The sequence below is a fragment of the Bufo bufo genome, chromosome 2, assembly GCF_905171765.1.
Source record: "Bufo bufo chromosome 2, aBufBuf1.1, whole genome shotgun sequence".
Taxonomy (NCBI): domain Eukaryota; kingdom Metazoa; phylum Chordata; class Amphibia; order Anura; family Bufonidae; genus Bufo; species Bufo bufo.
Window position 1 is genome coordinate 306,494,557 of NC_053390.1, and position 71,837 is coordinate 306,566,393.

Genomic DNA, 71,837 nt, shown 5'->3' on the forward strand with positions numbered 1-71,837 from the left:
ACTAGGTGGTGGCAGCGGTATCGCAGCAGAACCGCAAAGTCTGCCGCATAAGGGAAGGCACTGTAATAAATATAACGATACTGCGCTCTGGGACTTTAGGTATATTGAAATTAATGCAGGGGTATCACAGGTTATTACAATTCAGCACATAAGTATACACTGTTATACAAGTCTTTATCTGGCTTTGCCAGGATACCTGTAGTGTGGACTCCTGTCTGTATGTTGATCCTCCTGCTTGTACTTTTGTATTTGGTGCGCTGGTGCGTCTTCCTGAAAATCGGAGCTTGCCGATTGAATGATTGTTGCTCAGGTGGTTCAGGTCTCGTATGAGTCGGCGTGCAGGTCAGTATGTAGCTTTGCGTCCCGGCCGGTGACGCGATGCTGCAATCAGTAGAGGTTTGAACAAAAACTGTTTTAGCGACCACTGAGAGAAATGAGTGATGTCACTACCACGGTCATCAATGACCATAGGTGCCAGGTATCTTTACTCCAACATGTTTCGAACAGACGCTGTTCTTCATCAGGGAATGTTACAAGGCTCTTCATGTTCTCTCTATTTATGCGCTCGTTTGTAGTCCAGAGTATTAACCCCTTCTCTGCTTTTTTTTTTTTTTTGCACAAGTCCAATGCCAATCATCATTCAAAGCTGAACAGCTCTATTTCTGCATTTAAGCCATTAGGCATTAAAGTGTCAATGTTAAATATCCATTTTGCCTCTATTTTGGACATTTCTTTAACATAGTCACCTCCCCTTTTGTTTCTTTGTATGATTTCTACCCCACAAAAATTCGAGCCCACAAAGCTGCCTCCATGTTTTATATTATAGTGACGGGATAATGGGTGGCCTTCATATTTTCTATTTATATTATATGTGTCCCCTATCCTTTTCTTCAGGGGTCTTTTTGTGCGGCCCACATATATCTTTTTGCATGGACATGTTATTGTATAAATCACACCCTTGCTGTTGCATGTTATGAAATTCTTTATGCTTTGTTTATATGTTTCTTCCATGTTGCTTATTTGCGTTTTTATTTTCTTATCTTGGGATATTTTACATCCTCTACACATTTTGCATGGATAGAAGCCACCCCTTTCTTCCCCTTTTTGATTTTTCTCATTTGCATTTATTCCCGCACATTTATTTGTATATGCGATCATATTGCCCACATTCTGTGCCTTTCGGAACACAAATTTAGGATCTTTAGGGATCATTTCACCTATAATTTTGTCCTCCTTGAGGATGTCCCAATGTCTTTGTATGATTTTTTTTTAAAAAGTGGAACTTGATTATTATATGGTGTAATGATAGGCGGAATTGTTATTTCAATTTCATTTTCCTTATTAGGTGTTTTGTTTTTTCTTTCAATTAATAAGGTTTCTCTATTTATTTTATTTCTATTTTTTGTTGTATTAATTTTGTTTTATCATAACCTTTATGTTCAAATTTCTTCTGTAAAATCTCTGCCTCCCTTTCATAATCCCCTGTTCCTGCACAGTTTCTTCTCAATCTCATGAATTGGCTCCGTGGGATATTTTCCAACCATCTTGGGAGATGGCAACTCTCCATAGCAATGAAGCATGTTTTCATCTGTCGGTTTAATGTAGGTTCTGGTGAGTAGTTTGTCTCCCTCCGCATAAATAACTAAATCTAAAAAATGGATTTCTTTTTGACTGTAGGATGAAGTAAATTCTAGATAAAAATCGTTTTTATTAATATCCTTTAAAAATTCCTGCAGTTTTGTTTCCCCCCCATCCCATATAAAAATAATGTCATCTATAAAACGTCGCCAGAGGACGAGACCCGCACGGGGGGTGCCATCAGGGTGGATAAAAAGTTTTTCCCACCATCCGACGTACAAATTTGCAAACCCCGGTGCGAATCTCTTCCCCATAGCGGTTCCCCAGGTTTGGAGATAAAAAAATGTATTATATAAAAAATAATTTTTTGTTAAAATAAACATAATGCATTCCCCCACAAAATTTATTTGTGCTTCTGGCATGTGTAGAGGATGTAAAATATCCCAAGATAAGAAAATAAAAACTCAAATAAGCAACATGGAAGAAACATATAAACAAAGCATAAAGAATTTCATAACATGCAACAGCAAGGGTGTGATTTATACAATAACATGTCCATGTAAAAAGATATATGTGGGCCGCACAAAAAGACCCCTGAAGAAAAGGATAGGGGAACACATATAATATAAATAGAAAATATGAAGGCCACCCATTATCCCGTCACTATAATATAAAACATGGAGGCGGCTTTGTGGGTTCGAATTTTTGTGGGGTAGAAATCATACAAAGAAACAAAAGGGGAGGTGACTATGTTAAAGAAATGTCCAAAATAGAGGCAAAATGGATATTTAACATTGACACTTTAATGCCTAATGGCTTAAATGCAGAAATAGAGCTGTTCGGCTTTGAATGATGATTGGCATTGGACTTGTGCAAAAAAAAAAAAAGCAGAGAAGGGGTTAATACTCTGGACTACAAACGAGCGCATAAATAGAGAGAACATGAACAGCCTTGTAACATTCCCTGATGAAGAACAGCGTCTGTTCGAAACATGTTGGAGTAAAGATACCTGGCACCTATGGTCATTGATGACCGTGGTAGTGACGTCACTCATTTCTCTCAGTGGTCGCTAAAACAGTTTTTGTTCAAACCTCTACTGATTGCAGCATCGCGTCACCGGCCGGGGCGCAAAGCTACATACTGACCTGCACGCTGACCTGCACGCCGACTCATACGAGACCTGAACCACCTGAGCAACAATCATTCAATCGGCAAGCTCCGATTTTCAGGAAGACGCACCAGCGCACCAAATACAAAAGTACAAGCAGGAGGATCGACATATAGACAGGAGTCCACACTACAGGTATCCTGGCAAAGCCAGATAAAGACTTGTATAACAGTGTATACTCATGTGCTGAATTGTAATAACCTGTGATACCCCTGCATTAATTTCAATATACCTAAAGTCCCAGAGCGCAGTATCGTTATATTTATTACAGTGGTTTTTAGACACCATGTCCCATTTGAAGCCCCCTGATGCACCCCTAGAGTAGAAACTCCAAAAAAGTGACCCCATTTTGGAAACTACGGGATAAGGTCACAGTTTTGTTGGTACTATTTTAGGGTACATATGATTTTTGGTTGCTCTATATTACACTTTTTCTGAGGCAAAGTAAAAAAATATAGAAAATCAGAAATTGTATCTCTTTTTGCCATTAACTCTTGTGGAAAACTTTGATTTTACAAACTTTGTTAACTCTGTTTTGAATACCTTGAGGGGTGTAGTTTCTTAAATGGGGTCACTTTTTGGAGTTTCTACTCTACGGGTGCATCAGGGGGGCTTCAAATGGTGTCAAAAAACCAGTCCAGCAAAAACTGCCTTCCAAAAACCATATGGCGTTCCTTTCCTTCTGCGCCCTGCTGTGTGGCCATACAGCAGTTTACGACCACATATGGGGCATTTCTGTAAACTACATAATCAGGGCAATAAATATTGAGTTTTTTTGGCTGTTAACCCTTGCTTTGTTATGGGAAAAAATGGATTAAAATTTTGGCACAGTTTTTATTTTTTATTTACAACGTTCATCTGACAGGTCAGATCATGTGCTATTTTTATAGAGCAGGTTCTTATGGACGCGGCGATACCTAATATGTATACCTTTTTATTTATTTAGGTTTTACACAATAATATTTTTGAAACAAAAAAAAATCATGTTTTAGTGTCTCCATAGTCTGAGAGTCATAGTTTTTTTCAGTTTTTGGGCGATTGTCTTAGTTAGGGTATCTCATTTTTGTGGGATGAGATGACGGTTAGATTGGCACTATTTTGGGGGGCATACGACTTTTTGATCGCTTGCTATTACACTTTTTGAGATGTGAGGTGACAAAAAATGGCTTTTTTGACACTGGTATTATTTAATTTTTTTTACGGTGTTCATCTCAAGGTTTAGGTCATGTGGTATTTTTATAGAGCAGGTTCTTACGGACGCAGCGATACCTAATATGTCAATTTTTTTATTTCTTACGTTTAACATAAAAAAGCATGTTTTAGTCTGAGAGCCATATTTTTTTTTATTTTTTGGGCCCGCCTCGGCATTGTCCCAGGGTGCCTGCTGATTGATTTCAGCAGGCACCCAGTTCCGATCACCGCCCACTGCGCGGCGGTGATTGGAACTACACAGGGCGTACCTGTATGTACTGCCCTGTGTCCGTAAGAGGTTAAGGGTACAGCTAGTTTTCATCGTAAAGGGGTATTCTAGTTATAACAAGGTATCCCCTATCCACAGGAAAGGGACTAACTATCAGACTAGTGGGATGAAAACAGTTCTGGGCATGAAAACTGGCATCAAAGTGGGCAGACAAGCACTTTTCACTGATTTGAATACATAACTGATGTTATTAAGGGGTTAAATGAATTCAGGCCAGTGATCTTGCACTGCCAACATACGGAGGGTAATGCCCTGCTTCAGATACAGTGGAGTTAAGCCTGGCCCGAACAGGTTCTGGGCAGGACAAGTTGGCATCCAAGTGGGCAGAAGCCCACTTTTCACTGATTTGAAGAAGTAACTGATGTTTTTAAGGGGTTAAATGAATTCAGGCCAGTGATCTCGCACTGCCAACATACGGAGGGTGATGCCCTGCTTCAGATACAGATCAGATATTTTGCCAGCATATTCTGCAGCGCTGTACAGAGATTGTCACCCCATAGAGTCACTCTGTAGGACTTCATGCCCTGGCATCAGCCTGGTGAGGTGTACACAATTCCCCTGAAGGGCCCCTGTACACGCAGATCCCACCCCCGCCTCGCTCCTGACCAATCATCAGGCAGCAGAGGCGTGTACCAGCTCTGCACTCCTCTGTGCACACACGGCTCCAAGAATACAAAGGGGACACGCTGACCTTCACGTATCCTTTACCACAAGTCGGGGTGTCATTGCTTGGGGACAATGATCGTGGTGTCTCGCCGCGGTGTATATTTTATTAACCAGTTCACTGCCATACTGAGGTATTTTCACGGGTTTAGTGGTATATTCATTGTCCCCCCTGGTACATCCTCCTGTCTGTGAGTGACGAGGGGGCTGTAGCGAAGCATTGGGAGGGGGCAGCTAGTGGACGCTAACTTTCAGCTTGTGAAGCGTCGTATATGTGCTGTAGTGCCGGGGAGTGAATGCCTCGTCTATCGGCGTCACTGCTGGGTACAGTACACACAGGCATAATGTAGACGGCGTGCTCTTTCTTCATAGCTTTGGTAGCCATAGGAAAAAGCTGCATGCGATGTATCAGGATTGATTCGTGTACGCAAAACGCAGCGGCTTTATCATTCGTTTCCATGGCTGGCAGACGTAGGGTTAACAGAGGAAGAAGGCAGAGGGAAACATTATTCTATTGGACGCTCGCGTGACGACGTAGCCCGCCTCCTCTGACGTGCACTAATGGCTAAAGCGCATGTTTGATTGGCGGCGCGCTGCAGCCAATCGGATACAAGCGCTTTCAGCCAATCGAAGGCGACGGTGGGTGTGTCTCAGCGTGCGTGTTATGTACACGGACCGCTGTAAGTCGCACGTACATCCTAGTGATCACGTGAGAAATTGCGTGTACTGGCCACGCCTTCCTTAGTGATACTAGGGAGCGTGGAAGGAGAGGAGGGACATGGTATAATCGCTGAGGGACTGTCGCATGAAGGGACATAGAAAACGGATTCCAGCGTCAGTGCTTTATGAATGACTACGGATTATCATGGCTGGACAAATGGAAATTGGTGTATATTAACCCCTTAAGGGTACAGCTAGTTTTCACCTTGAGGCCTCATGCACACGGCCAGGATGGATCGAGACCCATTCAACTTAAAAAATAAATATATATAACATGTGTTTTGAGGTGTGTTGGCACGGGTAGAAACACCACAGACGCACTGCGTAGTGCTTCCATGGGGTTCCATGCCTCCGTTCTGCACTACAGCTCTGGCTTGCGGTCTCATTCAAGTGAATGGGTCCGCATCCATCATGTGGGGAGCACACGGCCGGTGCATGAGGCCTAAAGCAGTATTCCAGTTATGACAAGTTATCCCCTATCCACAGGATAGGGGATAACTATCAGATTGGTGGGACTGCCCCTGAAATGGACGGAGTGGCCCCGCTGCTCTATCCATTTCTATGAAATTTCCGTCGATATGTTTTTACCTTTTATTTATTAAAAAAAATTCAAAATTCACATAAAATTTGGAAAAAGTCACTATCTTCTAAATTTAAATTTCTCTGCTTTTAAGACAGATAGTGATACCTCATTAAATCCCCATGTGTGTACTTTATGGTTGCATCAATTTGTGAATGTCATTTTATTTTTTAGGACTTTTAGAAGGCTTAGATTTCTAGAAGCAAATTTTTAAGGACATTTTCAAAATCCACTTTTTTTAACCTCATCAGGACACAGGGCGTACAGGTACGCCCTTATGTCCTGGTACTTAAAGAGGACCTTTCACCGATTCTTACCCTATGAACTAACTATACAGACATGTGGAGCGGCGCCCGGGGATCTCACTGCACTTACTATTATCCCCGGGCGCCGCTCCGTTCTCCTGATATGCCCTCCGGTATCTCAGTTCCCTAAGTTATGGTAGACGGAGTCTGCCCTAGCGCTGGCCAATCGCAGCGCAGAGCTCACAGCCTGGGAGGTTATTTTCTCCCAGGCTGTGAGCTCTGCAATGCGATTGGCCAGCGCTAGGGCAGACTCCGCCTACCATAACTTAGGGACTGGTATCTCCGCCTACCATAACTTAGGGAACGGAGATACCGGAGGGCATATCAGGAGAACGGAGCGGCGCCCGGGGATAATAGTAAGTGCAGTGAGATCCCCGGGTGCCGCTCCACATGTCTGTATAGTTAGTTCATAGGGTAAGAATCGGTGAAAGGTCCTCTTTAAGGACACAGGGCGTACCTGTACGCCCTGTGTATTTCTGATCACCGCCGCGCAGCGGACGGTGATCGGAAGCCGGTGCCTTCTCAAATCATTGAGCAGGCATTTCGGCTAAATGGCCTGGTCCTTAAGGTAAAATAAGGCTGTGTCCTTAAGGAGTTAAGGACTCGGCCCTATTTCACCTTCTGGACTTGGCCATTTTTTGCAAATCTGACCAGTGTCACTTTAAGTGCTGATAACTTTAAAACGCTTTGACTTATCCAGGCCGTTCTTAGATTGTTTTTTCGTCACATATTGTACGTCATGACACTGGTAAAATGAAGTAAAAAAATGTCATTTTTATTTATAAAAAAATACCAAATTTACCAAAAATTTGTTAAGAATTGCAAATTTCCAAGTTTCAATTTCTCTACTTCTATAATACATAGTAATACCTCCAAAAATAGTTATTACTTTACATTCCCCATATGTCTACTTCATGTTTGGATCATTTTGGGAATGATATTTTATTTTTTGGGGACGTTAGAAGGCTTAGAAGTTTAGAAGCAAATCAAAAACCCAATTTTTAGGGACCAGTTCAGGTCTGAAGTCACTTTGTGAGGCTTACATAATAGAAACCACCCAAAAATGACCCCATTCTATAAACTACACCCCTCAAGGTATTCAAAACTGATTTTACAAACTTTGTTAACCCTTTAGGTGTTCCACAAGAATTAAAGGGTTTCTATCACTTCGTTTTACATATTTAGGTGTCAGACACTAGCGATCCCCTAGTGTCTGCTCTGCCAAACCATCCTAATATAACTGCTTTTGGGGCAGCCGTTTTGCTAAAAAAAGAACTTATATCGATATGCTAATGAGCCTCTAGGTGCTATGGGGGCGTCATTAGCACCTAGAGGCTCCGTCTACCTTCACAAACTGCCGCCGCCCAGTGCGTCCCTCCAGCCCGCCTATCTCCTCCTGAATGCGATCCTCCCTGTGAGCGCCTGTATTCGGCGCATGCGCAGTGAATGTCTGACCGCTTCCCTGCTCAGACATCTCCACTGCGCCTGTTCCTCGGGGCACTATGACGTCATCGCGCAGGCGCAGTGGAGATGTCTGAGCAGGGAAGCGGTCAGATATTCACTGCGCATGCGCCGAATACAGGCGCTCACAGGGAGGATCGCATTCAGGAGGAGATGGGCGGGCTGGAGGGACGCGCTGGGCGGCGGCAGTTTGTGAAGGTAGACGGAGCCTCTAGGTGCTAATGACGCCCCCATAGCACCTAGAGGCTCATTAGCATATTAATAAAAGTTCTTTTTTTAGCAAAACGGCTGCCCCAAAACCTATTATATTAGGATGGTTTGGTAGAGCAGACACTAGCGGATCGCTAGTGTCTGACAGCTAAATATGTAAAACGAAGTGATAGAAACCCTTTAATGGAAAATAGAGATACAATTTCAAAATGTCCCTTTTTTGGTAGATTTTCCATTTTTAATAATTTTTTTCCAGTTACAAAGCAAGGGTTAACAGCTAAACAAAACTCAATATTTATGGCCCTGATTCTGTAGTTTACAGAAGCACCCCATATGTGGTTGTAAACCTCTGTACGGGCACACGGCAGGGCGCAGAAGGAAAGGAATGCCATGCGGTTTTTGGAAGGCAGATTTTGCTGGACTGTTTTTTTTGACACCATGTCCCATTTGAAGCCCCCCTGATGCACCCCTAGAGTAGAAACTCCAAAAAAAGTTGCCCCATTTCAGAAACTACGTAATAGGGTGGCAGTATTGTTGGTACTAGTTTAGGGTACATATGATTTTTGGTTGCTCTATATTACACTTTTTGTGAGGCAAGATAACAATAAATAGCTGTTTTGGCACCGTTTTTATTTTTTGTTATTTACAACATTCATCTGACAGGTTAGATCATGTGATATTTTTATAGACCAGGTTGTCACGGATGCGGCGATACCTAATATGTATACTTTGTTTTTTAATTTATGTAAGTTTTACACAATGATTTCATTTTTGAAGCAAAAAAAATCATGTTTTAGTGTTTACATAGTCTGAGAGCCATAATTTTTTCAGTTTTTTGCGATTGCCTTAGGTAGGGTATGATTTTTGTGGGATGAGATGACGGTTTTATTGGCACTATTTTGGGGTGTATGTGACTTTTTGATCGCTTGCTATTACACTTTTTGTGATGTAAGGTGACAAAAAATGGTTTATTTAGCACAATTTTTATTTTTTACGGTGTTCATCTAAGGGGATAGGTCATGTGATATTTTTATAGAGCCGGTCGATACGATCGCGGCGATACCAAATATGTGTATTTTTATTTTATTTATGTAAGTTTTACACAATAATAGCTTTTTTAGTGTCTCCATATTCTGAGCCATAGTTTTTTATTTTATGGGCAATTGTCTCAGGTAGGGGCTAATTTTTTTTGCGGGATGAGGTGCCAGTTAGATTGGTACTATTTTGGTGGGCAAACGCCTTTTTGATCACTTGCGGTTGTACTTTTTGTGATGTTAGGTGACAAAAAAATTGTTTATTTAGCACAGTTTTTATTTTTTACGGTGTTCATCTCAGGGGTTAGGTCATGTGATATGTTTATAGAGCCGGTCGATACGGACGCGGCGATACCTAATATGTATACTTCTCCCCCCCCCCCCCCTATCTTTTACCAATTTTTTTTAACTTTATTTGGGGAAAATGACGTTTTTGTTTATTTTTACTTGAAACTTTTAATTTTTTGGGGGGAAACTTTTATTTTTACTTTATTTTAGTCCCACTTTGGGACTTGAACTTTGGGGGGTCTAATCCTTTACAATGCATTCCAATACTTCTGTATTGGAATGCATTGGCTGTATGAGTAATACAGTGTGTATTACTCATACACACTGTATTACTCATACAGCCAATGCATTCCAATACAGAAGTATTACTCATACAGCTTCCGGGGGCTGTGAGATCCGGGGGGCTGGGTCTGACAGGCTCTTCACCGGAAGGCAGCGCGATGCCTCAGGAAGGCATCGCGCTGCCTTCCATGCCATCGGGTCCCCCCCCCACAGCCCCATGGGGACCCGATGACACCACCGCCGCCGCTCCAGGTAAAAGCCACTGAATTGACCTGCGGTTTGCAACGATCGCCGACACGGGGGAGGGGGGTCACGGGACCCCCCCGCGCATTTAGCCGAGGTGCCTGCTCAATGATTTGAGCAGGCACCTTGTTCCGATCACCGGGCGGCGGTGATCGGAACAACACATGACGTACCGGTACGTCATGGGTCCTTAAGGACCGATACGTCATGGGTCCCTAAGGGGTTAAGGACCAATTGAATCTTGAAGTCACTTTGCAGGTCTCAGGTAGTAGAAACCACCCATAAATGACCCCATTTTAGAAACTACACCCCTTGTAAAATCAGTTTTGAATACCTTGAGGGGTGTAGTTTGTAAAATGGGGTAGTTTTTGGGTGGTTTCTATTATGTAAGCCTCACAAAGTGACTTCAGACCTGAACTGGTCTTGAAAAAGTGGGTTTTAGAAATTTTCTGAAAAATTTCAAGATTTGCTTCTAAACTTCTAAGACTTGTAACGTCCCCCAAAAATAAAATAAAATGGCATTCCCAAAATGATCCAAACATGAAGTAGACATATGGGGAATGTAAAGTAATAACTATTTTTGGAGGTATTACTATGTATTATAGAAGTAGAGAAATTGAAACTTGGAAATTTGCAAATTTGGTATTTTTTTTAATAAATAAAAAAGCATTTTTTACTCCATTTTACCAGTGTCATGAAGTACAATATGTGACGAGAAAACTGTCTCAGAATGGCCTGGATAAGTAAAAGCGTTTTAAAGTTATCACCACATAAAGTGACACATGTCAGATTTGCAAAAAATGTGAAAATGAGCCCGGTCCATAAGGGGTTAATAGCCTGCCTGCATTCACTATACAGTGCACTACATGCATCAGTGTGTGATGTATACAGGTGTGTGTGTGTGATGTATACAGGTGTGTGTGTGTGATGTATACAGGTGTGTGATGTATGTGGTGCAGTGTTTGATGTATACAGGTGTGTGTGATGTATGTGGTGCAGTGTGTGATGTATACAGGTGTGTGTGTGATGTATGTAGTGCAGTGTGTGATGTATGTGGTGCAGTGTGTGATGTATACAGGTGTGTGATGTGTGTAGTGCAGTGTGTGATGTATACAGGTGTGTGTGATGTATGTGGTGCAGTGTGTGATGTATACAGGTGTGTGATGTATGTGGTGCAGTGTGTGATGTATACAGGTGTGTGTGATGTATGTGGTGCAGTGTGTGATGTATACAGGTGTGTGTGATGTATGTGGTGCAGTGTGTGATGTATACAGGTGTGTGATGTGTGTAGTGCAGTGTGTGATGTATACAGGTGTGTGTGATGTATGTGGTGCAGTGTGTGATGTATACAGGTGTGTGTGATGTATGTGGTGCAGTGTGTGATGTATACAGGTGTCTGTGATGTATTTAGTGCAGTGTGTGATGTATGTGGTGCAGTGTGTGATGTATACAGGTGTGTGATGTATGTGGTGCAGTGTGTGATGTATACATGTGTGATGTATGTGGTGCAGTGTGTGATGTGATGTATGTGGTGCAGTGTGTGATGTATACCGGTGTGTGTGTGTGTGTGTGTGATGTATGTGGTGCAGTGTGTGATGTATACAGGTGTGTGTGATGTATGTAGTGCAGTGTGTGATGTATGTGGTGCAGTGTGTGATGTATACAGGTGTGTGATGTGTGTAGTGCAGTGTGTGATGTATACAGGTGTGTGTGTGATGTATGTGGTGCAGTGTGTGATGTATACAGGTGTGTGTGATGTATGTGGTGCAGTGTGTGATTTATACAGGTGTGTGTGTGATGTATGTGGTGCAGTGTGTGATTTATACAGGTGTGATGTATGTGGTGCAGTGTGTGATTTATACAGGTGTGATGTATGTGGTGCAGTGTGTGATTTATACAGGTGTGATGTATGGGTGCAGTGTGTGATTTATACAGGTGTGTGATGTATGAAGTGCAGTGTGTGATTTATACAGGTGTGTGATGTATGAAGTGCAGTGTGTGATTTATACAGGTGTGTGATGTATGAAGTGCAGTGTGTGATTTATACAGGTGTGTGATGTATGAAGTGCAGTGTGTGATGTGATGTATACAGGTGTGTGTGATGTATGTAGTGCAGTGTGTGATGTATGTGGTGCAGTGTGTGATGTATACAGGTGTGTGATGTGTGTAGTGCAGTGTGTGATGTATACAGGTGTGTGTGTGATGTATGTGGTGCAGTGTGTGATGTATACAGGTGTGTGTGATGTATGTGGTGCAGTGTGTGATGTATGTGGTGTAGTGTGTGATGTATACAGGTGTGTGTGTGATGTATGTGGTGCAGTGTGTGATGTATACAGGTGTGTGTGATGTATGTGGTGCAGTGTGTGATGTATACAGGTGTGTGTGATGTATGTGGTGCAGTGTGTGATGTATACAGGTGTGTGTGTGATGTATGTGGTGCAGTGTGTGATGTATACAGGTGTGTGTGATGTATGTGGTGCAGTGTGTGATGTATGTGGTGCAGTGTGTGATGTATACCGGTGTGTGTGTGTGATGTATGTGGTGCAGTGTGTGATGTATACAGGTGTGTGTGATGTATGTGGTGCAGTGTGTGATGTATACAGGTGTGTGATGTGTGTAGTGCAGTGTGTGATGTATGTGGTGCAGTGTGTGATGTATACAGGTGTGTGTGATGTATGTGGTGCAGTGTGTGATGTATACAGGTGTGTGTGATGTATGTGGTGCAGTGTGTGATGTATACAGGTGTGTGTGTGATGTATGTGGTGCAGTGTGTGATGTATACAGGTGTGTGTGATGTATGTGGTGCAGTGTGTGATGTATGTGGTGCAGTGTGTGATGTATACCGGTGTGTGTGTGATGTATGTGGTGCAGTGTGTGATTTATACAGGTGTGATGTATGTGGTGCAGTGTGTGATTTATACAGGTGTGATGTATGTGGTGCAGTGTGTGATTTATACAGGTGTGATGTATGGGTGCAGTGTGTGATTTATACAGGTGTGTGATGTATGAAGTGCAGTGTGTGATTTATACGGGTGTGTGATGTATGAAGTGCAGTGTGTGATGTGATGTATACAGGTGTGTGTGATGTATGTGGTGCAGTGTGTGATGTGATGTATACAGGTGTGTGTGATGTATGTGGTGCAGTGTGTGATGTATGTGGTGTAGTGTGTGATGTATACAGGTGTGTGTGTGATGTATGTGGTGCAGTGTGTGATGTATACAGGTGTGTGTGATGTATGTGGTGCAGTGTGTGATGTATACAGGTGTGTGTGATGTATGTGGTGCAGTGTGTGATGTATACAGGTGTGTGTGATGTATGTGGTGCAGTGTGTGATGTGATGTATACAGGTGTGTGTGATGTATGTGGTGCAGTGTGTGATGTATGTAGTGCAGTGTGTGATGTATACAGGTGTGTGTGATGTATGTAGTGCAGTGTGTGATGTATGTGGTGCAGTGTGTGATGTATACAGGTGTGTGTGATGTATGTGGTGCAGTGTGTGATGTATACAGGTGTGTGATGTGTGTAGTGCAGTGTGTGATGTATACAGGTGTGTGTGTGATGTATACAGGTGTGTGTGATGTATGTGGTGCAGTGTGTGATGTATACAGGTGTCTGTGATGTATTTAGTGCAGTGTGTGATGTATGTGGTGCAGTGTGTGATGTATACAGGTGTGTGATGTATGTGGTGCAGTGTGTGATGTATGTGGTGCAGTGGTGTGATGTATGTGGTGCAGTGATGTGATGTATGTGGTGCAGTGTGTGATGTATGTGGTGCAGTGTGTGATGTATGTGGTGCAGTGTGTGATGTATACAGGTGTGTGTGTGATGTATGTGGTGCAGTGTGTGATGTATACCGGTGTGTGATGTATGTGGTGCAGTGTGTGATGTATACAGGTGTGTGATGTATGTGGTGCAGTGTGTGATGTATACAGGTGTGTGTGTGATGTATGTGGTGCAGTGTGTGATGTATACAGGTGTGTGTGATGTATGTGGTGCAGTGTGTGATGTATGTGGTGTAGTGTGTGATGTATACAGGTGTGTGTGTGATGTATGTGGTGCAGTGTGTGATGTATACAGGTGTGTGTGATGTATGTGGTGCAGTGTGTGATGTATACAGGTGTGTGTGATGTATGTGGTGCAGTGTGTGATGTATACAGGTGTGTGTGTGATGTGTGTGATGTATGTGGTGCAGTGTGTGATGTATACCGGTGTGTGTGTGTGATGTATGTGGTGCAGTGTGTGATGTATACAGGTGTGTGTGATGTATGTGGTGCAGTGTGTGATGTATACAGGTGTGTGATGTGTGTAGTGCAGTGTGTGATGTATGTGGTGCAGTGTGTGATGTATACAGGTGTGTGTGATGTATGTGGTGCAGTGTGTGATGTATACAGGTGTGTGTGATGTATGTGGTGCAGTGTGTGATGTATACAGGTGTGTGTGTGATGTATGTGGTGCAGTGTGTGATGTATACAGGTGTGTGTGATGTATGTGGTGCAGTGTGTGATGTATGTGGTGCAGTGTGTGATTTATACAGGTGTGATGTATGTGGTGCAGTGTGTGATTTATACAGGTGTGATGTATGTGGTGCAGTGTGTGATTTATACAGGTGTGATGTATGGGTGCAGTGTGTGATTTATACAGGTGTGTGATGTATGAAGTGCAGTGTGTGATTTATACGGGTGTGTGATGTATGAAGTGCAGTGTGATGTGATGTATACAGGTGTGTGTGATGTATGTGGTGCAGTGTGTGATGTGATGTATACAGGTGTGTGTGATGTATGTGGTGCAGTGTGTGATGTATGTGGTGTAGTGTGTGATGTATACAGGTGTGTGTGTGATGTATGTGGTGCAGTGTGTGATGTATACAGGTGTGTGTGATGTATGTGGTGCAGTGTGTGATGTATACAGGTGTGTGTGATGTATGTGGTGCAGTGTGTGATGTATACAGGTGTGTGTGATGTATGTGGTGCAGTGTGTGATGTATACCGGTGTGTGTGTGTGATGTATGTGGTGCAGTGTGTGATTTATACAGGTGTGATGTATGTGGTGCAGTGTGTGATGTATACAGGTGTGTGATGTATGAAGTGCAGTGTGTGATGTGATGTATACAGGTGTGTGTGATGTATGTGGTGCAGTGTGTGATGTGATGTATACAGGTGTGTGTGATGTATGTGGTGCAGTGTGTGATGTATGTGGTGCAGTGTGTGATGTATGTGGTGCAGTGTGTGATGTATGTGGTGCAGTGTGTGATGTATACAGGTGTGTGTGATGTATGTAGTGCAGTGTGTGATGTATACAGGTGTGTGTGTGTGTGATGATCACACACTGCACTACACTCTGCTGTCACCTTGATGTCCGGGGCTGTTTGTCACCTCTGAGGAGTCCTCTTCAGCTCCTCCGCCGCCATGTTTCCCGGGGTCCTTGTACAGTGCGCCGCACTCTCCTTACTGTAAAAACTCCCGGGAGCCGGCCCCTTCTCCTTTCAGCTCTCGCCGGCTTCCCCTGCTGCAGGGCGCTGTATCGCTCCGGCGGCCGCCCAAACCAACCAATAGTAAAGCTCCTTAGAAAATGAATGGAGGGGGGGCTGCGCATGCGTAGTGCGCCCTCCACCACTTTCGGGGCTCCATTCTCGATGTAGGTGCAGGTCCAAGTGGTGGGACCCGCACCTATAAGACAATACATCCTAGCAATATGCCCCCATTGTCCGTGATGAGACAACCCCTTTAATTGTATAATGAGCTATTATATTTATAACCATGTTTACCAGTTAAAGGGGTTGTCCACCTTTTTATTAAAGTGGTTCTGCAGTTTTTTTAAACTGATGATCTATCCTCTCATCAGCATTTGAACGGCGGGGGTCCGACACCTCCGCCGATGAGCTGTTTGAGAAGGCAGTAGCGCTGCGGCCTTCTCGCTGTTTACCGCTGGCCCAGTGATGCCACGACTAGTATCAATGGGCGGGGATAAGCTCTGTTCACTTGAATGGAGCTTAGCTGCACCCAGCCCAGTTGATACTAGTCGTGACATCACTGGGCCTGTGGTAAACAGCGAGAAGGCCGCGGCGCTACTGCCTTCTCAAACAGCTGACCGGCGGGGCTCCTGGGTGTCGGACCCCCACTGATCAGATGCTGATCATCTATCCAGAGGATAGATCATTAGTTTTAAAAAACTGCAGAACCCCTTTAAGTGATCGCCTATCCTCACTAACTGATCGTGGGAGACTAACACCCCCAGCTCCAGATCTATTGCCAAACAGCTGATGGCTGTGGGACGTCGGACCCCCACTGATCACATAGTAAAAGGTGGACAGCCCCTTTTAATGTTAAAATACTTTTATATTTCATTTGAAAATCTGCATTTTATCCTTTCTTAATTTTTGGTTTGAAATAAAGCTGCCATCTGGAGAGAGGGTGCTTCTTTACATTTCTATATGCAAAGAAGAAGCTTTGGTTTTATTGTCATTTTTCTAAATGGCTCTTTTATTGTCATGCCTGGGAATGGCTTTATTGCTTTGTTCCTTAGCAGTAGTGAAAGATATTTCCCAGAAATTTCAACCATCTGAACACTTCAGTCATTTATCAGACCACAGGCTCCATAAGAAGTCAACAAGTATGAATCCAGTAGCTTAAAACCCATCGAAGAAGTGGAATAATCGGTGGGGGGACCAAAATAAATCTTGTGGGATGTGTTTGCAGCCTGACAGTAGGAATCGAAAATGTTCCCTCGGGAATCGGTGAAATTCATACAAAAGCATCATGAATATATTAAATAATACATCTCCCAGACAGATGACACAGCCTACCGGAGTATTACTTAGATACTTGAATTATTTAGGTGTAATATTCCATTTCATAGAAAATCATAAGAAAGCTGATAATAAAGACGCTGGATGCTACAAAGACATATATTAGGTGGTGGCCGTAAGGATCCACTACTTACATTGTTTGTTTTTGAAAACATTTTTACCCAAAATGTCATTCAGCGCTACAATTCTGTTCACGCCACCACCAGGGCAAAGCGATGGGAAATGTGCCTGCAAAATCGAAGGTACCCAAGGTGGCTCAGTGTCTGTTGATGGTGCTACCCCTGTCGCTGTTAATGGGCAAGGTGTGGCAGTGCAAGGCTGCGAGCAGCTGCTTCACCTCATTTACCAACGCGTGGAGAAGGCGGTGGGACTAGCCGAAGCTGCGCTAAACGTTGCCAAGGCAAACAGTAGCCTCCTCAGTGAACTCCAAGACGAGGTCAGCAGTCTGAAAAGAAGCATTGAAAGGCCGGAGGCTCCTAGGTCGCCGCCAGATGTCAGTGCAAGATGTAAGTTATCAGAGGATGAAGAGGTGGAAGAAATTGGAGGAGTTCAGGTTGTCATTGAGGAGCTGAGACAGCTAGGTGCAGCATCTGCCTCATTAGTCCCTGGACTTCACCCTGCAGTTCTGGACAGGACAAGAGAAAGTTGCTTAACGGCATGTCCTCCTAATGAAGCACCGTCCCTCCTTAGTCCTGTGCATATGCCAGTAAGTGACCACGTGCAGTGATGTTCTGCAGTGTATTTTGTGCGGTTCCAGTGCTCACTCTTTACTACCCCCTTTTATTATAGCAGAGACATGCAGACTTCCTTATCATGGCTCACCTTTTATTTCCTCTTGTATTGGGTATTTCCAAGCAGGTCACTACTTTGGGTGATACTTACCTGCTGTCTATTTTCTTCAGTGGTGTAATTTAACTCATTTCTGATGTATAAGGGCATGGCTACAGTCAGTGACTGAAGCTTTAGGCCCCTTTCACAAGAGCGTGTCCGGATGCGTCCCGGGTGCATTGCGGCAAACCCGCGCGAGTAGGTACGCAATTGCGATTTGCGTTCGGTTGTTCAGTTTTTATCGCGCGGGTGCAATGTGTTTTTCACGCGCGTGATAAAAAACTGAATGTGGTACCCAGACCCGAACTACTTCACTGAAGTTCAGGTTTGGGTTCGATGGTGTGTAGATGTAATTATTTTCCCTTATAACATGGTTATAATGGAAAATAATAGCATTCTGAATACAGAATGCTTAGTACAAGGTCAATTGAGGGTTAAAAAATAAAATTAACTCGCCTCCAATTGATCGTGTAGCTGCCGGTCTCCTGTTCTTTCTTCAGGACCTGTCAAAGGACCTGTGGTGACGTCACTGAGCTCATCACATGGTCCATCACCACGGTGATGGACCATGTGATTGGACGTCACCACAGGTCCTTTAGCCGGCAGCTCATGATTAAAGAAGTAAGAAGAGACCGGCTGCTACGCGATCAAGAGGAGGAGGCGAGTTAATTTTTTTTATGTTTTAACTTTCAATTGACCTACTATGCATTCTGTATTAAAGAATGCTATTATTTTCCCTTATAACCATTTATAAGGGAAAATAATACAGTGAATAGACTTTCATCTTAGCAACCATGCGTTAAAATCGCACCGCATCCGCACTTGTTTGCAGATGCTTGCGATTTTCACGCAGCCCCATTCACTTCTATGGGGCCTGCGTTGCGTGAAAAACTCACACTATAGAGCATGCTGCGATTTTCACGCAACGCACAAGTGATGCGTGAAAATCACCGCTCATGTGCACAGCCCTGTAGAAATGAATGGGTCCGGATTCAGTGCGGGTGCAATGCGTTCACCTCACGCATTGCACCCGTGCGGAAAACTTGCCAGTGTGAAAGGGGCTTTACTGTGTTTCAGCAGTCTGAAATCCACTGCTGACTCGCCAGAGTCTTGAGTTACTTTGTCCACCTTATTGTGTACCATACACAGTCCCATACGTTTTGGAGCGGCTGTGGCCGTTATTGCAGCTCCGTCCCATCCACTTGAATAGGACTGAGCTATAGTAAACTGTAATACCAGGCACAGTCACTGCTGAAAGTACGGTACTGTGCCTGGTACACAGTGAAGTGGACGATGTGCTCTCTAGAGAGCCAAAACCCCTTTAAGCAGCTCATCAGCTAGGGTGTAAAAACCCTAACTAATCTAATCCTCATGGCCTATCTTAAAGGCTATGGACACCTTTGGAGAAATCTTGTTTTTATGATTGCATTTTACCCATCATTTTTTCAGTTGGTCTTTATTAAAAATGTTCAGCCGTTTCTGAGTTACAAGGGTTAAAATTCAGTCTGTTTGCAAGCTGTCACACTGTTTTCTTTGAATCCTGTCATCTGACAGCTCATGTGTAGCTCTTATCTCTGATCTCTAGAACTCAAACTGATAAGAACATTAAGACTACGGCTTAACCCCTTCGCTAGAAGCGCCGTACATGGGAACACAACCCGTCCAATTCCACCCCATTCGGAATTTTATTACCGCTTCCCACTACATTTTATGCCACAATTAATAGTGGCACTAGAAAGTCCAACTTGTCCCACAAAAAATAAGCCCTCATGCAGCTATGTGAACGGAAATATAAAAAAAGTTATGGCTCAAGAAAAATGAAAACGAAAAAACCTCCGGTATCCTAAGGGTTAAGTAAGTGTTTATGAGGTCAGGAGATCAGAGATAAGTTACATATGAGCTGTCAGATGATGGGATTCAAAGAAAACAGAACATGACAGCTAGCTTGAAAACAGACTGAGTTTTAACCCTTGTACTCAGAAACGATTTTCCCTTCTTTTTTTTTTGCCCAAAATGAGTAAATGCAATGAGTAAAATGCCCCGAAGTTGTACATAGCCTTTTTGAGGATAAGCCCTCCGTTTTAAAGAACCGGATACCATTATCACCTGCAGACAACTTACCCTTCAGTGAACAAGTGTGCAGTTTCCTAATAATAATCCATGAGGCTACTGGTTGATGTGCTGCACACTGGTAATCTGCCGCTCCTATGGGAATCTCATGTGGAAACCGAATTCCCCGCAGCCTATCGCCCATCTACAGGCTGCTTCCGATTTGCATCCCATCCTTTTGTAGGCAAATACCAGAGTCCTGCAAGCGTTGCCATCACTGCCATTGACTTGCTGCTTGTAGAAAGTGTAATTCTTATATATGAGGACATCCCTGATAATGGCAGGTATGGCCAAGGTAAAACAAGGACAATGGCTGGCAACCAATCAGGATACATCTGCACATAGACATGGTCACCTACTGTATGTGTGTCTGCAGCCACAGATCTAGGACATAGCTGTTTGGTCTTGTGCTCGTCAGCTACGTGCCATGTGTATGTGCGTGCAGTCTGTTTGTGCTCAGTCTCCATTCTATTGCACTCCAGTGGGAGACACAAGTCTGTCACTTTTAATAGGGACAGCTTCTGTTTGCAGCAATTCTGGCAGGTGTGTCATCTTTATACCATCTGTTGTGTGCCTGCTCAAAGCCTGGCATTCCTCCCCGCCAGCCACCTCTTAGTATTTTAACACTCCACTTTCCAGTTTGAATGTCATGTTTTGTGCATTACGCCTCTTCTGTATGTATCTGCACCATTGTATTTTTCTAGGTCATTGATGATTTCCTAAACGCCGATCCCCCTGCCCAGCGGATTTTATCGTCCAACTTTGTGAAGCATCTGACAGACACCCGCTCTCACAGGGATCCAGAGGAAACTCTGAGGGAACCAACACCCCCAATTGTGAAATCAAGCCATTCCCATGTCTTAATACATAAAGAGAGCTCCCTTAGCCCAGGAGGGTTGATGGTGGCAGAAACTTCCACCGACTCGGCAGAAATGAGGCTACCATCTTCACCGCCCTCATTTGCATCATTCTATAGTGGCTCAAACAGTCGGCAGCATTCCAGTGGGCAGAAATGTTCCCGTCGAAAACGAGACCTTGTACTATCGGTGAGTTATTTGGACATGGAGAGATGTTTAGTAAATTTCCGTTAATCCAGCACCTGATAACCTTTAATAATATGAAATATAACCAGATAGTACGCCTCTGAGTAACCTTTGTCAGTGGTCAGAAGGACACCCCCAGTGGTTCTCAGGACCTGATCCAACATTCTAATCTGGTAAAGCCTACATTAATCAAGTGGATTTCAGGACACGTAGGGACATCAGTGCCCTCATAACAATGGACCAATGTCCCAGCTCTTTTGGAGGCCCCAATCAAGCACATAGATGTACAATACAGGGGGGGCTATATTATGGATCATATGTCTATCTGATGTATGATCCATAATAAATGTGTGTATTTATACATATATGTACAAACCGGATTCCAAAAAAGTTGGGACACTATACAAATCGTGAATAAAAACTGAATGCAATGATGTGGAGGTGCCAACTTCTAATATTTTATTCAGAATAGAACATAAATCACGGAACAAAAGTTTAAACTGAGAAAATGTACCATTTTAAGGGAAAATTATGTTGAATCTAATTTCATGGTGTCAACAAATCCCCAAAAAGTTGGGACAAGGCCATTTTCACCACTGTGTGGCATCTCCCCTTCTTCTTACACACTCAACAGACGTCTGGGGACCGAGGAGACCAGTTTCTCAAGTTTAGAAATAGGAATGCTCTCCCATTCTTGTCTAATACAGGCCTCTAACTGTTCAATCGTCTTGGGCCTTCTTTGTTGCACCTTCCTCTTTATGATGCGCCAAATGTTCTCTATAGGTGAAAGATCTGGACTGCAGACTGGCCATTTCAGTACCCGGATCCTTCTCCTACGCAGCCATGATGTTGTGATTGATGCAGAATGTGGTCTGGCATTATCTTGTTGAAAGAGATGACGTCTGGATGGGAGCATATGTTGTTCTAGAACCTGAATATATTTTTCTGCATTGATGGTGCCTTTCCAGACATGCAAGCTGCCCATGCCACACGCACTCATGCAACCCCATACCATCAGAGATGCAGGCTTCTGAACTGAGCGTTGATAACAACTTGGGTTGTCCTTGTCCTCTTTGGTCCGGATGACATGGCGTCCCAGATTTCCAAAAGAACTTTGAATCGTGACTCGTCTGACCACAGAACAGTCTTCCATTTTGCCATACTCCATTTTAAATGATCCCTGGCCCAGTGAAAACGCCTGAGCTTGTGGATCTTGCTTAGAATTGGCTTCTTCTTTGCACTGTAGAGTTTCAGCTGGCAACGGCGGATGGCACGGTGGATTGTGTTCACTGACAATGGTTTCTGGAAGTATTCCTGAGCCCATTCTGTGATTTTCTTTACAGTAGCATTCCTGTTTGTGGTGCAGTGTCGTTCAAGGGCCTGGAGATCACGGGCATCCAGTATGGTTTTACGGCCTTGACCCTTACGCACAGAGATTGTTCCAGATTCTCTGAATCTTCGGATGATGTTATGCACAGTTGATGATGATAGATGCAAAGTCTTTGCAATTTTTCGCTGGGTAACACCTTTCTGATATTGCTCCACTATCTTTCTGCGCAACATTGTGGGAATTGGTGATCCTCTACCCATCTTGGCTTCTGAGAGACACTGCCACTCTGAGAAGCTCTTTTTATACCCAATCATGTTGCCAATTGACCCAATTAGTGTTAATTGGTCTTCCAGCTCTTCGTTATGCTCAAATTTACTTTTTCCAGCCTCTTATTGCTACTTGTCCCAACTTTTTGGGGATTTGTTGACACCGTGAAATTTTGAATCAACATATTTTTCCTTTAAAATTATACATTTACTCGGATTAAACGTTTGATCTGTCATCTACGTTCTATTACAAATAAAATATTGACATTTGCCATCTCCACATCATTGCATTCAGTTTTTATTCACAATTTGTTTAGTGTCCCAACTTTTTTGGAATCCGGTTTGTACATTCACATATATTGAAATGAAAACTTAAACACTTACAATGTTGCTAAAGTTTATAGAAAGTCCAGGCATGTATTAGAAATTCTCATAGCGCCACCTATAGGTCACAAGTCAGAGTGACTGTGGATTTAAAGGAAGCCTGTACATTAATCAGTTAAAGAGTGGCCCATTTAACCCCCTGCGAGACCAGGCATATTTTTTGGGATGTTTTTGAGAACCATAACTTTTTTTTTCCATCCAGTTATGTAGATAATGTTTGCATCTTTTTCAGTGATATATAGGGCTTTATTTTATGCAATTTTAATTTAAAATGTTTGAAAATCCAAGAGCGTCTGTTTTTCACATTTTTTCAATATTTTTAATAGCACAAAAATTATTCTATAAATTCTGTCCCCTTTCTGTTACGGTCGTTTTAATATAGGGGGTATATAGTTTATGGTCATCCAGGGTGGGGCTTGAAACTGCTGTGTGGGCGAATTGCGCATAAGATCATTACGTTTCTTTTCTTTATTTTTATTTTTTGCCAATTGTCCTGTAACTGGAGCTGCTGATATTAGCCCCCAGTTATAGGGGGAATACAGCCCTAAGAGATTTTAACAAGACTGAGCCTTGCTGCAGCGCTGATCTGGGTGTGCTAAGACCAAACATCTGCTGCAGTTACCCAGTGATCAGTTGATTGCCAGGACTGGAGCATTAAATGCAATTGCCACTGCCCGATCTGTGTATACAGAGATAGATAAGGCAGGGACATTAAAAAAAAAAAATTCTGCTGTCTTTTGGTCCACTCTTCTTTACAACGTTGCTTCAGTTCATTGAGGTTTGTGTACACTCGTTTATACGCACAGCTCTTGGGGTACTTGCACACATAGCGGAATACACACACTTCTTTCTGTGGGGGAAAAAAGCGCAGCATAGTACAGTACCAACATGGTGTATGAGACTAAACAAATCTCTTGTACACTTTGCGAATGTTTTCTATGCAGAAATTGACCTGGTGTGTGAATTTAGAACTAATCAGCAGGTCAATTATGTTTGCGGTTTTAATTGCGGATTTCTCCCTTTTCCAATGAAGGGTAAGATCTGTGGCAAAACCACATCAAAATCCTGTGTTAGAAATTGTGGGTTTGGGTGCAGAAACACACAGAGACTGGATGGATCTTCTGCGTGTTGACCTGCACCCGTAAGTAGGTATCCACAAGGTCCCACCAGAGCATTTCAGTTGGGTTGAGGTCTGGACTTTCACAGAGCCATTCTAATTTTACTGTCATGAACATTTAACATGCTACCTGAGGTCTCTACATTTTTTTTTTGTCTCTGAACATTGCACAGTCTGACCTTTTAGGGTTAATTTTCTGGGACGTCCACTCTTGAGAAGATTGTCAACTGTCTTGAATGTTTTCCACTTGGGAATAATCCTTCTCACTGTAGAATGATGAACTTCCAATTGTTTGGAAATAGCCTTATAAGGCTACATGCACACGACCGTGCCGTTTTTTTAAGGTCCGCAAACGGCGGATCCGCAAAAAATGGAAGCCGCCTGTGTGCCTTCCGCAGTTTGCGGAACGGAACGGTCAGCCCATTGTAGACATGCCTATTCTTGTCACGGACAAGAATAGTACATGCTATATTTTTTTTGCGGGGCCTCGGAACGGAGCAACGGATGCGGACATTGAAGTGAATGGGTCCGCCCCCGAGCCACAAAAACTGCGGCTTGGATGCGGACCCGAAAAACGGTTGTGTGCATGAGGCCTAACCCTCAGATTGCTCCAGACCAGCAAACTGCTTCTATAGAGGTGATGAAACTTGCTGATCATTAAAGGGGTTGTCTGAGTTATTTTTTGTTCCTTGTATGTTTCTACCTAGGCAAATGAAAGGACTTTACAATTCACTTACTTTATCTGCAGTGTCTGCTTTCTCAGATTTCACTGAGGGTCACATGACCTGTGATATCAGCCTCTCTCCCTGCTCTGATGATGTTTCGTACACAAGCCTGAGCAGATATGTGCCTATACACGAGACGTCACTGTGCTGGCCACGCTCTCGCTGCACTGCCAGCTGCTGCTTATTGCTCTCTCCCTGGATTCTTTGGGAAAAACATTAACCTCTTCAGCTGCACAGACTCAGGGCTGAAGGCATTACTGAGTAGCTGCAGGCAGTGAGGAGACAAATGCTGGGCACAGGAGCTGACCGAGGTGTTCTGCAGAGCATTGCACAAGAACAGGTAGGGGGAAGAGCCTGTGTGTATCAGCAGTGTTCATTGTACAGCTGGGACTTGTAGTCCTACACATACAACATGCTGCAGAGTCTCTCAGCAGGCAGACATGTCACTCAGGGCAGCTCTTGAATTCACTCCCTTTAAAGAGCAGGGGGAGGGGCAGAGATTGTTATGGCCAGAAGAGAACCAGGGAAATGAGGAAATAGATTTTTTTTTTTTGCCTAAAACTTGCTTAGCTTAGTTATATACTTCTGCCCATCAGATTTACAGTGCCATATATTTATTTTACATAACTCGGACAACCCCTTTAATTAATCAAGGGCTGCTACTTACCCTCTTATGGAAGCTGTAATTTTTCACAAAATAGCTTCTGCTCTTTGGCCCCTTGTTTTTTATGTCCTGATACATAAAACTATAGAATTCAAAGAAGGTGTACCGTGTTTTAATCATGATTGTATATAGTCTATGGCTGGTGCACAAGTGATTAAAGGGAATCTCTCACATTGAATATGGTGCTTGAGCTGCAGGCAGCTAGTGATAGAGCAGGAGGAGGTGAGCAGATTGATATATAGTTTTATGGGAAAATATTCAGTATAAGGGTGCATTCACACGACCGTATAAATGGATCTGCATCCGTTCCGCAATTTTGTGTGTGCTGTCCGCATCCATTGTTCCGTGTCTTGGCCCCGCTAAAAATATAGAGCACGTCCTATTCTTGTCCATGACCGCAGACGAGAATAGGCATTCTATATAGCGCCGGCCATGTACGGTCCGCAAAATGTGGAACGCACATAGCCAGTATCTGTGTTTTGCGTGTGAGTGCACCTTAACTTGTATTACATTCATTTACGTTCATTCTTGACTTTGAAGTCCAGGAGGCAGTCCTATCAGTGATTGACAGCCTTCCCCAATGACTATGTATACAGTGATAGCTGTCAATCACTGATAGGACCGCCTCCTGGACTTCAAAGCACAGAATGAGCAGGAATGTAAATGAATAAAATACTGTACAAGTTTTACTGAATCTTTTCCCTCAAAACTATATCAATCTGCTCAGCTCCTCCTGCTCTATCACTGGCCGCCAGCAGATTAATTTGCGTTTTCATGGTGACAGGTTCCTTTTAAGAATGGTGGTACCACTGCAGTGGGAATGGCTATCATTTGTTTGCACTACACTATAAAACCCCCTTTCTGGGACTTTATTGCTGGCCTATCCTTAGGATAGGCCATCAGTGTCAGATTGGTGGGGGTCCGACTGTCAGCACAGCTCTGTACTTTCTCACTACAGCGTAGTCTTATTCAAGTGAATAGGACTGAGCTGTAATACCAGACACAACCGATATTAAACAGTGGGCCTGGTAAGCATTCAAGGGGACAAAGTGTCATCAGTATTACAGCCCTTCAAACCCCTTTAACGCTAGGTTGACATCATTTATCACGGGAACACAGCAACATAATAGCAAAAAAAAGAGAAAGTGTTGGGTTACAAGGTCATCATCAAATACTTAAAAAAAACAAAAAACAAGACAGCATAGATAATATGTGCTCATTACGCATGCACAAAATCAGTTCTGGATGTCAATACGTTGGGTTAATTTCTGCAAGCTCCTTTCAGACGAATGGGACTGTTTCAGAAATTTCTGGCACTAACCTTTATAATTAATATCTGTATTTTTGTTTCAGAAACTGGTACATAATATTCACAATCACATCTCCAACAACAAGCGCTTCAATGGCTCCGAGAGGTGAGTGCGGTGCTTGTGTAATTCCGGTATTAGAATTCCTTACTACGTCGTGATATCTGTTCTAATGTCTCATCGCAGCATCAAGTCCTCCTGGAATATTTCAGTTTTGAAGTTCTTGGTGGAGAAGCTGAAGCAAGAGCTTGTGTCCAGTGGCCATCGCTATACTGACAAAGAGCTGAAAGGTATTAGGAACAGTACTTCATCTTCTCTACATAGACTGTATATAGTAGGCAATGGGGTAAATAGAAATGGTGTAAAAGTATCATATTTTAACTGCTTGTCAATGGAGGGCAACGATTGTCAAAAATGTACTGATTATAGAGAAAAAACTCTTTTGCATTTTGTGTCCACCTCTAAACACCATTTTACATATAAAATTTCCCTACATAAAGAGGTTGAGATTAAATACATTACATTGCTCATCTTACACTGTTGCGATTTTTCTGAAATTGCAGCAAAAATCGCGACATGTCTGCACCTACGACATATATAAAAATCCTAAAGCCTATGGCTGTGTTCACACACAGCCTAAAAATGGACAAAATCGGTACTTAAATTCTACTTTTTTTGTGAAGAGGAATTGCTTTTGCGGATGCTGCATGGAATAGCCTTCCTGCAGAAGTGGTGGCTGCAAATACAGTGAAGGGGTTTAAGCATGCATGGGATAGGCATAAGGCCATCCTTTATATAAGATAGGGCCGGGGGCTATCCATAGTACTTAGTACACTGCTCAAAAAATTAAAGGGAACACTTAAACAACACAATGTAACTCCAAGTCAATCACACTTCTGTGAAATCAAACTGTCCACTTAGGAAGCAACACTGAGTGACAATCAATTTCACATGCTGTTGTGCAAATGGGATAGACAACAGGTGGAAATTATAGGCAATTAGCAAGACACCCCCAATAAAGGAGTGGTTCTGCAGGTGGTGACTACAGACCACTTCTCAGTTCCTATGCTTCCTGGCTGATGTTTTGGTCACTTTTGAATGCTGGCGGTGCTTTCACTCTAGTGGTAGCATGAGACGGAGTCTACAACCCACACAAGTGGCTCAGGTAGTGCAGCTTATCCAGGATGGCACATCAATGCGAGCTGTGGCAAGAAGGTTTGCTGTGTCTGTCAGCGTAGTTTCCAGAGCATGGAGGCGCTACCAGGAGACAGGCCAGTACATCAGGAGACGTGGAGGAGGCCGTAGGAGGGCAACAACCCAACAGCAGGACCGCTACCTCCGCTTTGTGCAAGGAGGAACAGGAGGAGCACTGCCAGAGCCCTGCAAAATGACCTCCAGCAGGCCACAAATGTGCATGTGTCTGCTCAAACGGTCAGAAACAGACTCCATGAGGGTGATATGAGGGCCCGATGTCCACAGGTGGGGGTTGTGCTTACAGCCCAACACCGTGCAGGACGTTTGGCATTTGCCAGAGAACACCAAGATTGGAAAATTCGCCACTGGCGCCCTGTGCTCTTTACAGATGAAAGCAGGTTCACACTGAGCACATGTGACAGACGTGACAGAGTCTGGAGACGCAGTGGAGAACGTTCTGCTGCCTGCAACATCCTCCAGCATGACCGGTTTGGCATTGGGTCAGTAATGGTGTGTGGTGGCATTTCTTTGGAGGGCCGCACAGCCATCCATGTGCTCGCCAGAGGTAGCCTGACTGCCATTAGGTACCGAGATGAGATCCTCAGACCCCTTGCGAGACCATATGCTGGTGCGGTTGGCCCTGGGTTCCTCCTAATGCAAGACAATGCTAGACCTCATGTGGCTGGAGTGTGTCAGCAGTTCCTGCAAGACGAAGACATTGATGCTATGGACTGGCCTGCCTGTTCCCCAGACCTGAATCCAATTGAGCACATCTGGGACATCATGTCTCGCTCTATCCACCAACGTCACATTGCACCACAGACTGTCCAGGAGTTGGCAGATTTAGTCCAGGTCTGGGAGGAGATCCCCCAGGAGATCGTCCGCCACCTCATCAGGAGCATGCACAGGCGTTGTAGGGAGGTCATACAGGCACGTGGAGGCCACACACACACTACTGAGCCTCATTTTGACTTGTTTTAAAGACAGTACATCAAAGTTGGATCAGCCTGTAGTGTGTTTTTCCACTTTAATTTTGAGTGTGACTCCAAATCCAGACCTCCATGGGTTGAAAAATTTGATTTCCATTTTTTTATTTTTGTGTGATTTTGTTGTCAGCACATTCAACTATGTAAAGAACAAAGTATTTCAGAAGACTATTTAATTAACTCAGATCTAGGATGTGTTATTTTTGTGTTCCCTTTATTTTTTTGAGCAGTGTATATTGGGCAGACTAGATGGGCCAAATGGTTCTTATCTGCCGACACATTCTATGTTTCTATGTTCTTATCTGCCGACACATTCTATGTTTCTGTAGCGTATTTGCTGTGGATTTGCAGTTTGAATGAGATTCTAAATGAAAATTCCACAACAGATTCTGTAACGCTGCGCAAAGTATTTCCAGAACAGGAAAATTCTGTGTGTAAATTTACTTTGTGTATATGTTGCAATTTATGTTCATAGGAAAACTTGGTTTAAATTTCCGCAGGGCATCTTTCTTCAACAAAAACGCCACGTGTGAATTTAGGCTGTTGGTCCAGAGCTCCATTCACATTTCTGCATTTACAGCTCCTTCCTGATAATTGCCCAGATTGCCGGCCTGTGTAAAGGGACCTTCAAAACGGTTGTCAGAGTTAAGGCTTATGCACACGGCCGGGTGGCGGATCCACAAAACACAGATACCAGTCGAGCGCATGCTGCCATTTTTTTTACATTTCTGCAGAACAGACAATAATACATGACCTATTTTTTTGCGGGCCACGGAACGGACTTGCATGTTTTGCAACCCCCTATTGAGATGAATGTGTCCACATCCGATCCGCAAATCCATTTGGATATGAACCAAAACTACAGCTGTGTGCATGAGCCCTTAAATAAAAGCTTGCTCAGCAGCTTTAATGATCTAAAATAAAAATAAAACTAAGAAGCAATGATTACCACTTTTCTCCCGTGCCGCTTGAAGCATTGCGCTCTAGTCTTTCCTGTTGCTGTTTGTTTTCTTGGCTGCAGTGGTGATGTCCTATACAAATCACTGCTGAGGCCAGAAATTGGATGCAGAGGTGATGTCCTGTACACTGCTGAGGCCACTAATTAGCTGCACAGTGACCTGTGTGCATAGAACGTCACCTCTACAGCCAGGAAGATGACATCAGCGGACAGGGGAGAACAGTGGTACCTATTCCTTTTTTTCACATTTACAGCTGCTGCACAAGTTTTTATTTAACTTGGACAACCGCTTTTAGGTTGTGTTACATGGGCAATTATCGTGAACAAACGTTCGTACAAGTGCTTTCCCAATAATTGCCATTGTTGATATGACAGCTGAAATTAGATCTGCTGTCCAGAAACAACACATCTGTATGTGGCGAAGTGATCATTCATCCCCACACAGAGATAATTGCTGTATGTGAATGCAGCTCTCATCTGTGCTGACAATCAATTATCAGAGATGAATGGTTCATTCATTTGGTCAGAGTAAAGGGGCACCTGGTGACCAGTGCAAAAAATTGCAGGACTTTAGGATTTTTTTTTTTTTTACTATAGTGATGTTGTGTACCCATTATCATAAGAAGTTTTTATTCTGCTTTAGGTGCCTGTGTTGCCTACTTTTTGACAAAGAGAAGAGAATACCGAAACTCCATGAATCCTTTCAAGAGTCTGAGAGAAAAGGAAGAAAAGAAGCTGAGAAGTCGCCGATACAGGGTCAGGACTAGGGTTGTTTCAATACCAAAATTTTGATTCGGTTTTGATACTATAAAAAAGTATTGTGATACTCGATACCATGCGAAAAAAATAAACCACCAAAAAAAGCCGCGTGCATTCCGCATTTTATGGAACGTCCGGCCCATAATAGAACAGTCCGATCCTATTTTTTGGGGGGACAAGGTGGCTAAAAAAAAAAAAGTGGCGAATCGCAGTTTTTTTTTTTTTTTTTCCCTGTGGCGTTCACCGCATTTTTAAAAATATTTTAATAGTTTGGACATGGCGATGTGTAATATGTTTATTTATTTATTGTTTATAGATTTTATATGTAAAATTGGGAAAAGGGGTGATTTTATATTTTTTTTTACTTTTTATTTAATAACTATTTCCCCCCTTAGGGGCTAGAACCTGGGATCTTTTCATCCCTTGTCCTGTTCACCCTAATAGAGCTCTATCAGGGTGAATAGGACATCACACTCTCCCTGCTGCTTTGTGCACACAACATCAGGGAGCTGACTATGGCAGCCAGGGCTTCAGTAGTGTCCTGGCTGCCATGGTAACCGGTCGGAGCCCCAGGCTTACACTGCTGGGGCTCTGATCAGAAGCTGCCACTGCACCACCAATGAGGAGGAGGTGTGGGGACTATGGCCACTGCCACCAATGATTATAATACTGGGGAGTAGGGGGGAGGGCGCACTGCGCCACCAATGATAATTAACATTTAATACAGGAGGCGGGTGCGGCACCTAAGGGGTTAACTGCCGCTGATCGCAGCTCCCCGCCAGTACCCACCTCCTGAATTTGTATTAAACGTTTACTTTCATTTCATTAGTGGCGCAGTGCGCCCGCCCCCCTATCCTCATTGGTGGCAGCGGCACAGGGGGGAGGGAGAGTGCTTCCTTCTCCCCTGTGCTGCCGATGAGGACCTGGAGCGCGCTGAGAGCAGCGCGCTCCATGTTCTCTGATACTAGGCTTCGTTATTGCACAGTCTAGTATCGAAAAAAGGCAAATCCTAACAAGCAGCAAAGTGTTTCCAATAACGTTCATTTCTTGGGTTGACTACCTAGGCCTGTAACCATAACAGGGAGGCATGCTCTTACATCATCGTCATCATAGTTGGGAATTCTTTACTCTAAGAGCAGTGAGACTATTGAACTGGATGCTGTAATGGTCAGCATCCTGTCCCCTTGCCAACGTCTTCAGAGATATACAGTCATGGCCGTAAATGTTGGCACCCATGAAGTTTTTCAAGAAAATGAAGTATTTCTCACAGAAAAGTATTGCAGTAACACATGTTTTGCTATACACATGTTTATTCCCTTTGTGTGTATTGGAACAAAACCAAAAAAGGGAGGGAAAAAAGCAAATTTTCTTTGTTGCCACCCAGAAATGGATGGCAACAAAGCGCTGGAGAGTTCTGAAGAGTCCAGATCTAAATCCCCATTGAACACCTGTGGAGAGATCTTAAAATTGCTGTTGGGAAAAGGCGCTCTTCCAATAAAAGAGACCTGGAGCAGTTTGCTAAGGCAGAGTGGTCCAAAATTCCGGGTGAGAGGTGTCAGAAGCTTATTGATGGTTATAGGAAGCGACTGATTTCAGTTATATTTTTCCAAAGGGTTTGCAACCAAATATTAAGTTAAGGGTGCCAATAATTTTGTCCAGCCCGTTTTTGGAGTTTGGTGTGGCATTATGTCCAATTAGCTTTTTTTCCTCCCTTTTTTGGTTTTGTTCCAATACACATGTGTATAGCGAAACATGTGTTACTGCAATATTTTCTGTGAGAAATACTTCATTTTCTTGAAAAATGTCAGGGGTGCCAACATTTACGGCCATGACTGTAGATCACAAGTTATCAGATTGTTAAAGAAGGTTCATTGAATCGGGAATTTATTCTGGTTGCTATCTTTAGTATGTTACTGTTGCCTGTTTAAGATGCCTAAGGCCCCTTTCACACGAGCGGGTCCCACGCATCAAACTCTCAGCTTGTGTCAAGGAGAGCCCCCGTTCTGAACTCCGGAGCACTGCCAGGGTCGCATAGCATTATATTGATTTATGATGCTATGTAACCCTTAGGCCCCTTGCAGACGAGCGTGAGCGGATTAGGTCCAGATGCGTTCAGTGAAAAATGCGCGATTTCGCAAGCAAGTTCATTCAGTTTTGTATGCGATCACGTTCAGTTTATCGCGCGGGTGCAATGTGCATTGATGCGTTTTTTATGCGCGTGATAAAAAACTGAAGGTTTACAAACCTCTCTTAGCAACCACCCGTGAAAAACGCATTGCATCCGCACTTCATTTTCACGCAGTCCCATTCACTTCTATGGGGCCCGCGTTGCATGAAAAACGCAGAATATAGAACATGCTGCGATTTTCACGCAACGCACAAGTGATGCGTGAAAAACGTCGCTCATGTACACAGCCCCACTGAAATGAATCGGTCAGGATTCAGTGCGGGCGCAATGTGTTTGCATCACTCATTGCACCCGCGTGGAATACTCGCTCGTGTGAAAGGGGCCTTAGAGGTCTGTAATGTGTTGTATAACACTGACCTAAAGCTGTCAAGTGTTATCCAATGCATTCCAGAACTGTAAGGCCCCTTTCACACAGACGAGTATTCTGCACGGGTGCAATGCGTGAGGTGAACGCATTGCACCCGCACTGAATCCGGACCCATTCATTTCAATGGGGCTGTGTACATGAGCGACGTTTTTCACGCATCACTTGTGCGTTGCGTGAAAATCGCAGCATGTTCTATATTCTTGGCGCAACGCAGGCAGGCGTTTTTGACGCAAGTGCGGATGCGGTACGATTTTTCACGCACGGTTGCTAAGGAGACAAGGGATGTATGACCCAGGACCCCATTTACTTTATTATTTTCCATTATAACATGGTTATAATGGAAAATAGCATTCTTAATACAGAATGCTAAGTATAATGTCAATTGAGGGTTAAAAAAGTATAAAAAACATAACTCACCCCATCCACTTGATCGCGCAGCCGGGATCCCCTTCTTTGTTTTTCTTGAAGAGCCTGAAAAAGGACCTTCGCTGACGTCATCGCACTGAAGCCCCATTCACTTCTATGGGGCCAGGGCTGCGTGAAAAACGCAGACTATAGAACATGCTGCCTTTTTTTTTACGCAACGCAGAACTGATGCGTGAAAAAATAAATAAAAAAAAATACCCACATATACACAGATCCATTGAAATGAATGGGTCAGGATTTAGTGCGGGTGCTATGCGTTCATGTTGCGCAGCGCACCCGCGTGGAAAACTCGCTCATGTGAAAGGGGCCTAAGGGTTACATAGCATCATAAATCAATATAATGCAATGCGATCCTGGCAGTGCTCCGGAGGTCAGAATGGGTGCTCTCCCTGACACACGCTGCGAGTTTTGCCGTCTGTAAATTGCAGATCTGCAAAACACAGATACCGTCTGCTTGTGTTCTGCATTTTGCGAACTGAATATCCTGCCCTCTATAGAACAGTCCTATTCTTGTCAGTAAAACATACAAGAATGGGGCATGTAATTTTTTTTTTTGTGGGTGCCACGAAACGGTCATACAAATTCGGACAGCGCGCGGTAACTTGTCCGCATCTTTTGCAGCGCAATTGAAGTGAATGGCTCTGCATCCGACCTGCAAAAAAATGTGGATCGGGTGCAGGAAAAAAAAAAAATGTTTGTGTGCATGAGCCCTAACTGTGTCCTTTTTCTAAGACTGCAGTTATTTACGTGTGTTTTTTCTGTGCGGTCACTTTGTAGCGTATACTACACTTTACATGATATGTGTAGGTGTTAACTTTATTTATGTGAATCATTAACCAGAAAATGTGTTTCTGTGCAGCTTTTTGCAAATCGCTCGTGGGGTGTACAGCAGTTTCCACCAGAAGACCAAGCCTTGTGGGAGGGTGTGACGGAGGAGTTAATGTCGGATGAAGAGGACAGTTTGTCTGAGCCTGGTGTCTGGGTCGCCCGGCCCCCGCGTTTCCGAGCTCCAGAGCTGACAAGGCTCTGTTACAGCATTGACTCGCATTCTAAGCATGGCAATAAAACCAATCGCGTTTATGGCACCCTGTCTGATCGGTTGCCTTCCACAGAGGTTAAACTTCTCCCTCCACATCTCTACAATCCAAACTGGGAAGGAGAAGTGGAAGAGGAGGAGCTAACTGATGGAGGAAGAAAATCATTTTGTCCTGACCTAAATGCTTTTATACAGATAAAGGTGGAAAAGGATGAATGAGAAGTACAGGGCCTGATGGGTGGCCACAATAAAGTGTTCTTTTTAATATTCCTTGTCTAATACATAATGGCAACACTGATAGAAATCTTTCATTGCAAGTGAGAAGCTACTTACCACAAGGGTGCATTCACACGCAGTCCGCAATACAGATGTGCAAAAAGATACGGGTGACGTCAGTGTTGCATCCATTTTTTGTTTTTGGCGAACCCATTGTAACAATGCCTATTCTTGTCCGCAAAACGGACAAGAATAGGACATGTTCCGTCTTATTTTGGGAATGTGGAACAGACATACGGATGTGGACAGCACGCGGTGTGCTGTGCTGTCTGCATTTTTTGTGGCCCCATTCAAATGAATAGGTCCACATCCAATCTGCAAAAAATGCGGATGCAGACCAAAAATACGGAGCCTTAAGCAGTGAAATGAAACTTGAAAGCTTGCATTGTACTATACACAATGGGTGAGCTTGATTAATACTGCCCTAAATGAAGACAGTAAATCTAGACCAGACAGGCAGAAACTGCACCAAATAAATCAGTGGTGCACGGGTATGAGAACTTTGGCGCATCTTGATGGACATCTCTTGCACCACCTCCTTGGCTGGCTTACTCTACACCTGTATTTTATGCCAAAAAAAAGGAACATCGCAGTAAATGAGTTTTTCAGACTCCTGATACAGATAACCAAGACTCAGAATACATCAATATCCAATCTGTGGGGGTTCAACACCTTGTGCCTTCCCTGCAGCGTCCAGAATCGGAACTAACACTTTAAAAGGGACATGTCGCTACAAAATGCTGTGTAATCTGTAGGCCACATCTTATAGAGCAGGAGGAGCTGAGCAGATTGAGCTATAGGTTTACAGGGGAAAAAAACAACTTTATACATTTATATCTCTGCTATTTCTGATTTAAAACCACCCCTTTGTACAGCTCTCAGGACACGGGGCATATTCCACTTGGGGCCTGCAGGTGGCAGCATTGTATTGGAACATAGTGAATGCTGTGCTCCTTTCACCAAAATAAAAATAAGCAATTAAGAAAAAGCAATTAAGCTGCATCCGAAAAAGTCTGTACTATTAAAATAAAGAAATGTATCCCATACAGCAAATGGCGTCATGAAAAAAAAAAAAAAAAAGGACAATTCGTCACTTCACCGCCTAAAAAAAATTTGAATGAAAAGTTGTCAGGCCTCATGCGGTCCACAAAAAAAAAAAAATACGAATGATGTACGTGTGCATTCCATATTGTGGAACGGAGAAGCTGGCCCCTAATAGAACAGTACTATCCTTTTCCGTAATGCGGACAATAGGACATGTTCTATTTTTTTTTTGCAGAACGGAAATACGGACATATGGAAACAATGCACACGGAGTAACTGCCGTTTTTTTTAGGGAACCAATGAAATGAATGGTTCCATATACGGTCCTTAAAAAAAAAGGGAACGGACACGGAAAGAATATACGTTCATGTGCATGAGCCTTCACACACATTCCAAAATGGCATCACTGAAAAGTACAGATCGTCCCACAAAAAATAAAAAAACACAGCTCCATAGATATGGCAATAAACAGAAAACATTTTATTAAAGTTTTTTTTTGTTTTGCACTAATAAAAACTATACAAATGTGTAATTGTTGTAATTGTTCTGATCTAGAGAATAAAGTTAACAGGTCGGTTTTGCCTCATAGGTAATGCTGTAACAAAACCCATAAAACTTGAAAAATTGCGTTTTTCTTTTCCAATCGCATGACATTTAGAATTTTTTCCATCCATTCGAGATGGATTTTTCTGCGACTGTCGCAGCATGTTGCAGCGCGACACCATAGACTGCCATTATAAAAATTGTTGCGCGACATTGGTGCTACAAAATGTTGCAGTGTAGTTGTGCCCTATCTGTCGCGAGACAAATATCGTCGTGTAGACCTAGCCTTAGAATATGCAACTTGTCCTGCAAAAAAAAAAAAAAAACTTCATATGGCTATGTAAAACGAAAAATTTAAAAGTTATGGCTCTGGGAAGGCAGGGGGCACAGCTGCTGGGTTTCTGGTGTATTAAACAGCAGACACATGGGGCTGATGCCTGTGATCGGCAATAACACCGATCACAGACATTTAACCCCTGAGGTGCTGTGGTCAATTGTTACCTCCCTGTATTAATGTGGTATCGCTGTAACCGTACTGGCCATGGGATCACGGTAACAAGTCAGTTTTACCACATCAGGAATGCTGTAAAAATGAAACCCATAAAACTGTGGCAGAATTGTTTTTTTTTCCCCAATTCCACAACATTTGGATTTTATTCACCTCCCCATGACATCATATGCAATATTAAATAGTGCTATTATAAAGGACAACTTGTCCTGCAAAACACAAGCCCTAATAAAAAATAAAAAAGTTATGGCTCTGGAAAGACGAAGTGAAAAATAGAAAATCGCCTGTTCCTAAAGGGGTTAAGTTAAATAACCCATATCCCATTCACTCCATTGCTACAACAACAAGGTGAATGTAAACTGCTAGTCACATCCGCTGAATTATAGGAGACTACAGGTGGTGGTTCTCGGTGCTCAGCCAGTGTCCGTGTGAGCAGTCGCCATTTTTCTGTAGACTAGGAAGAAGAATAACGCTGTTAGTAAGAGCGCCCTCAAGTGGGAATACCCTGAACCTCTGTGTTTTCAGAAGCGACGTCAGTTTGAATGTTTCCCGCTTCGGCGGTGAATGGGCTGTGATATGTAGCGGGCGAGAGTCACACAGGGAGTGATACCGGAGCGGGCATTACGTGTGGGGAATCGGCCGGAGACGCTGCTCTTCGGCCTGTGAAACATGACGTCTCGGAGCCTGCAGTACGGTGAGGACAGCATTAGGGATTTAGGGAAACTGTTCAGAAACTCCATGGAACTGGAGCAGGCTGTGAGCGCGCATGCGCGGCCACTTTCCAGGAACTGGGCAGAAGAATCAGTGATGTCACATCCAGTTAAAGGAAACCTGTCACCATTAGTCCCCATAGCTCTGTGTGCTTTTATTGTGTAAAAAAACCTTTTTGATCAATATGCAAATGAACCTGATATGTGTCCAGAGATGAGTCCAGCGGAAAGGAGCCCAGCACCGCCCCGCGTCCTCCGAATCTCCTCCTTGCTGGCTGACGTCACAGAGCTGGAGCGCTGAAATCTCGCGATGTGCGAACTAGCTCTGTGACGTCAGCCAGCAAGGAGGAGATTCGGAGGACGCGGGGCGGTGCTGGGCTCCCTTCCGCTGGACTCATCCCTGGACACAGGACTCATATCAGGTCATTTGCATATTGATCAAAAAGGTTTTTTTTCCACAATAAAAGCACACAGAGCTATGGGGACTGGGTATTGCGGATGTGCTAGCGGCCATCTAGCAACCCATGTCCTCAGCTCTGTACACAAAATCCTGGTGACAGGTTCCCTTTAATATTCCCTAAGGGCTCATGAACACAAACATATTTTTTGTGTGTGGGCCTGCAAAAAAGGGAAATGACTGTGTGCGGTCCATGTCCACGTGTCCTATTACGCACTGTTGGACAGTATATATTAATCAGTTACAGTCTCATAGATGAACCTGCTTGGCAGTAATTTATTAACAACAAGTTATCCACTGCAGTGGGGGTCACGTTCCCAGTATGAGTGGAGCCCTCTCTCCTTCTGTACCAGTTTGTAACTCGTCTTGTTCATGCTTAGTGCAATTGTCTGTATTATGTATGTATGTACAGTGCTATGGAATGAATGGTGCTTTAATAAGAGCCGCACGGTCAAGCACGCGCACTGCTGCTCCACTCATTTTCTGTGGGACTCCCAAAAGTGGCCGAGTACAGCGGTCTACAGTCTGACATTCCCATAGAGAGTGGGCTGAGCGGATGCCCTTATGCTTGACCTGCCGCTCCATTTAGACAGGTGGTCTTGGGATAAGTGTGGGCCCAGCAGTTTAACCCTCGCCAGTCACATCCCAACGAATGTGTCAGTCGTCGCTAACGACATGATCAACAACTTTTTAAGGACTTATGACGTACCAGTACGGCATGGTTCCCGAGTCCTTAAGGACCCATGACGTACCGGTACGTCATGTGTATTTCCGATCACCGAGCAGGCACCTTGGCTAAATGCGCGGGGGGATCCCGTTTGCGGCTTTACCTGCAGTTTGCGGCGGCGTGTGGCGGTTCCATCGGGTCCCCATGCGGCTGTCCCCAGGCCGGAAGCTGTATGAGTAATACACACAGTATTACTCATACAGCCAATGCATTCCAATACAGAAGTATTGGAATGCATTGTAAAGGATTAGACCCCCAAAAGTTAAAGTCCCAAAGTGGGACAAAAAATTAAGTGAAAAAAAAAAAGTTTCCCCCCCCAAAAAATTAAGTTTCAAGTAAAAATAAACAAAAACGTCATTTTCCCCAAATAAAGTTAAAAAAAATTGGTAAAAAATAGGGGGGGGGGGGGGGAGTCGACATATTAGTTATTGCCGCGTCTGTATCGACCGGCTCTATAAACATATCACATGACCTAACCCCTCAGATGAACACCGTAAAAAATAAAAACTGTGCTAAATAAAAAAAAAATTGTCACCTTACATCACAAAAAGTACAACAGCAAGCGATCAAAAAGGCGTTTGCCCACCAAAATAGTACCAATCTAACCGTCACCTCATCCCGCAAAAAATGTGCCCCTACCTGAGACAATCACCAAAAAAATAAAAATAAACTATGGCTCAGAATATGGAGACACTAAAACATCATTTTTTTTGTTTCAAAAATGATATTGTGTAAAACTTGCATAAATAAAAAAAAATGTATACATATTATGTATCGCCGCGTCCTTATCGACCGGCTCTATAAAAATATCACATGACCTAACCCCTCAGATGAACACCGTAAAAAATTTAAAATAAAAACTGTGCTAAATAAACCATTTTTTGTCACCTTACATCACAAAAAGTGTAATAGCAAGTAATTAAAAAGTCACACGCACCCCAAAATAGTGCCAATAAAACAGTCATCTCATCCCGCAAAAATCATACCCTACCCAAGGTAATCGCCAAAAAACTGAAAAAATTATGGATCTCAGACTATGGAAACACTAAAACATGATTTTTTTTGCTTCAAAAAAGAAATCATTGTGTAAAACTTAAATAAATAAAAAAAACTGTATACATATTAGGTATCACCGCATCCGTGACAACCTGGTCTATAAAAATATCACATGATCTAACGTGTCAGATGAATTATGTAAATAACAAAATAAAAACGGTGCCAAAACAGCTATTTCTTGTTACCTTGCCTCACAAAAAGTGTAATATAGATAGAGCAACCAAAAATCATATGTACCCTAACTAGTACCAACAATACTGCCACCCTATCCTGTAGTTTCTAAATTGGGGCCACTTTTTTGGAGTTTCTACTCTAGGGGTGCATCAGGGGGGCTTCAAAAGGGACATGGTGTCAAAAAAAAACAGTCCAGCAAAATCTGCCTTCCAAAAACCGTATGGCATTCCTTTCCTTCTGCGCCCTGCCGTGTGCCCGTACAGTAGTTTACGACCACATATGGGGTGTTTCTGTAAACTACAGAATCAGGGCCATAAATTTGGTATTTTTTATAAATAAAATGTAATTTTTTTTACTTCATTTTACCAGTGTCATGAAGTACAATATGTGACGAAAAAACAATCTCAGAATGGCCTGGATAAGTCAAAGCGTTTTAAAGTTATCAGCACTTAAAGTGACACTGGTCAGATTTGCAAAAAAATGGCCAAGTCCTTAAGGTGAAATAGGGCTGACTCAGCCCTATTTTACCTTAAGGACTTGGCCATTTTTTGCAAATCTGACCAGTGTCACTTTAAGGGGTTAAAGGGGTTAAAAGAATGTGTGAGATTTGGGTCTGACCTCTGGTATCTGAAATTCTGCTGCCCCTTCACTGAAAACCACAACAGTTTTGCAGCAACTCAGCCCCATTTCCTTATATGCTGCAGTACCAGACTTGGCCACATGGATGAGCGGCGCTGTTGGATTTTGCATTAATAGGGCCTGCTCAGTGCTGAGGTCACTTCTTTCCGCTGGGAGTCCCTTCTACGAACCTGTGATAGACAGCAATACACAAAACACAACAATTTGACATCTTAATCTGCTATATAAATCCTGTTTTTTTCTTTCAGTCAATGGCTGCCTCCCAATGCTTCAGTTAGAGGAAGAGGATCTAGAGAGGAATCCTCAGTTTAGTAAACTTCTACTAGAATTATGCCAGATTCTGGAACCAAGTGGAGCAAGTGCCAGGCTATGCCGTGAGGTGGAGAAGGTAAGTGTTCTGTACAGCTGACCAGTGTGTTGCTCCTGTCTCTTAGGCCGTTGATGGCTGTGACTCATATTGCGGTCCGCAATATGCGGGCACCAGCCGTGTGCTCACCGCATCATGGATCTGCAATCTGGAAGGTCTGTGCGGAACGCAGGCACGGAAGCACTATGGGGTGCTTCCATGGGGTTTCTCTCTGTACCTCCGCACCGCAAAAAAAAAAATAGAACTTGTTCTATGTTTTTGCGGTGCGGATGGATCACGGACCCATTCAAGTTGAATAGGTCTGGGTCCATCGCAGCCGCCACACAGATAGTGCCCGTGCATTGGGGACTGCAATTTGCAATGCACAGAACGGCCATGTGCAAGAGGCCTTATAGGCATGTATGTAGGAGGAAATGTATCAAGACCGGCGTTTTCTACATGGGCCCTGATATCCCCTGCACTGCCAGAGGATGGCACAGACTTGGGTCTCAGCATAAGGCTTATTGCACACGACAGTATATTTTCACGGTCCGCAAAACGGGGTCCCGTTTTTCCGTGATCCGTGACCGTTTTTTTCGTCCGTGGGTCTTCCTTGATTTTTGGAGGTTCCTCGGACATGAAAAAAAAGTCGTTTTGGTGTCCGCCTGGCCGTGCGGAGCCAAACGGATCCGTCCTGAATTACAATGCAAGTCAATGGGGACGGATCCGTTTGACGTTGACACAATATGGTGCCATTTCAAACGGATCCGTCCCCATTGACTTTCAATGTAAAGTCTGGAGTCCCTTTTATACCATCGGATCGGAGTTTTCTCCAATCCGATGGTATATTTTAACTTGAAGCGTCCCCATCACCATAGGAACGCCTCTATGTTAGAATATACTGTCGGATATGAGTTAGATCGTGAAACCTCATTTCCGACAGTATATTCTAACACAGAGGCGTTCCCATGGTGATGGGGACGCTTCTAGTTAGAATATACTACAAACTGTGTACATGACTGCCCCCTGCTGCCTAGCAGTATCCGATCTCTTACAGGGGGCCGTGATCAGCACAATTAACCCCTCAGGTGCCGCACCTGAAGGGGTTAATTGTACTATCATATCCCCCTGTAAGAGATCAGGGCTGCCAGGCAGCAGGGGGCAGACCCCCCCCCTCCCCAGTTTGAATATCATTGGTGGCCAGTGCGGCCCCCCCCCTTCCTCCCTCTATTGTAATAATTTGTTGGTGGCACAGTGTGCGCCCCCCCCCCCCTTCCTCCCTCTATTGTAATAAATCGTTGGTGGCACAGTGTGCGCCCCCCCCCCTTCCTCCCTCTATTGTAATAAATCGTTGGTGGCACAGTGTGCGCCCCCCCCCCCCCCCTTCCTCCCTCTATTGTAATAAATCGTTGGTGGCACAGTGTGCGCCCCCCCTCCCCCTTCCTCCCTCTATTGTAATAAATCGTTGGTGGCACAGTGTGCGCCCCCCATCGGCCCCCCCTCCCTCTATAGCATTAACAACATTGGTGGCCAGTGTGCAGCCTCCCGTCCCCCCCCCCCCCGATCATTGGTGGCAGCGGGTTACTAGCAATAGTACAATAGTAAAAGATTCATACTTACCTGGGAGCTGCGATTTTCGTGTCCGGCCGGGAGCTCCTCCTACTGGTAAGTGACAGTTCATTTAGCAATGCGCCGCACAGACCCTGTCACTTACCAGTAGGTGGAGCTCCCGGCCGGACACGAACATCGCAGCAGCAGCCAGCAGCAGGTAAGTATGAATCTTCTACTATTGTACTATTGCTAAGTAACCATGGCAACCAGGACTGTAGTAGCGTCCTGGTTGCCATGGTTACCGATCGGAGCCCCAGCGATTAAACTGGGACTCCGATCGGAACTCCGCTGCCACCAATGATGGGGGGGGGGGGGGGGGGGAGATGGGAGGCCGCACACTGGCTAACAATGTTGTTAATGCTATAGAGGGAGGGGGGGCCGATGGAGGGCGCACACTGTGCCACCAACGAATTATTACAATAGAGGGAGGGAGGGGGGGGGGCGCACACTGTGCCACCAACGAATAATTACAATAGAGGGAGGGGGGGGGCCACACTGGCCACCAACCTATTATTACAATAGAGGGGGGGGGGGTCGCACTGGCCACCAATGATATTCAAACTGGGGAGGGGGGGAGGGTCTGCCCCCTGCTGCCTGGCAGCCCTGATCTCTTACAGGGGGATATGATAGTACAATTAACCCATTCAGGTGCCGCACCTGAAGGGGTTAATTGTGCTGATCACGGCCCCCTGTAAGAGATCGGGTGCTGCCAGGCAGCAGGGGGCAGTCTTGTACACAGTTTGTAGTGTATTCTAACTAGAAGCGTCCCCATCACCATGGGAACGCTTCTGTGTTAGAATATACTGTCGGTTCTGAGTTTTCACGAAGTGAAAACTCAGCTATGAAAAAGCTTTTATGCAGACGGATCTTCGGATCCGTCTGTATAAAAAGTAACCTACGGCCACGGATCACGGACACGGATGCCAATCTTGTGTGCATCCGTGTTCTTTCACGGACCCATTGACTTGAATGGGTCCGTGAACCGTTGGCCGTGAAAAAAAATAGGACAGGTCATATTTTTTTCACGGCCAGGAAACGCGGATCTCGGATGCGGCTGCAAAACGGTGCATTTTCCGTTTTTTCCACGGACCCATTGAAAGTCATGGGGTCCGCGAAAAAAAATGGAAAACGGCACAACGGCCACGGGTGCACACAACGGTCGTGTGAAAGAGGCCTAAGTTATAAGTCACTGAGGGCAACTTCCTAAAACGTAACCTTTAATCTACGTATACTTAAAATACAGAAGATAAATGTGGTCCAAACTGGACCATGATAGCTACAGTACAAAAAGCTGTCAAATACAATGGACGGTTAGCAAAAAATGAGGACAATAAAATACATCTGGGACAGAGAATCAAGATATAATATGTCTGTCCCTATTTTTGCCCTTACCACCACTGCTCAGCCCAGAGATACACCTTGAAGGTAGGTGCACTCTGTCCACGTACCTGGGCTAACCTGTCCTTATACAGCCCTATCACTTTCTGACACACCATGCACTGTCCCAACGCATTTCCCCTTTTGGATAATCAAAGGTTCATCAGGGGACCACTAGTATCAGTATGGTAATAGGATGCCATATATAAAGATAGATAAATCCTAAATTACTGGAGCGCCCCAGACCAGCACACATCTGTGACGAGGTGAAGGACATAAGCCTCTGAGCACTTTTAACAGTGTAAACACTAAAGTATACTTGATATAAATTCAATACAGATTAAATGGTATAACATCACTGTATTAAGAAAGAACTACTTAGCTGATTCAGGTAGATATAGGAATAAAGCCAGTCCCCTCACAGATGCCGGATGCACAGCTGGGGGGCTCCAGGGGGCCAAGAAAAACAGCTCCTTTTTGTCAGAGACATGGGCTCTCATTTAAATGATAAAGTACTGGGCGGGCTCCGACTTGATTGGTCAGCTCATTCCTTAACTCCGCCCCTCACAGTCTCATGACCAGAGCTAACCACCATTATTGGGTGGCAGCATAAAATATACTCCCCAAATGTCTCCACCAATAGTCCTCGGACGCCATGCGTCTCAGGACTCACTTGGAGATACAATCTCCCCGCCCATGCTTTCCATACCTCTCTCTGGAAAGCCAGGGACGGGACCAAGCTGGTAGTGCGCTCCACGTACATCCATCGTGGAGCGCACAGTCACATGATACGATCCAAGATGGCCGCACGTTCCACGCACAGGCCTAATATCAGCAGGAGGCTCAGCGCGCCAGATAGATCAAACTGGAAGCACAAACCACGCATTCAAAGGCACAAGGAGTCAGGTTCCCAGTATTCCTCATAGTACCCCCACCCCCTACTGCACTATAACGGGGGATATCAGGGGATACCACCCCAGGACCTTTATATAGTGGTACTACACATACAGGGGACACCATATGAGGACCATTTTATGACTTCATAGTCCCATTTAATGAATAAGTATCGGCGCATGTGATATACTGCACAAGTACGTGTATAGCGCCGCAGTGTATTGAGAAGCTGTCCTTATCTGTACCATCATATCGAAATATCTGTGGTTTTGAGACTGAGGCCCTTATGGGTTTAGAAAGAGATTTCTCGATAGTCATTAAATCTGCCGACAAAGGGGTCAATCTTGTTATTATGGATTGTAACCAATACAGACAAATGTGTGAACGCCTGTTAAGCGATCGTGACTGCTACCGCATCTTACCATCTGACCCTACGGATGTCTTTTGTAAAGAACTTGTGTCTATCCTTGATGAAGGCCTTATAAAAAGGTGTCATTAGTGAGGCTGAATACCGCTTTCTGAGGCCGGGTTCACCCCAGATAGCTGCATTTTATGGATTACCCAAGATCCATAAGGGTTTATCTCCCTTGAAGGGTCGTCCTATTGTATCTGGGGTGAACTAGATAACCCAGAATAGTGGTATTTACATTGATAGGGTTCTTAAGAGGTTTGTTTCAGCACTTCCATCTTTCACAAGGGACACAATGGACTTCCTTAGAAAAATTGAAACCATCAACTTAAAGGGTTTCTGTCACCCCACAAAACTCATTTTTTTTTTTTTTGGATAGTTAGATTCCTTATAGGGCGATATAGGAGAATATAATAGTCTTACTTACTTTCATGCGGCCGATTCTTTATAAAACAAAGTTTTATAATATGTAAATGAGGGCTCTACCAGCAAGTAGGGCGTCTACTTGCTGGTAGCCGCAGCATGACATCACCGAAAGAGAAGACGTCATCGGCGCAGGCGCACTGAGGGAGTGCTGAGGAGACGAGCCTCCTCATCTCAGAGCGCCTGCGCCGAATGACCAGAGGCGCGCGATTTTTGAATTACTGACAGGGCCGGCCGGAGGAGGAGATCACGGCTGGCCCTGTCAATCAACACGGCGAGGGGGCGGATTGCTGCTGCGGCTACCAGCAAGTAGACGCCCTACTTGCTGGTAGAGCCCTCATTTACATATTATAAAACTTCGTTTTATAAAGAATCGGCCGCATGAAAGTAAGTAAAACTATTATATTCTCCTATATCGCCCTATAAGGAATCTAACTATCCAAAAAAAAAAAAAGAGTTTTGTGGGGTGACAGAAACCCTTTAATTAGAACAATCATGCTCCCTTGCATTCTATTCCTCATTCTAAGGCCTCGTGCACACGACCGTTGTTTTATTCCGTGTCCGTTGTTCCGTTTTCCGTGATTTTCTGCGGACCCATTGACTTTCAATGGGTCCGTTGAAAACTCGGCTACTGCACCGTTTGTCGTCCGTGATCCGTGGTTCCAGTCGGTCAAAAAAATATAACCTGTCCTATTTTTTTCACGGAAAACGGTTCGCGGACCCATTCAAGTCAATGGGACCGTGAAAAAATGCGGAGGCACACAAGATTGTCGTCCGCGTCCGTTTTTTTCCTATCATTTGCATGGCAAACTTGACTTTAGACTTTTTTTTACTTTCCTTCATGTCTGGTGGTCCTCCAAAAATAAAGGAAGACACACGGAAACGGAACAACGGAACCCCATTTTGCGGAACGGAACACAACAACGGTCGTGTGCATGAGGCCTAAAGGACGGCAGTCTGTTACCGATTCCATAATGAATTTGTGTTGACTCTCCTTGAGTTTGTCCTGACACACAATTTAATTTTTTTGGATTCTTGCTTCTTCCACCAGCTCAGGGGGACCCTTTTGAATTTTTATGTTTTTTTTATTTATTTATTCCCTTTTTTTTCACATTTTTTTTTATAGTTCCCATAGGGAACTATAACATGCAATCATCTGATTACTATTATCATAGACTCCAATGCACTTGCATTGAGGTCTATGATGATTTTATTACTTTCCTATGGAGCCCTATTACAGGAAAGTGGAACAACAAATCCCAGCAGCTGTGTCTTTTGCAAGTAGGTTTCTTTTATTTCATTCAAGAAAGAAAATGTCCTATAACCAGGACACGTTTCGGCATGCAAGCCTTTCTCAACAGGTACATCCAACAGAAAATCACAAACTATATATAGGTCTAGTACTGCCCACAGGGACGTCCTCACCCTGATGGGTGGTGTTTATAAATCTGTCAATCAAGTAAACAAAACAAACAAATAAATGACATTTGGTAGAGATTGTTTCTACCTTATTGGAGAATCTAAACATCTTTTCATCACTAGGCAGAAGTCTAGAAGGGATACATAAAAAGTATATTAAGTATATGTATACATATGGAGACCTCATAAATGCATGACCTCCTAGTCTCTATTCAGGCCCCTTGGGTGCAATGTATCAAGGGTGTGTATCCAAAAGGCCTCTCGTTTGAGGAGAAGCCTTTTGATATCACCCCCTCTCCTTGGCCTCTTCACCTGCTCTAATACTTGAAACCAAATAAATGACCAAATGTTTTGACTCTACTTGTCCCACTACTGCCACCAATATGTGACTAATACCACACCTGGTGCCCGCTTGACGTCAACTACGTCGAGCTCACGAGGCGCGGTATGGTCACGATTTTACCAAAAACGTGAAGTTACGCCCTCCAGTGGAGCACGTAAGGTCAGGTTGGTATAGTTTACACACACACACACACCTCCTGTCCACGCGGGCACAGAGATGCAACAAGCTGAGAGAGCCTTTTCACTGCCGCAGTGAGAACAGCCTGGGAAATCTGCCACCAGTTTCTCGTTTGATACAAGCCCGGTCTGCTAACTGGATTATATAGGGTCAGAAACCTACCCGCGGTAGCTTATAACTAGGTCAAAACACGGACGTGGGGATTCGTGATCGAGATACAACATAGCACAATATTAAATTATAGATTTAATCGCCGTAGGGGCACACTAGATTTAACACAATATACACAGAGAATATATACAGTGGTCTGAGGTTACAGATACAGGTTAGATGGGTACAACAGGGTTAAGCAGTGTAAAAGTCAGTTACCGGGTATGATGGAAGTTCCTTTTGGTTGTGAGATGTTCTTAGCTGGAGTCCACATGAAGGGCCGTGATCTCAGCTATTTCCTGGGTCCCTCTAAACACATTTGTAAGATGTGACCCTTCTTCATAGAAAGACCCGCCTGCTTGCTTCCACCAGACTTTTAACCTGGAGCCGGCCCCTCCCCTCCCAGCCTCAGGGAGGGGTCCACTCCCCCTCTTCTGGGCTGGCAACAAATGACCCACAAAACCCTTTAGGGTTCATAGCTCCATACCAGAGGGTCACAGGGAGATGGTTCTGGGACCAATGGACCTGCCTGGGTTCCGGCTACAAGTAGAGTCCAAACCTGGTACCGTTATGTGGTTTCTATGGGGAGATATGGATATCTCCCTCTCCTGACCTTCTCCCATTAAACAAAGACCATGGGCACGTACCTCGTGGCCACCGGGACACAAATATGTATCCGGTTTGCGCCTGCGATGGCCAGGCGATTCTTAATTCCTTATAAAAGGTAGGTGCCAACATGTCTGGGAGGTCTCATTGATCCTGGGCAAGGGCGGATACCCCATGCTGGGGGTTTTCTTGCAGGATTCAGCTTGGCTCCAAACTGGTGGACTGAGGTGTGACCTTCTCCTTGAAGCCTGGACCCCCTGGGGCTTTCTTCCTTGACAACTGACACTTAGGCTGGGTTTACACGGGCGTGTCCGGATTAGTTCCGGATGCGTCCCGGTGTGTTGCGGCAAACCCGCGCGAGTAGGAATGCAATTGCATGTTCAGTTTTTATCGCGCGGGTGCAACGTGTTTTGCACGCGGGTGATAAAAAACCCACTGTGGTACCCAGACCCGAACTTTTTCACAGAAGTTCAGGTTTGGGTTCGGTGTTGTGTAGATGTTATTATTTTCCCTTATAACATGGTTATAAGGGAAAATAATAGCATTCTGAAAACAGAATGCTTAGTAGGTGATCAATTGAGGGTTAAAAATAAACAAAAAAAAATTAACTCACCTTCTCCTCTTTTTCGAGTAGTTCTCCCGGTCTTTAGTTTTTTAAAAGATGAACTATGGGCTAAAGGACCTTTGGTGACGTCAGATCACATGCTCCAATCACATGTTCCATCACCGCGGTGATGTACCATGTGATTGGAGCATGTGATCTGACGTCACCAAAGGTCCTTTAGCCCATAGTTCATCTTTTGAGAAGTAAAGAAGAGACAGGGAGCTACGCGAACAAGAGGAAAAGGTGAGTTTATTTTTTTATTTTTTTTTAACCCTCAATTGATCACCTACTAAGCATTCTGTATTCAGAATGCTATTATTTTCCCTTATAACCATGTTATAAGGGAAAATAATACAGTTTATAGGCTGTCACCTAGCAACCATGCGTGAAAATCGCACCGCATCCGCACTTGCTTGCGGATGCTTGCGGTTTTCACGCAACCCCATTCACTTCTATGGGGCCTGTGTTGCGTGAAAAACGCAGAATATAGAGCATGCTGCGATTTTCACGCAACGCATAAGTGATGCGTGAAAATCATCGCTCATCTGAACAGCCCCATAGAAGTGAATGGGTCCAGATTCAGTGCGGGTGCAATGCGTTCACCTACCACATTGCACCCGCGTGGAATACTCGCCCGTGTGAACGCAGCCTTAGATGGCATGTACACTGAATATGCCAAGAGGTGAATAAAATGAGAATTAGGGCTGGGGGCTTTGAAGCAGGGCCCTCCTGTGGAGTTCACTACCTCCGCTATCTGTCAGCAAATGGGGGTGTGAGGACATGGCTGACAGTAAATATTAATCCATATTCCTCACACCTGATATTCAGTGATTCCCTCATCATACGTTAGGTGCATCTTCTGGCAGTCAGTGTGCCTAGACTGAAATCATGCCAGAGAACTGCTAGTAACCCCTTAGTGACCAGCCTGTTTTGGGCCTTACTGGCCAAGCGTTTTTTTTTTCCCTTTTTTCATGGTCATGTTCCAAGAGCTATAACTTTTTTTTATTTTACCGTCTGTATAGCTTTATGAGGGCTTGTTTTTTGCGGAATAAGTTGTAGTTTTTAATGGCACCATTTCTGATTAACTTTTATTAACTCTTTCTGGGAGGTAGATGGGGAAAAACAGCAATACTGCCACTGCGTTTTTACGTTATGAATTTTATGGTGTTCATTTTCCGGTATAAATGACATAATATCTTTATTCTCTGGGTCAGATCGATTACAGTGATACCAAATACATATAGTTATTTTTACATTTTACAACTTTTTTGCAATAAAACCCCTTTTTTTAAAAAAGAAAAAAATGTTTTTGCATTGCCGCATCCCAAGACCCATAACTTTTTTATTTTTCTTTCTATGGAGTTGTGTGAGGGTTTGTTTTTTGCGGGACGACTTGTTTTTTCGGTGGCAACTAAGAATAAATGAGCAATTCTGTCTTTTTATAATTTTTTTTACAGTAGGGGATAATTTACATAATATGTATGTAGTCCGGGTCGTTACGGACGCGGCAATACCAAACATATGGGGAAGATTTTTAAATTATTTTTTTTTGCAATTTTGTTCATTGAAAAGTATGTTTTCAATGGGAAAAAAAAGCTTTTTTTTTTTTATGGGATTTTTTTTAATAGAATTATTTATTTTTTACCACTTAATAGTCCCACAAGGGGACTATAACAGACTGCTTTTTGATTGCTTTTAAAATGCAATGCGCTATCCATATAGTGCATTGCATTTTAATGGCAATGCTATTCTAACATTGACCAGCAGGCTGCGCCAGAGAGGCGCAGCCTGCTGGAAATGACTCAAGGCTGGTCTAGGGCCTATATAAGACCCCAGCCAGCCTTCACACACATCGGCACCCTGCAGTCGCTTAGACTGAGCCTCGTAAAAAAAAAGCAGTGGCCCAGCCTAAGGCCCCTTAGTGACCGCTGTAAAAACACGTATGGGTGGTCACTAAGGGGTTAAAAAAGACAAATGTGCCAGGCCCGCTGGCTCTGCCCTCCTCGCTCCCCACTTCCTTTTCAGAAAGTTGTGTGGGTGGCTTATTTTGTTGCAGCAATGCATAAAAAGTTGCACATTGTTTGTAAAAATAATTTAACGCCGTAAAAATGGTGTACGGAGATCACAAGTCTACCCTTAAGTATAGATATTGTGCAAAGTCCACTTGTACAGTACCGAGTGCAGTGGCAGGCATCTGTTAGTGAGATCCTGATCCAGGAGCCAAGTGCCTGGTGCCAGTGGTGATGTTCTAACCTGATAGATGACAATTTTTCTAATACTAAGCTATTACTCCGTCATTGCTACAAAATAGTATGTAGATGCCGACAGCTGAAGAGTCACTGCTTGGGTACGGTAGAGATTGGCCTGATATTCTTTCCTCATGTCACTTTTTAACCACAAGTAATCCTCAGTTCCTGTCAATCAAATTTTTGGTAGTCCAGCAATTAGCTTGTATTTGGTGGAAACATTGCAATTATGGAAGTTGCTGCTGCCTGGTATATGTTAGCAACTCTCTCCTTCACCCAAATCAGTAGATGGCAGTTAGGGTTATTCTAATAAACATAAAGGGGGAGGTTTATCAAACTGGTGTAAAGTAGAACTGGCTTAGTTGCCCATAGCAACCAATCAGATTCCTCATTTCATTTTCCAAAGGAGCTGTGAAAGGTGGAATCTGATTGGTTGCTATGGGCAACTATGCCAGTTCTACTTTACACCAGTTTGATAAATCTCTCAAAGTGTTCCCAACTTCCCATGGCAAGCAATTAGTTAAAACAAAATTAAACAGCTTATACTCGCCGGTCCTCAAACATTCTGGTGGTGCCTGGGTTCCGGCAGAGCATGAAGTAGCTGGGAATGCCTCTCAGCCAATCACTGGTGTGTTACTGCAGCAGTAAGTGTATTACAGTGTGCAGCGGTGGGGATCGTTTTTTTTTATTAACCATTTGATGGCCATAGGATTTTTTTCCCCCGTAAGGACTTTTATAAATTCTGCACCTCAGTGAGTAGGCTTGTTTTACTAAAGCCTCCTGCACACGACCGTAGGTGTCCTGTTGCCGTATTAAGGACTGCAATACACGGGCACCGTTTCGTGTCCATTCACTTCAATGGGTCCGCAAATCCGGAGATGCGGAATGGTGCGGAACGGAACTGTACGGAAGCACTACGGAGTGCTTCCGTGGGGTTTCGTCCCGTACTTCCGTTCCGCAAAAAGATAGAACATGTCCTATCTTTTTGCGAAATAGGCGGATCTTGGACCCATTAAAGTGAATGGGTCTGCAATCCGCTGCGGCTGCCCCACGGTCGGTGTTCGTGTGCAGGAGGCCTAAGACTTCATCATCTTCTAGGGGTGGCTTCTTTGGCTGTAGGACACTGTCCTATGATCTGGTACTTCAGCATTGACACGACTGTGGTTTTGTTCCACATCCGAGCCGCATTTATTGCAGCTCAGGTGTGGACCCATTCACTTCAATGGGGCCGCAAAAGATGCGGACAGCACGCCGAGTGCTGTCCGCATCCGTTGCTCCGTTCCGTGGCCCCGCAAAAATTATGAGTCATGTCCTATTCTTGTCCGTTTTGCAGACAAGAATAGGCATTTCTATAAAGGGCCGTTAGTTCCGTTCCACAAATTGCGGAAGGTACACTGGCGGCATTCGTGTTTTGTGGATCTGCAAAATACGGCACGTTCGTGTGAACAAGCCCTTACCCTGTAATAAGACTATGACGCAGCCTTGTGGTCTGATAGCCGAGGAGTTGGTAGAAAGTCTTTCTTCTCTGCAGTACTGAGAATGTGAGCTGTAACCACCCTGCTCATAATCCCCTATCGTCCAATTTATGCCATATTTATAACCTTCCAAGGCCATCTTTAATTATCCCATAACTCTATGTAATGCCTGGAGTCTTGTGTGATACCCTGAGATATAGGACACCTTGGATGATGCCTATCTTTGAATATAGATGTGATTTAACGGAAAGCGCAATTTTTGGTGGCACAATGTGTAATGACTAATGGCCCTCTCTGGCTGGTTTCTGACGGTCACATTTCTCCAGTACAAGGTAACGGGGAAATCTCTGCCTTAAGGCATTTTTATAGCAATGAATAATGATCACAAGGACAGGAAACTGTACACCGCAATCTTAAGTCATGTTAACAGAAAATTGGTAGCTCCACCATAGACCTTGTGCAACACTTATCTGTATTGTGTGGTTAGGAAGCGGCTTTTTGATGTCCATGAATGATCACTACCTCTTTCACAGAGTTCCTAGACCCATGATTTCCTGACTTCTTTTATTTTCTTTATTTTTAAGGCACAGAGAGAGCTACGACTGCAGAGGAAGGTTTGGCTCAGGTCTGAAGTTATTCATCGGCTGATACAGGAGATATTAATGGACTTGCGGGTGAAGAAGCAGGAGGGCACAATAACTGATGAGGAGAATAAGGTTGGTGTACCTTGTACTCCGCGATCTTTGGTGGTACTGATTCATATTTACTCTTATTTTTATTTTATTTCTCTTTTATAAACTCCCTCCTTCACCATGTGCAGTTTCATGACGGCCTTCAGCAGTGTTTATTGGTCTCCGAATGCTCACATCTCCTGCCTTCTGAATCTGAGCCAGGCTCTGTACCTCTTCTTGGATTGGAGAATGAAGACCTGCATGACCTTCTGCCATCACATATGGTGAGATTAAGCCAATCTATCTCCTTAGACAGGGTTTCCATGTAGCGGCTGCCACAAAGCCCCTGCCCACCTGCACGAATGTCCAGGTTAACAGAGCTACCAACTCCAAATTTGTGCACCTGTTGGCTGCTGCTGGTGGGCAGTATTTCGGGTGCACGTGGCCGCCACTATATGGTAACCCAGCCTAATATTGCATATGGTTCTGTCTCTCTTTTTGTGATGTGTGTGTGAATGGTCCGCTCTCATTTCAGGATGTTCTTTGGATAAGGGAACGATTTCACAAGCAGGTGGAAGAAGCCCTTCGAAAGAAATGCTTCACTTGTCTGTCTTTTCACCAGCCAGAAACAGGTGATGTTCCTATGCGCTATTGTCTCTAAATGGTAAATGTGTATAATTTCCATGATTGAGCAGCACTAGGGCATAAACATATGATTATCTGTTTCCCAACTTGTGCATGAAGTTCAAAATACTTAAAGGGGTATTCTGTTTATAAGCAGTTATCATGTGTCCACTGGAAGATAGCTAAGTGGTCTACTCAGCAATATCCATCATTCTCATAGACTTTAGACTTTAAAAAGGTCGACACTGTGGATGAATGACCTTTCTGGTAATTGCGGGGATCCCAGTAGTTGGACTTCCCCGATCAATCTAGCAGTTATCACCTATCCAGTAGTAACATAGTACATAAGGCCGAAAAAAGACATTTGTCCATCCAGTTCGGCCTGTTATCCTGCAAGTTGATCCAGAGGAAGGCAAAAAAAAAAAAAAACTGTGAGGTACAAGCCAATTTTCCCCACTTTGGAGTCGGGAAGGAATTTTTTATTCCCTAATCAGGCAATCAGAATAACTCCCTGGATCAACGACCCCTCTCTAGTAGCTATAGCCTGTAATATTATTACACTCCAGAAATACATCCAGGCCCCTCTTGAATTCCTTTATTGTACTCACCATCACCACCTCCTCAGGCAGAGAGTTCCATAGTCTCACTGCTCTTACCGTAAAGAATCCTCTTCTATGTTTGTGTACAAACCTTTCCTCCAGACGCAGAGGGTGTCCCCTCGTCACAGTCCTGGGGATAAATAGATGATGGGATAGATCTCTATACTGACCCCTGATATATTTATACATAGTAATTAGATCTCCCCTCAGTTGTCTTTTTTCTAAAGTGAATAACCCTAATTTTGATAATCTTTCAGGGTACTGTAGTCCACCCATTCCAGTTATTACTTTAGTTGCCCTCCTCTGAACCCTCTCCAGCTCTGCTATGTCTGCCTTGTTCACAGGAGCCCAGAACTGTACACAGTACTCCATGTGTGGTCTGACTAATGATTTGTAAAGTGGTAGGACTATGTTCTTATCATGGGCATCTATGCCCCTTTTGATGCATTCCATTATCTTATTGGCCTTGGCAGCAGCTGCCTGACACTGGTTTTTGCAGCTTAGTTTGCTGTTTATTAAAATTCCTAGATCCTTTTCCATGTCAGTGTTACCGAGTGTTTTACCATTTAGTATGTACGGGTGACTTGCATTATTCCTTCCCATGTGCTTAACTTTACATTTGTCAGTGTTAAACCTCATCTGCCACTTCTCTGCCCAAGCCTCCAATCTATCCAGATCCCTCTGTAGTAGTATACTGTCCTCTTCAGTGTTAATTACTTTACACAGTTTAGTGTCATCTGCGAAAATTGATACTTTACTATGCAAGCCTTCTACAAGATCATTAATAAATATATTGAAGAGAATAGGGCCCAATACTGACCCCTGAGGTACCCCACTAGTGACAGTGACACAATCTGAGTATGTACCATTAATAAACACCCTCTGTTTTCTATCCCTCAGCCAGTTACTTACCCACATACAGACGTTTTCTCCCAGTCCGAGCATTCTCATTTTATATACTAACCTTTTATGTGGTACAGTGTCAAATGCTTTGGAGAAGTCCAGATATACGACATCCATTGATTCGCCGCTGTCAAGTCTAGAACTTACCTCCTCATAGAAACTGATTAAATTAGTTTGGCATGACCAATCCCTCACGAAGCCAGATAGGTGATAATTGGTTATGACTGGAATAGCCTATTAATTGCTTTCAATCGCTGCTCATGTAAACCCAGCCTTTGGTACAGTGGAGAAACATCAGCAATTTGTGACCAAGGATCTTGGTCTATGTAAAAAGCACACTGCCACTGGACGCTGGAGCAGTGGAAATGTGTCCTGTGGCATGACAAATCACACTTTATCAGATGAATGGGAAAAAAATTCCCAAAAAGCCCTCAGAGTAAAGGCTAATTCTGCTTTAAACGAGCGACCCACTCCATATTCATGTCTATGGATTTAGACTGGGATGTCCTATAAGCTCCTGTAGGTGTAACGTGAAGGTGTCCTAATAATTCTAATTATGTAGTGTAGCTTTACCTGGTCTTGTTGACCAAAAGTTTGACCAATGTCCCGATTTTTGTTATTACTTAGATGAGGAAGGTGAAGTTCTTCGTGCAGCAAAAGCTCTTCGTCTGGCCACAACGCTGGAGGATGAAAAAGGGAGGTTAAAAAATGAACAAGAAAAACATCAGGAAATTGGATCTTTATTGGAAAAGCAGCAAGAGTTGTATCCCTCTGTGAGTAAATTGGGAGTATCTACACTGTACCACTTAATGGCCTGTGATGCAAATGTATGTCTAGGTCTAATGCTAGTTTCTGTTCTGTGAAGTACATTTTCATCCTGTGATCTAGCGGGTAAAGTCAGTGCAGCCAGACTCTTGATGCAACTGCCCAGATCGGAGAGAACTCCGATCCCCAAAGTTTAACCTGTAGGGACTGCAGCATCTGACTCCCTATGTTACCTCATCACCTTGACACTGCTGATCCTACCTAGAACAATTGATTGTGGGGGATTTAGGGTTTTCTAGGTTATTGATAGGGTTGTGTTTTTTTAATAAATTTTTCCCCTCAGCTGAACATGTGGAAAAATCCATACTCTCCTGCTCCCGTCCATCTTCCTGGCCTTCTGCTACCTGTTGGCTTCCGCAAAGGATCACGTGCAGCAGAGCAGCCAATGACTGGCCTCAGTGGTGACATGTCCCCAAGAAACATGAGACCCAGCAGTGACGTGCTACTTAGGGGCACATCAGTGGTGAGGCCAGTCATTGACTGCAGTAGCTGCCGGAACTGACGTCTGGGAGCAGGTGAGTGTGGATCTATCAACAGGTACAGCAGGCTGGGGTGCAAATTCAATAGACTACCCATTTAAGTACTGGAAACCACTCTAAAAGGAAATAAAATGTGCAAATCTCATTGGCTGCTGTTGCATTTTTAGGTGCTTTTGCGGTGCCTTTCACTCCTCCGGCAGGCAGCCTCCGATCTACGCCTTCAGGCTCAGTCTGAGATAGACAGGATTAATGCGGAATACCTGGAAACAAAGAGTAACGCTTTATTCTTAAAACTACGGTAAGGCTGGTTTCACACGGGCGTTGCAGATTGGGGCCGGATGCGTTCAGAGTGCGTTCAGTGAAACTCGCACTATTTTGCAAGCAAGTTCAGTCCGTTTTGTCTGCGGTTGCGTTTAGTTGTTCAGTTTTTTTCCGCGCGGGTGCAATGCGTTTTGATGCGTTTTTCACGCACGTGATAAAAAACTGAATGTTTACAAACAACATCTCTTAGCAACCATCAGTGAAAAACGCATCGCACCCGCACTTGCTTGCGGATGCAATGCGTTTTTCACGCAGCCCCATTCACTTCTATGGGGCCAGGGCTGCGTGAAAAACGCCGAATATAGAAGATGCTGCTATTTTCATGCAACGCAGAACTGATGCGTGAAAAACAACGCTCATGTACACAGACCTATTGAAATGAATGGATCAGAATTCAGTGCAGGTGCTATGCGTTCACGTCACGCATTGCATCCGCATGGAAAACTCGCTCGTGTGAAAGGGGCCTAAGAGTTGTGAATAAGCTCTTTCAAGGCATTTATTCTTGTTGCACTGATCATCCTTACCTTCTTCTATCACATAGGATGGAAGAGCTTCAAGTTCTCACTGACACTTACACCCCTGAAAAGGTTGAAGTTCACAAATACATCAGGTAAAGGTGGTGGGGGGAGGGGGGGGGGATAAAGTAGAAAAGAACAGCAGAAACAATCCGTTGCGTAACTGGATTAGGAGAATGCCACATCCTCACTTCTGCCATCTTCCAGGTCCAGTTTAGAGGCTGCTGTGAAGGCTGAGAAGACTGAACTATCTTCATCTAGACAGATCCTAGCCTCGTATGAATTCTTGGGCACAAAATTTGAGGAACTGGTTCAAGAATATACTCGTCTGAGAGATAAAATTAAGAACAATCGCTGGGCAATTCAGGAGCTCAGCAAAACCTTATCCTGAGGGATGATGAAAGATTTGCATCCAGCAGAGCTCAATCCCAGGAGAAGGCATGGTCTTCTATTTGCTCCTCCTCAAATGATTTTCTTTGCACCAAGTGTTTGTATGTCTGTACATTGTCTATATGTGTAATGCGAAGCTCTGGGCTAAGCCATTTCAGCTGTTCTGAGATTTCCCTCATATATGCAGGAGCAATGCAACGCAGATGTCCTCTTCTGTAGTAGAATTTAGCTGCTGGCTTCTTTAAACCATTTATAGATTATACAGTTATAATAGCAATAAAGAACATTAAAGCACAGCTTCACATTAGATTTCTGTACATAATATACATGTTTGTCTAATGTTAAATATGTAACTTCATGCACTTGACAAATTTGAAATAAAAAGGATTGTGATAGAAATCTTGAATGAAAATGTCTTTAGGTGTTCTGCGTAATTTCTTAAGAGACTGAAGAGCGGTTGTCTCACTTCAGCAAATGGTATTTATCATGTAGAGAAATTAAATACAAGGCACTTCCTAATGTATTGTCATTCTCCATATTTCCTCCATTGCTGGCTAGATTCAGTTTTCCATCACATTATATGTATCGATGGTTATGACCACTCTGTAATCCAGAAGCGGTGGCTGTGGTTACACGCTATAGGAACACGCACTGGCCTCTCTAGTGGCCGAGAGTGCGCTGAGTCCAGAACTTAGCTATTGCACATGACCGTATGGCTTTTTCAGTATTTTGCGGTCCGCAAAAAACGGATCCGCAATAAATACGGATGACGTCCGTGTGCATTCCATTTTTTGCGGAACGGAACAGCTGGCCCCTGATAGAACAGTACTATCCTTGTCCGTTATGCGGACAATAATAGGACATGTTCTATCTTTGAACAGAAACGGAATGCATACAGAGTACATTCCGTTTTTTTTGCGGACCCATTGAAATGAATGGTTCCGTATACGGAACGCAAAAAATGGAACGTAAACAGAAAAAAGCTTTAGTGTGCAAGCACAGCCACTGTTGTTGGATTGCAGGGTGGTCGTAAACATGGAAACCAGCAGTGTATAATAAGATGGAAAAATGAATCCAGCCAGCAAAGGAAGCAATATGGACAATCGCAATACTGTCTACATGAGACAACCCCTTTAATTTTATTTGGCATCTCCTCCTGAAGATAAAGGATATTCTCAGATCCAACTTCTTTATTCCCTACGCTAATAAGTAGAGGTTTAGCGCCTATAATACCACAAGTTTTCATTTTGCAGACATACGTGACATATTGTCTCCTGCTTTCGTATCCCCTACCCAAAGATGTGCAGCAGGAATAGAGAATCGACATACAGATCTGTAAGTTTAAACCTTAGGACATGATTGCAGCAGACATGCGACACAGACACCTCAGTGGTGGCATACTGGGCAGATGTTAGGCTACTTTCACATCTGCGTTTTTTTGTTGGATCTGGCAGGGATCAGCAAAAACGCTTCCGTCATGATGATACAACTGGCTCCATCCGTTATGAACGGATCCAGTTGTATTATCTCTTAAATAGTCGTGACGCCATGACTTACAATGGTTTTAGTGCCGGATCCGTCATGGTTTCTTTTGTGTCAGAGAAAACGGATCTGTCACCATTGACTTACATTGTGTTTCATCTTGGATCCGTGTTGCTCCACATCCAATGACACACTCAAAAATGTTGCTTGCAGTGTTATTCTCTCCGTGATGGGAACGCAACCAAACGGAATGGCATGCATTCTGGTGCACTCTGTTCAGTTTTGTCCCCATTGACAATGAAATGTCCCTCTTTGAGGAAATGTGCCATATTTGTGTGGCACAGGGAACATAAAGTTCATGCCGCACACCTTACATGTACCGTGATATAAATACCGATCACCGTGACTGGGGTAAGATAGCGGCTGTCCGCTATGTAGACATTATACTGTGTTATGTCTAGTGCTGTGCTTCGGCGTTCTTCAAATCCCTGGGTCTCCTTAGTTCTTGACTGAGCCATAATCCTATAGGCGGAGTAAGATTAGACAGACTGTCTAGTCCTGCACCAGGTTTATCACAGGGGATCAGGCTGGATGATAAATCTGGTGCAGGGACAGAAACCTTTCTCCGACTCTATACCAACTAGTGGTTGCCTTACATCGAGACAGATTTTTATGCCAGAATTGTGGTGCATCTTATGCCCTGTCCCCTTTCTTGCGGAGCATTTTGTGGTGACAGGTCCTCTTCAAGGCTAGGGCTACATGGCGGCGTGTCACAAGACAGAATATCTGCGGCTTGTCTGAAACCTGCTGACACGCAACTATTTTAGAAAAGTGATTTGGCTGTGAAATCACAGCCAAGTCGCAGGCGAGTTATGATACTTGCGTTAAAGTCAATGGAGTAAAAGTTACATGCCACCTGCGACACAAAATCTGTCAAGTCTGGATTTTTGACAACTGTCAGGTCACAGTCATTGTGTGTAGCACTGCAACACCATTGCCCATCATCATGTAGAATGTCACGTGACACATCTGTAGATTTACCCTGTTCTGTACTCTAATAATAACTGGCTTAAGGTCAGATCCTGTTTTTTCAACTATAATTTTAATGAAGAAATAAAGTTTACAATAAAATATGTAGGATAGTCAGACATAACTACATCTATCCGTAGTAATGAAATGATAAAACAAGATATGCTACTGGAGCTGGCAATATAGACAATATAAAAAACTGGGACAGTGACGAGGTGTGGCAGGCCTATACAGGCTTGGTTTGAAAATGTGATGTCAATAGAACTGAGAAAGTGGAGGGTGTATCCACTAAAGTGGAAGAAAGGATAGAAGGATGCCCCCTTAGTGACTTCCAGTACAGTATGGTGCCCTCACATGGTGTGATGTCCTGTCAGTATGATGCTCCCTTAGTGCCCACATACACACACAGTATGATGCCCCCTTGGTGCCTTCCCTCACAGTATGATGCCCCATTAAGAGCTCCACACACTCTGATATGTCCCTAAATGCCTCCAACAGAGTATGATTCCCTATTAGTGCCCCGTGCACAGTATGATGCCTCCTTAAGTGCCCCAACAAAGTATGGTACCACACACACAGTGTGATGCCCCCGTAGTAACTCCAAAATGAATGCTCACTAGACCACACTGTCTGTGGCAAGACACAACAGGATCGGAGACGTTACTGCATCTTACCTGTCTGCGCCAAACCACCAACGGCAGTGGCCACAGGGTGCACGGTGGAGTGGGGTGCTGACAGCTCCCTCTTTCACCATTGTATTCAAGTACCTCTTCACTCTGAGGCAAAAATTACGATCTTATGGGGTCAATTATGAAACTGGTGTAAAGTAGAACTGGCCTAGTTGCCCATAGCAACCAATCAGATTCCACCTTTCATTTCCCAAAGGAGCTGTCAAAAATGAAAGGTGGAATCTGATTGGTTGCTATGGGCAACTAAGCCAGTTCTACTTTACACCAGTTTGATAACTGACCCCATTAATCTGTGATCCGATGGCATCAGATACGCCACAGTCAATAAGAGGTGCATGCAAGGATTTCAGGCGTAACTTGTGTCCGAAAGCTGGCATAAGTAATTGTAAACCTGTCGGCCCCACTTTCCCTGCTAATTTCTCACAAATGTGCCAAACATGCCAAAAAAGAGCAAGAACAGTCACAACTTTTTGCACCAACCAGGGCTTACACCAAAATGTGTGGCTTCTCTCAGAAAACTGATACGTAAGGCATCGCGCACACAACTGTATTTTTCGTCTATGTGCTATCCACATTTTTCGCCGGATTTATTTCTATGGGGACTGGCACATTCACATTTTTCAGGTCTCTGCGGTCAGTCCGCAAATTATAAAACACGTCCTGTCCTGGTCCGTTTTGCAGACAAGAATAGCCATTTCTATAATGGTGACTATGGAAAATGTGGCTTGCGCACGGATCATATCCAAATCCAAATGGATACGGTCGTGCCTAAAGCCTCATTCACACGTCAGTGTTTTCCATCAGTGATTGTGAGCCAAAACCAGGACTGGAGCCTCCACAGACATAAGGGAAAGATCTGCACCTGCTCTGTGTGTAGAGCCGCACCTGGTTTTAGCTCACAATCACTGATGGAAATCACTGACATAAAACATAAAAGGTTCACCTCATCAGAAATGCTTCAATGTAAATACAAATTTCCACATGTTCTACACATTTATTTTCACTGACATTTGTATAAATGATACAGAAACTAAAAACCACAGATACATGCAGATGAAAACTTGTAGACATAAACCTGCTCAGCAGTTTTTTTTGGCTTTGGACATAACATTGACTATTGCTAGCAGTGGAAAACCAGCGCACCCAGTAATGAACAGCCCTGACCCACAGCTATTTTCACTGACATCCTATAAAGCTTTGGAATTTTTTTACATGCTGGTTCCCTTCTCTCTTTCTATTTTAATAAAAGCATGATATTCATCAATATAACGCAAAAATTATATTATAATTAAACTGCATAGAGAAAAAAAAAAAAGTCATCCGAGCCAGCCAGGAGTCGAACCTAGAATCTTCTGATCCGTAGTCAGACGCGTTATCCATTGCGCCACTGGCCCTCTGACATATACCCAGTGATCTCTCACAGCTAATAAAGGCAGTTCTTTCCAGCGATGATTGGTTCGCTTGACTGTTGCTATGGTTGTGTAAGGGCGTGTTTCCACGAGAAGAATCGCCGGCTTCTTGAAAGGAACGCCCCTTGTTTGTATAGCTCTACTCTGATAGGCTGCATCTTTACTGGCATGTGGTGATTGCATAGCGCTCGGGAGCAGAGGCAGGTAGAACTGAAGGGATTGGCTCGTTACTCACCGCCCATTCTTCGCTCTTATTGGCTGACCGTGACAGTTTGTCACAAGGGAGGGGCGTGAACTGCCCAGCGCGCGTGGAGTGATTCTCTCTTCAAGATGGCGTCAGTGAGCAGTGGGGGAGGCCGGGTGTCTAGCGGTCGGGATCTCAACAGTGTCCCTGATGTGGCGGAGACCCTGGGGGCTGTTGCTAAACAGGGGTGAGGCTCGGCGCTGTACCGCAGCGTAAGGCGGGTTATCAGGTGCCGGCTAATGTGCGGTCACGTGCTTTCTTACTGTCGCATGTAACATGTAGTGTGTTCTGAAGTGTAGCTGACTGGCAGCCATGTGGCCTGTGCAGATGCTGCTCTATGGGCCCCAGGGTCACACATGGTGTCTGGCTACTTAGTGGCCCTTACTGACTAGCTGCATGTTACAATGAAAGCCTCAGGGGCTTCTATAGCATTGTGTATGGGTTCTGGGGCTATTCCAGTGACCGGGGCAGGACCCCACTGATCACCAGAATATGGGGGGGTCTTGTGTCCTCTGCATGAATGGGGTGGCAGTCACCCATCATGGCTGCTGGAGAGGGCAGAGCTCTGGCTGTCCCATACAGATAAAGGCTCCAGGACTCCCATTATATTGGTCCCAGTGGACTGATCCCCACTAGTGTTGAGCGAACTTGTGTTTTAAGTTCGGCGTCTAAAGTTCGGGTTATCGAAGTATCCCGTTATGGATTCTAAATTTGGTTATGGTCCGTGGTAGCGGAATCCATAACGGGATACTTCGATAACCCGAAATTAAAACACAAGTTCGCTCAACACTAATCCCCACCAGTCACTTGTCCCTATGCAGTGGGTCGGAGAAGACCTCTTACCAAATCCCCCCTCTGAGGAGGTTTTCCCATTGAATAAAGTGATGCTTTATAATATATACACTGATTAATAAAAGGCAGAGGTGGAGACCGCCATGGTGTAACTGGTGCTGCCTGTCTGTGTGCATGACGTTCATGGATATGTCATCAATATTTACGGCTCCGAGATCCCTTTTAAAGGGTTTTTGGGGATTTTGATACTGATGACCTATCCTCAAGATAGGCCATCAGTATCTGATGGACGAGGTCAGTGGCGTACATAGAGAAGTAAGGGCCCCATAGCAAGGATCAGACCAGGCCCCCACACAGGACAGAAGGGTTTCTGCCTAAACCCTTTTCAGTGACCCTTGGGCCATTTTTCACTGCCTCAATTGCTAAAAGTTGTTCCTTTTTAGAGGGTAGAGTCCTGACCAAGTTTTCACCCCTAGTAGAAGAGGAGATAATCCCAACTACAACTGGGCCCCATAGCAGTCCATGGTCTGCCGCTATGGTAGTTACGCCCCTGGACGAGGTCCAGCACCTGGTGCCCCCGTCAATCAGCTGTTTCAGAAGGCAACAACGCGGCTGTGCTTGGTATGGCAGTTCAGCCCCATTCACTTCTATGGGGCTGAGCTGTGCCTAGGCCATGTGACCGGTGAACGTGACGTCACATGGCCTAGGAGAAGCTGAGAGAAGGCCACGGCGCTACCTCACTTCCCGCTGCCTTCTCGAAAAGCTGATCTGCGGGGGGTCCCAGGTGTCGCACCTCCACCGATAGCATAGGTCATCAGTGTTTAAGTCTCGGAAAACCCCTTTAACGATGCACTGCATGACTACGTGATTTTATATGGGACCGTCAGACCCTCTCTCACGAATAAATTGGTAAAGACCGGTCAGTGACTTTTAGAATAACTGTTAATTTTACTGCAATATTAGAAATGTCCGAAGGTTTTATGATTATACGAAGGGACTGGGCGCTGCGCTTTACCTACTTCACTCTCTTAGGGCCGTAGAAACCTTGATGCAGCTCCAGATTCGTCAAATGGCTGACCCCAATGGCACCAAACATATCCCATTGGGGTTTTATCAGGTAGTCTGTCGTCTTGACAGGAACAATAGCGCTCTGCTATTTTTCCTTTCAAGTTGGAACTGCCGCGAGTTTCTGATGGAGGTGTGAACGTAGCCTTCCTGATGTATTGAACTTTGAGATTTCTTCTTTTGCTTTCCATGGTTTTTCTTAGCTTTGACTTCCTATGTATGCCAATATTCCACCCCCGCTTCAAGAGAGAGTTCCATCAGGAGCCCGCCAAGTCTCGATCTGGACCACAGACTCGCTCCGATCTGCTCCTTTCTGGAAGAGGTACCTTAGTGACTGACTTGAAGAGATAGTATCACACACAGTATTATATTGAGGTTAACCAAATCCCAGCAGATTTCCTAGCATACTTGCCATGCGTGTATAATCCATTTTTCGCTAATGTGTTAAAGGGGCAGCTTTGGTGCACAGTGCAAATTCGCAGATTCATTCGAGTTCTGTTATGAGCACCTTACAGGGGTTATCCTGGAAAAGATAACGATGACCTAGCCTCAGGGTAAAAAATATTCCTGGAAATTGACGTGCGGATTTTATGCTGCATATTCCTGCATGGAGACATCTGCATTGGAGAATGTGTGGCTGTATACTTTTTGCAGTCACAGCTCTATTTTCTGATACAGAGCTCCAAAAATCCACCACCACATAGACCTAGATTGAAAGCTGAACAATACATCTTCCTGCAGCCACCACTAAGGCTCCATTCGCACATCCCCAATTCTGTTCCGCGTATTGTGGAACGGAATTGCGGACCCATTCATTTCTATGGAGCCGCACGATTTGCTGCCCGGGTCCCGAATTGCGGATCCGCACTTCCGGGTCTGCAATTCCGTTCCCCAAAAAAATAGAACATGTCCTATTGTTGTCCGCAATTGCGGACAAGAATAGGCATTTTCTATTAAGTGCCGGCAATGTGCGGTCCGCAAAATGCGGAACGCACATTGCCGGTGTCCGTGTTTTTGAGGATCCGCAAAACACTTACAGACATGTGAATGGACCCTAAAGGGGGAGAATTCAGCTTTTGTAATAGTATGCAGTAATGTCATGCACTCCCTCTAGTGGTGAAAGTGGGAAGACTCTGTTCTATTTTCAATGTATTATAAATGTTTCTGCACAGAATTCTGGATGTTAAATTGTGAACGTTTACTTTAAAGGGATTCTGTCACCAAGTTTTGGGCTATAGAGCTGTGGACATGCACGGCTAGATCGCCGCTAGCATGTCCGCAATATACCTGTCCCATAAAGCTGTGTCCTTTTTATTGTGCTTAAAAAATGATTTTATATACATGTAAATGAGTCTTGTGTCCAAGGGGCTGTACTAACCTTCCTGGTGCCCAGCCACGCCTGCCTGTGAAGGAGCCCAGCACCGCCTATGTCCTCTGAATCTCCTTTTTTCATCAACGATAGATTGCCCTAATCTCGCGATGCGTCAGCTCGCGCATGCGCAGTTCTTTCCCTGAGTCTGATGCCAGCACAGGGAAGGAACACTATACCGGCACTGTGCATGCGCGAGCTCGCGGCAATCTATCGTTGATGAAAGGAGGAGATTCGGAGGACATAGGCGGTGCTGGGCTCCTTCACAGGCGGGCGTGGCTGGGCTCCAGGAAGGTTCGTACAGCCCCTTGGACACATACAAGACTGTAACGGAACGCCTAGCACCCGACAGGGTACCTCCGTCGATATATGCTCCTAGTGCTTCCAGAGGACTCCAAGCACTCCACTTGACACCGTACGCACTGCAGACCGCACGAACCGCCGGAGCTTGGTTGGGGTCTCACCGTCCTCCACCCACGCTGGACCCAAGACTGGGCTTCAGCTTCCAGTGGGTGAACCTCTCCTACATCCAGAGAGCAGGAACCATGAACAAGCTCTTACAAGAGCTTATACTCAGGGGAGTTTTGTGATCTAGCAATCCCCAAGAGTGTAGTTATCGCATTCCCCAAACATGAGCCAAAACTTCATGAAGGTATAAAAGCAACCACACAAGCATTTTATACACATCTTCCAACAAGGCCACCACCCACAGGGTTTTGTAAAAACAGCCAATCGCATGCATTTACAGTATTCAAACCTCCCCAGCAATTGTACACAAAATCCCCTTCCCTCTGTCTGTAACGCAATAAACAAAATACAATGAGCATTGTCTGAGACGCAATTAACTAACACAATGAGTATTGTCTGAGATGCAATTCACAAAATACAATTGCCAAACGTAATGGACTAACTTGAACCCTGGTCTAATTCGTGGGGGTGAGAGTTCAAGTTAGTCCAAGTCCTTTGTGAACAAATGAGGCCTGGCTGATGAGAGGGCCCATAATCCTGGGGCAAGAGGCTGGTAGCCAGGCCCCTCCAAAACCCAGTGGCGAGGTTGGTTTCGCCACAAAGACTAATTTACATATCTCTAAAATCCTTTTTTAAAGAAAATAAAAGCACACAGCCCTAAAGGACCGGTATATTGCGCACATGTTAGCGGCGATCTAGCCGTGCATGTCCGCAGCTCTATGGCCCAAAACTTGGTGACAGAATCCCTTTAAAGCAAGCTATTCTGGATTTGTACATTTCTATTGCACTCCCAGTGGTGATTTTGTAAGTGAGAATCTCAATTTATTGATATTATCACTGGTTCAAAAGGAAAACTTGTATATTACAGACTGGAACACACTTATTGTGGGGAAGCTTTCAGAATGGATTAAAGCAGATTCACAAATACCATCAATGCGTAAAACATCAGAAGCGGTAAGAGCAAAAAGATAAAATGGTAATTATGCGATCTGCTATTAAACTATTGCATATGTCTAGTTTTCTCAAATTAAATAGTATGCATCTCTTAAATTGACGGATCACTAAGTAAAAGGTATCATTACATTCAGATGAGCCTATCTGTGCCTGTAACAGTGAATTTCCTGGTGGTGAGACTCCCTTTATGGTCACAGTAGGCTGTCCACTTTAAAGGGAACCAGGCAGCATGTTATAGAGCAGGATGATCTAAGCAGATTAATTTTTATTTTTGTGGGAAAAGATTCAGTTTAACATGTGATTAATTAGAATTCATGTACATGCCATGATTTGAAGTCCAGTGGGTGGTTCTAATAATTGACAATCTCATTGTATAATAGCCCAGAGTGAAAAAGAATTGCAGTATACCAAATCTTTTCCCATAAAACTGTCTTCTTAGCTCCTCCTGTTCTTATCCCACTATGTGTAAGTCATTCAATGGTCCTCATATGAATATTAATATTGCAGGCTCTGCTACAGGAGTTAAATTTCTCCGCTTATCTCGGCCTTCCTGCTTTTCTGATTCCGCTCGCAACAGAGGAAAACAGCAACTTGGCTCGGCTCCTGCTAAATCACATTCACACTGGCCACCATTCCACCATGGTGAGGTTTTGCGGTTCATCAGCTTGTCACTGGTGTATGAAAACTAGAGTTCAATTGATTTTTGATTTTTATATATTTTTTTTTCATTCTGCTGTATTAGTTCTGGATAAGAGTACCACTAATGGCTTCCAATGATCTGCGAGAAGACCTGATAGAAAACGAGCCAGCACATGATTGGGATAGTGAAGATAAGGCTGGGGAAGAAAGGACTTGGATTTGGTGAGAAAAGGGGGAATGGGCATGGACTGGGCATCCTAGATGAATGGCGCTGATTGTCTTCATCATTACCTCTTAGGTGGCATAATTTTAGGACACTCTGTGATTACAACAAGAAAATTGCTTTGGGTGAGAGAATTAATCTACAAACTTGGTTCTGGGCTTATTAAAGTTGTGCTAGTTATCCTTATTGTCAAATTACCTCCTGTTAGCTATTGAAGTGGGCGCTGATCTGCCAGGTATTAATGTGATAGATCGGTGGTTGGGCGAACCCATCAAGGCAGCCATACTTCCAACCAGCATATTCCTCACTAACAAGAAAGGATTCCCTGTCCTATCCAAAGTACACCAGCGACTCATCTTCCGGCTGTTTAAGGTAACATTTACTTTTGAGGTTTCAGGAATGCAATCTGTTACCCTGGTCTGTTACCCTCAACTTGTTTTGTGTCTTCTCTAGCTGGAGGTGCAGTTTGTGATTTCTGGGTCACATCATCACTCTGAAAAAGATTTCAGTTCGTACTTACAATATCTTGAGTATTTAAGTCAGAATCGTCCGCCTCCAAATGCGTATGAGATGTTCGCCAAAGGATATGAGGACTACTTACAGTCTCCACTCCAGGTTGGTAAGAGGACTATATAACCATTGATGTTTGCATTGAGGCAGGTCTTCTTGTGGTTGGTTGGATAGATTACATTACTAGTTGGTTGCACATAATGTATGTAATACATGTCTTTTTCTGCCTTCTGATTTGCCTAATTTCCTCTACAGCCCCTCATGGATAACTTAGAATCTCAAACTTATGAAGTTTTTGAGAAGGATCCCGTGAAATATTCACAATACCAACAGGTAATTTTGTGTCTGGAAGTATGGCATAATTTGTCATATTTTGGGTTGGGGGTCATGGAAACCTGAGTGACCCAAATGTGATAATGATAGCTGACCTTTCTTGATAGAACAGTGCTACTGGTTCTCTCTACAGGACCAGGCTGATGTTAATAGCCCATGTCTATATTAACCTTGCAGACTTGTTGCTTTCCTTCCAGGCGGTGTATAAATGTCTGTTGGACAGAGTTCCAGACGAAGAAAAGGAAACGAACACACAGTAGGTTTAATGCTTTTTGGTTCTACCTTATTAAGCCTCATGCACACGACCATATCCATTTTGCGGTCCGCAGATCTGCAAAATACGGATGCAGTCCATTTGCATCTTCCACTGTATAAATGCCTATTCTTGTCTGCAAATCAGACAAGAATAGGACAACACCGATGACGGCTCTTAATTTTTTTTGAGGCACCATAGAAATGAATGAACAAAATCACTGAATATCAGGATATTCCAAATCAAAATAAATATCACTGAGGGCAACTTCCTAAAACTTAATTTTTCATCTACATTCAATATAAAATACAAGAATTAATAAATACGGTCACCAACTGGAGCATGATATCCATAGTACATAAAGCGATCAATATAATGGACTGCTAGCAAGGCTACTCAGCGGATGGAAAGACAATCAAAACGAAATACCTTAGGAAGGATAATCTAAATATATCTATCCCTGATCATGCCCTTACCACCACTGCTCAGCCCAGAGACAAACCTTAAAGGTAGATGTACTCTGTCCACGTACCTGGGCTAACCTGTCCTTATACAGTCCTATCACTTTCTGACACAACGTACAATACCCCAACGCGTTTCCCCTTATAGATTATCACCATAGAAATGAATGGGTACACATTCTATCCACAAAGAATGCAGATAGGATAGGGACCCAAAAAAAAAGGTTGTGGCCATGAGTCCTTAGGGTAACCTTTTTATTCTGTTTGTCTGCAGCTCTAAGAAGTCCAGAACATGCGCTCTTTTATTTTGTTTGCTAGTAATATCCTCTCAGTTCCGTTATTTCCATTTGTTTTAAGATTTGAGCCAGTGTATATTTTTCTATGACATTTCTAGGATTTTGATGGTTCTTGGAGCAGGTCGGGGGCCTCTGGTGAATGCATCAATTCGAGCTGCCAAGCAAGCCGAGCGTTTGATTAAAGTATATGCAGTGGAGAAAAACCCTAATGCCGTAATTACGTGAGTGACAAACACTGAATCCTTAAAGGGGTTGTGTCACTTCAGCAAATGGCATTTATTATGTAGAGAAAGTTAATATCAGCCACTTACTAATGTATTGTAATTATCCATATTGCTTCCTTTGCTAGCTGGATTCATTTTTCCATGCTTGCTCACTATAGAAAAAAGCACCAGCCTTTTCCCATGGTCCCGGCCACCTGAGAGGCCGGCACTTTTTTCCTATAGTGTGCAAGCACAGCCACTGCAGATGGAGTGAAGGGTGATTGTAACCATGGAAACGAGCTGTGTATAAGGGAGCATTCACACCACCGTGTTTTTCTTCCGCGTCCGTTCCGTAATTTTTGTGGACAATGCATGGACCCATTCATTTCTACGGGTCCGCAAAAATTGCGGAATGCCTTTTATTGTCATCCGTGTGCTGTCCGTTCCGTGTGTCCGTTGCTTTTATTTTAGAACATGTCCTATACTTGGCTGCAAATTGCGGTCCGTGGCCCCATAGAAAGTCATTGGGTCCGTAAAAACCCCTGGACTGAAAACATTCTAGGAAACCCCATTTCAGTTTTTTGCGGACCGTGAAAAACGGATGACAAACGGAAGCACCGTGTCCATATTATACGGACTTGCGGAACGGAAACGGAAAGATAACTGAAGACATACGGAACACACGGATCCGTGATTTGCGGACCGCAAAACCAACACGGTCGTGTGAATGCTCCTAATGCAATGAATCCAGCCTACAAAGGAAGCAATATGGATAACAACAATGCATTAGTAAGTGCCTTGTATTAACTTTCACAACATAATAAATGCCACTTGCTGAAGTGACACAACCCCTTTTAAAGGGGTTTTCCTGGCTCCAGATATTGATGACCTATCCTCTGGATAGTCCTCGGTATCAAATCGGTGAGGGGTCTGACACCCTGTAACCCAGTGATTAAGCTGTTCCCTGCAGGCACTGGAACTTAACACTTTCAATAGAACTAGAAGAACAGCTCTGTTCAAAATTCCCTATCCTTTTTTTTTCTCCTTTAGGTTGGAAGGGTGGCGTTATGAAGAGTGGGGCAGTCAGGTGACGGTGGTGTCCAGTGATATGAGAGAATGGAACCCTCCCGAGAAAGCGGATATCATTGTTAGTGAGCTCTTAGGATCTTTTGGAGACAACGAACTCTCCCCTGAGTGCCTCGATGGAGCTCAGCACTTTCTTAAAGGTTTGGTTCTGCTTGGTTTCTTTACACACACTGACATTGCATTTAGGAGTACATTTCATTAGAGCAACAGAAAGCAGTCCCCTTAAATCTGCCTTTTGCTTATTGCTCAATCAATACAGGCGTCTTGTTTAGGTTCAGTAGATTTA

General features: G+C 44.0%; 3 protein-coding genes and 1 non-coding gene across 4 annotated transcripts in view; 3 read left to right on the forward strand and 1 right to left on the reverse strand.

Annotated features, from left to right (window-relative positions):
- Positions 1-4,691: 4,691 nt before the first annotated feature.
- On the forward strand, positions 4,692-34,872 carry C2H14orf93 (chromosome 2 C14orf93 homolog). Its single transcript, XM_040416871.1, has 7 exons — positions 4,692-4,923; positions 16,548-17,524; positions 20,460-20,801; positions 26,638-26,699; positions 26,778-26,881; positions 30,373-30,485; positions 34,329-34,872. Exons 2-7 carry the CDS (start codon positions 16,985-16,987, stop codon positions 34,722-34,724), a joined length of 1,557 nt encoding a protein of 518 aa, XP_040272805.1. The 5' UTR covers positions 4,692-4,923; positions 16,548-16,984; the 3' UTR covers positions 34,725-34,872.
- A 2,496-nt stretch (positions 34,873-37,368) lies between these two features.
- On the forward strand, positions 37,369-58,502 carry HAUS4 (HAUS augmin like complex subunit 4). The gene is made up of 9 exons (XM_040420283.1): positions 37,369-37,570; positions 40,888-41,027; positions 53,304-53,435; positions 53,540-53,674; positions 53,926-54,022; positions 56,144-56,289; positions 56,988-57,118; positions 57,683-57,751; positions 57,864-58,502. Exons 1-9 carry the CDS (start codon positions 37,546-37,548, stop codon positions 58,045-58,047), a joined length of 1,059 nt encoding a protein of 352 aa, XP_040276217.1. The 5' UTR covers positions 37,369-37,545; the 3' UTR covers positions 58,048-58,502.
- A 4,065-nt stretch (positions 58,503-62,567) lies between these two features.
- On the reverse strand, positions 62,568-62,640 carry TRNAR-ACG. Its single transcript has one exon. It is a non-coding gene; the product is annotated as a tRNA-Arg (tRNA).
- A 308-nt stretch (positions 62,641-62,948) lies between these two features.
- PRMT5 (protein arginine methyltransferase 5) overlaps positions 62,949-71,837 on the forward strand; it is an 18,642-nt gene continuing 9,753 nt past the window's right edge. The window contains exons 1-12 of the mRNA XM_040416872.1: positions 62,949-63,086; positions 64,960-65,078; positions 67,462-67,547; positions 68,055-68,189; positions 68,290-68,408; positions 68,485-68,534; positions 68,618-68,781; positions 68,863-69,024; positions 69,175-69,252; positions 69,450-69,508; positions 70,361-70,483; positions 71,516-71,691. Coding sequence (XP_040272806.1) covers positions 62,986-63,086; positions 64,960-65,078; positions 67,462-67,547; positions 68,055-68,189; positions 68,290-68,408; positions 68,485-68,534; positions 68,618-68,781; positions 68,863-69,024; positions 69,175-69,252; positions 69,450-69,508; positions 70,361-70,483; positions 71,516-71,691 — 1,372 coding nt within the window. The 5' untranslated portion in view covers positions 62,949-62,985. The remainder of the gene's footprint in view (positions 63,087-64,959; positions 65,079-67,461; positions 67,548-68,054; positions 68,190-68,289; positions 68,409-68,484; positions 68,535-68,617; positions 68,782-68,862; positions 69,025-69,174; positions 69,253-69,449; positions 69,509-70,360; positions 70,484-71,515; positions 71,692-71,837) is intronic.

Bases quoted from the DNA above. Each gene is read 5' to 3' on its own strand.
- C2H14orf93 (XM_040416871.1), top strand. From the start codon at position 16,985: ATGTCATTCAGCGCTACAATTCTGTTCACGCCACCACCAGGGCAAAGC. The intron at 20,802-26,637 runs GTGAGTTATTTG...TTTTTGTTTCAG, and splicing joins AACGAGACCTTGTACTATCG to AAACTGGTACATAATATTCA. The intron at 26,882-30,372 runs GTATTAGGAACA...ATTCTGCTTTAG, and splicing joins TACTGACAAAGAGCTGAAAG to GTGCCTGTGTTGCCTACTTT.
- HAUS4 (XM_040420283.1), top strand. From the start codon at position 37,546: ATGACGTCTCGGAGCCTGCAGTACG. The intron at 41,028-53,303 runs GTAAGTGTTCTG...TTTATTTTTAAG, and splicing joins TATGCCGTGAGGTGGAGAAG to GCACAGAGAGAGCTACGACT. The intron at 53,675-53,925 runs GTGAGATTAAGC...CTCTCATTTCAG, and splicing joins ACCTTCTGCCATCACATATG to GATGTTCTTTGGATAAGGGA.